General features: G+C 46.3%; 1 protein-coding gene and 1 long non-coding RNA gene across 39 annotated transcripts, besides 1 other annotated feature; one reads left to right on the top strand and one right to left on the bottom strand.

Annotated features, from left to right (window-relative positions):
* The first annotated feature begins 13,113 nt into the window (after positions 1-13,113).
* Gm30639 lies at positions 13,114-22,534 on the top strand. Its single transcript, XR_870876.3, has 3 exons — positions 13,114-13,305; positions 13,555-13,654; positions 22,422-22,534. It is a non-coding gene; the product is annotated as a predicted gene, 30639 (long non-coding RNA).
* Positions 22,535-22,895: 361 nt separating this feature from the next.
* On the bottom strand, positions 22,896-49,978 carry Tpm1 (tropomyosin 1, alpha). 38 transcript variants are annotated; one of them, XR_003947847.1, is made up of 11 exons: positions 49,325-49,978; positions 48,092-48,217; positions 36,301-36,434; positions 34,182-34,299; positions 33,100-33,170; positions 32,772-32,847; positions 32,257-32,332; positions 31,758-31,820; positions 31,335-31,404; positions 29,970-30,048; positions 28,198-28,473 (listed from the first exon to the last, which is right to left on the bottom strand). XR_003947847.1 is itself a non-coding variant. In XM_030244241.1 (10 exons), exons 1-10 carry the CDS (start codon positions 49,436-49,438, stop codon positions 23,665-23,667), a joined length of 981 nt encoding a protein of 326 aa, XP_030100101.1. In that variant the 5' UTR covers positions 49,439-49,745; the 3' UTR covers positions 22,896-23,664. The 38 variants fall into 38 exon arrangements, 27 of the variants coding, with proteins under 27 accessions (XP_030100101.1, XP_006511108.1, XP_006511107.1 ...); XR_379412.4 differs by lacking the exon at positions 48,092-48,217 and adding an exon at positions 48,430-48,555 and having other exon boundaries at positions 49,325-49,745; XR_003947849.1 differs by lacking the exons at positions 28,198-28,473; positions 29,970-30,048 and adding an exon at positions 22,896-24,871.
* Positions 40,972-43,827: an enhancer, noted in NCBI's record as "VISTA enhancer mm100". NCBI's record gives its function as "enhancer in: heart[6/9]" and the evidence as "EXISTENCE:transgenic organism evidence [ECO:0001131][PMID:17130149]".
* Positions 49,979-71,411: the final 21,433 nt, after the last annotated feature.

Below are 71,411 nucleotides of genomic sequence, written 5' to 3' on the forward strand. Positions count from 1 at the left end.
CCGAGTCAGATTTCGTTACAGATGATTGTGAATCACCATGTGGTTGCTGGGATTTGAACTCCGGACCTTCGGAAGAGCAGTCGGGTGCTCTTACCCACTGAGCCATCTCACCAGCCTCACTGCTGAATTTCTAAAGCAGCAGCATAAGCTAATGGTCCAGAAGGATGAGACTGGCAGTGTGCGAGCTACCGTCTGATGACTGCCATCCACACCGGAAAAGATCTCCAGGCAAACAGAATCTGCTGTGGTGTTCATGTCTTCTTGGAGGGAGCCAAGCCTCTTAGCTTTGCTCTGTGTATCGGCTCCCAGTAGAACTGGGCTGAGAAAAGACCACTCCAGTTTTCTTGGTTTTAAATTGCTCATTTGCCTGAAAGGAGTGATTTGAAATTTGTGAACCAGAATCTTGGAAACTCTCAGATGGATGCAGATGGTAGAAACAATTTTAATTAGGGAGTCTTTCTTCCATAAAAAAATCAAAAATCAAATCAAATCAAATAAAATCAGGGACTGGTGAGACGGCTCCACAGGTTAAAAGCCAAGAATGAACTTTTCCCAGTCTGTAGGCTGCCGCTTTGTCTGAAAGATGGTGTCCTTTGCCTTACAGACACTTTTTAGCTTCATGAGGTCCCATTTGTTAATTGTTGTTCTTGGTGTCAGTTATATCAATGCTCTGTTCAGAAAGCCTACCCCTTTCTTCCCTTCATTCAGGGCAGGGTGGAAGTAGGAGGGTCAAAAGTTCAAGGTCATACTCAGTTACAAAGCAAATTTGAGACAAATTTGGGCTACATGAGACCCTGTCTCAAAATAAAGTAAAATAACGAGAAACTGAGCATTCATTTCATCTAAATGTTAGGGTGAAACAATATTCCTGTGGTTTTTATTTTACACACAGAAACTACTCTAAGAAGCTAAAAGCCAGGCCGGGCAGTGACGGTGCACACCTTTAATCACAATACTTGGGAGGCAGAGGCAGGCAGATCTCTGGGAGTCTGAGTCCAGCCTAGTCTACAGAGTGAGTTCCAGGACAGCCAGGGCTATACAGTCTTGGAGGAAGAAGAGGAGGAGGAGGAGGAAGGGGAGGAGGAGGAGGAAGAAGGGGACAGGGAGGGGAGGAGGAGGTGGAAGAGGAGGAGGAGAAGAGAAGGGGGAGAAGGAGGAGAGGGGGAGGGGGAGGAGGAGACAAGGATGACAACGCTAAAGGCCTTGCCCAAAGGTCATATGCCTCACAAATGGTTATAAAAGTTACTCAAGTCTTTTTACTTCTACCAAGGAATCGCCCTTCTCAATCTTTTTTTTTTTTTTTTTTTTATTATATCTAAGTACACTGTAGCTGTCTTCAGACACACCAGAAGAGGGCATCAGATCTCACTGCAGATGGTTGTGAGCCACCATGTGGTTGCTGGGGTTTGAACTCATGACCTCTGGAAGAACAGTCGGGTGCTCTTAACTGCTGAGCCATCTCTCCAGCCCCCACTCTTCCCAATCTTAACTTAAAAAAAAAAAAAAAAAAAAAAGAAAGGAAAAAAAAAAAAAAAAAAAAAAAGGCTTAACTCACTGAGGTTGCCAGACATGTGGGCAAGACAAGAATCAGATGAGTACAGACTGCGAACAGCAGGTGGCGCAGTGCCCTCGGTGTTCCAGGCTGTGCCTCACGGTCCTCTGAAACCAAGGTCAATATGGACAGCCACAGGAAGCTTGAGTAACTTGTGACCCACCTCTCTCTCATTCTCTCTCGTCCATCTTCTCCTAAACTGGGTAGGCCCTCCCCATGCGTGTTCTCACTCTTTGCTGCAGCAGATCTCCAAGGAATGAATGAGCTTGAGAAAGTAGTCAGCTGAGGGATGGCTTGGTGATTAAAAGCGTGGCTTTTGTAGATTTTGGTTCTATGCACCCAAGTCAGCAGGTTCCTAACTGTAACACCAGCTCCAGGGGCTCCAAGGGCGTGCATATATACCACCCACACACATACACTTCATCAACTTCCACATTTACTACAGAAAAGCTCCTGCCTCAGAGGCTGGGCCATTGCCAGAGGCTTCCATTTGTACCATTCACTCAATTCTCTCGCTATACTTTGAGATACAAATGTCCTGCCCTTGTAATAGATCACAGAGGGCACTTAGATTGTGGTAGAGGTAGAAAGATTTGTGTGAGCTTGAAGCTGGACAGCCTGGAAATCGGATTCAGCTGGAGTATTTGTGCAAAGTACTTAATGCCTCGGTTAGACTGTAAAATGGTGATGTTATAAGTAACCCTGTAGACTTATTATGATGATAAAAAAAAAAAACCCAGAAACACCATCTAATAATTATTGGAAGATGCCTTAAGACCTTTAAAATGAAGAGGGCTGAAGAAATGGCTTAACACTTAAGAGCATTTGCTGTCTTTGCAGAGGACTGGGGGTTAGATTTCTGACCTCTGCACTTCTGCAGTGACATGAGCCCCAAATAAACAGATAAGTAAATAAAGCAATAAACTAAATAATGAAATAATTAAAAACCATTCACAGCTGGGCATGGTGGCGCACGCCTTTAATCCCAGCACTTGGGAGGCAGAGGCAGGCGGACTTCTGAGTTCGAGGCCAGCCTGGTCTACAGAGTGAGTTCCAGGACAGCCAGTGCTACCCAGAGAAACCCTGTCTCGAAAATTGAAAAAAAAAAAAAAAAAAAAAAAAAAAAAAAAGAATTCAGAAGCAGTAAAAACAATTTTAGATAAGGGCTTGGAATGATCAAAAATGTAGTATTTCATGTAGAAAAAGAATGCTTAAGTATTTTTGCTTAGCCAACATTCTAGCTAGTAATTTAATTTAATTCTAGCATTTAAGTTGTTATAACTGAAAGAGGTAAATTTGGTTTAAAAATGTCCCCAGTAAGTTAATTGTTCAACAATTTGGTTTAAAAATTTGGTTTAAAAATGTCCCCAGTAAGTTAATTGTTCAACAATTGATCAAGTTGATAATTTAGTGAATTTTGGTGTTTGGTTACATTGATTTTTTTTTTAAATTCCACTGTTCTTTTTTTTTTTTAAGATTTATTTATTTATTTATTTATTTATTATAAGTACACTGTAGCTGTCTTCAGACACTCCAGAAGAGGGCGTCAGATCTCGTTACAGATGGTTGTGAGCCACCATGTGGTTGCTGGGATTTGAACTCCGGACCTTCAGAAGAGCAGTCGGGTGCTCTTACCCACTGAGCCATCTCACCAGCCCCTACATTGATTTTTTAAAAAATTAATTTTAAAAAATGTATGCGCATACCTGGGTGAGTTCTGAGTACACCATGCACACACAGACCTTTGCAGAGGTCAAAAGGTGTCAGATTCCCCTGGCACTGGATAAGCCGTCTTATGTGGGTGCTGGGAGCTGAATGCAGTCCCTTTGAAAGTGCAGTAAGTGCTTTAATGTTTGAACCATCTCTCCAACCCAGGTTTGCACTGACTTTGGCATACAGACTTGTATTGATTGAACAGGGAGTGGTACTCAATGCATTTATACACTTACTGAATTAATTAATGCATGAATAGATGAATCAGAAGGATCTTGACATCAGTGAAATGATTCTTCTCTACTTAATGACTTCATGTGATGTCAGCATTTTAAGATCCCCGGACTTTCTGAGTCATGGAAACTGCCTCCCACACATCCCCTCCTCCCCCCTCACAATGCACTCACTGCCTACTCTGAGGCGACTTAATGAGAATGAGTGATTCCCTGCAGCCTCCCCGGGGGTAGCAGCTTCCAGAGGAGCCAAGCCTGGCTCATCCACTCACCTGCCATAGAGCACCGGCCTTGGCAGTTTACCTTGAGTTGATTCCTCATTTATCATGCAGGGATAAGTCTGAGATCTGACCTACTTCTCCTTAGCATGGCTAAGGACATAAAAAATACACAGTTCCCTGGGATCAGGAAAGTGCTGGGTGGGTGACAGCCCATCCTTATGAAAACCAAGCTTGGCAATGAAGGGGTTATTAGAGGCAGGGAGATCCAGCAGGAGGAGGGGCAAACCTGCTCTCCAGTCTCTTGATATCCTGGTCACTAACATCCACAATAGACAGGGACTGCACCTGTTAAACTGCCTTCCCCAAGTCACCTGCCAGTGCAAAACAGGAAAATTCCAGTGGCCCTACCAAGGCCTCCACTGTCCGCTGAGGGATGAAGTCACTGCCTGCAGTCAGCCGGTGAGACCAGATGAGGAAGCCTAGATCCAGACATAAACAGGCTGGCTTCTCTTTCCATCCTTCACAGCTATAGTCAGCCTGCTGGGTGGGGGTAAAGGGAGCCCAATGGCCACCGTGAGGGGATTTAGGTGGGGAGAAGAGAGCGCAGCTGGGGTGACAGGGACAGCAACAGTCCAAGCCTGAGAACCGCATCAAAGACAAACCATGAAGGACCTGGGGAAGGCTATTTACTCTGTCCTTCCTGTTCCCAAGCCTAAGAGGGAAATCATCACAGGGAGAAAAAGACATCCTTAAAGGACAAAGGGCCTGCCATCGGGGTCCACTTTTAGTGCTTGTTGGTGTCGACCTTCCAGCTAGAATCAGTAGACCCATCACTGCTAGGGGACACTGCCAGGCAGTGGCTCAGGTGCCTGGCCTCTGTGTGTGTCTGTGTGTGTGTGTGTGCATGTATGTGCCCCCAACTCCATCAACCCCAGGGGAACCCTACCATAACAGCTGATCACACTGGCAAGGTGCATTTTACCCGTCATGTAAAAGCTCATCCCCTTGAATAATATTTCTGAGTTAAAGTACTTAGATATGAACAGACTCTGGAAGGTTCTGAGGCTCAGCTCATCCAATTACCACGCAGCAATGGAGTCCCATCGTCTCCTTGGATATCTGGCTTAATAAAGCCTGACCCCCAAGACTATTATATGCCCAAAAGTCCTGTAAGAATGGGATCTGCTTTCAATATTATATCAGGCACACTAAATACACTTATATTTTACATTAACTAGAAAATGTTTACTGTGGAAAAGATAAAAAAGATCTTCTTCTTCTTCTTCTTCTTATTATTATTATTATTAATCCTTTCCCCATGTGTATGGTATGTATGTGCTTGTATGGGCTTTTTTGCACGCGTGTGTGAGCTTATGTGTGCATATGCATGTGGAGGCCCAGGGTTGATGTTAGGAACACCCTGCATTGCTCATCCAGCTTCCTGAGTTAGGTCCCTCGGTCACACTCAGAGCCAGTCAGTATGATCCCTTGTCTGCCTCCAGAGAACCACTTGGCATTTATGTGGGCTCCTGGGGATTTGAACTTGGGTCCTCACTCTTGCTCAGGGAGCATTTACTGCTGAGCCATGTTCCCAGCCCCAGAATCTTATTCTTTTCTGTTTTGAAACTGTTAAGCCACACATACTCACTCACTACCTAGGTGGCCACATTCTCTGAGCTGTCTCACACAGGCACAGGAAGTCCGATAGAGCAGGGGAAGAGTCAAGCCATAGCAGTATTTCCGAGCAGAGAATTTAGAGGTTGCTAAAGTTAAATGTGAATGGGGTTGACGTAGTGACTTGTTTTCTGGACACGTAATTAAAATGTCTTGTTTTTCACTCCATTCCTCTCTTACGTTTTAGATCAAAAAATCTTTTTGGTATGTGTCTTGTGTCTTCACAGGCCTTTGGGCACAGCTCCCTGGCTGGAGGCCCTGTGCCAGGGAACCTACTGACTGGATGCTTCTGCTTGTGGCTATTGATGGTGACTGTCAAGAATTTGGCCTGCTCCTCACCTCCATTCCGCCGCATTTCCGACTTCTTGTTCCTCCTTTCTGGCTGTGCCTGCCACAGGGTTATCAAACCTGGCCACGATGCTCAACCCTTTCATGATTACACTGGATATATCATGTAAATGGACAAAGTCCGAGGCATGGGCAGCTGCCACCCTGGTAACCTAGCAACCATTTGCTATCTGGTTGGCTCCACCCTTGCCAATCCAATGTCTGCATTCGCTGTCTGTACCATCCCTCATTTCTGCTCTTCCCAACCTGCCTGTGCGTGACAACCCTGCTCAGTGCAGTTTTTCAAGGGCCTAGGCTACAGGGTCCGCTTTTCTTTTCTGGATGCTTTTTTGTAGAACAGGATGTTACCCAGACCCTACCCCTAAGCCCTTTCTCTTCAGAATGATAGAGCATCTGTCACAAGCATCACTGCTGCCTCTCCTCTCCCTCAAAGCTCTGAGGCAGGAGCTGCCACTACAAACGTCTCGGCACCACACCAGCTGTTGGGGTGACCCTCTTGTTTGTCTTTTGGCATGTTCCCACCCACAAGAAGTATGGAGATGAAGGTGGGTTCTGGCTTCTTTCACCTGCACCTCCTCCTGTTTCTGGGCTCCTCTGAACTTCAGTCCCAGAAGGCTACCTAGGTGGCTACATGCTCTGGGCTGTCTCCTCCAGACTCTGACCAGTTAGGTGGAAAAGTTCTAGCTAAGCTTCAGGCCTCAGGCTCACCACCCTGGGGTTTTTAAGGCCTCTTTCCCCCTCACTGCCTTTGACTACCTGACTTTTCCTCGCTTTGAATGTCCTTCAGCAAACAGAGGCTGGCTGCTTGTTGAAAGCAAACCGTGACCTGGAGGATGTAAGGAAGGGCCAGTGAGGGGAGGGCGGGACAGCTTCTCTATGTATCTGTGGAGGAAGCCAAAGTACCCAGGGTCTATAGCAGTCATAGTGTGGCCCTGCTTAACAGGCAAGGATCTACTTAGAAGGCAGGAGTACTACTTAGGAGAAAAAGCTGGACCCAGTAATAACAAAAGAGCTCACTAAGAGGCCGTTCCTGTCAGCATAGTCAGCCTGCAGTGTTCGACTCTCTTGGGCAATTTGTCTTAAGCAGAGAAGCTGTTCGAGATGATCGCATTTGTTTTTCTTTGGGACAGGAAATCAGCAGCAGAAAGCTTTGGCCTGGTTTCAGACCATACCTGTTCTTTGTCTCCTGCTGAGCCAGTGGGCACAGGCACAGTGCCACTCTAGCTTCACAGGGACAGGAAAGCACAGCCAGGGCCATGCCCTGCAGGAAGGGTAGTAACTCTTTGTTGGTGAGAGTTTGATTTCTACTCTGGATTCTATAGCTCAGGTCTAGGGTCCCTGAAGGGCATTTGGATAGACCATCAGAAGGACCAGACCTTTTCCCAGCTCACTCCTACAGTCCCTCCCTCGTCCAGCAGCTCCCTCGTCCTTAGGCGTGAAGAGCCTAGGATGGAATATAACCAGCCTTATGCTCTAATCCCACTTCTACCACCTACCCAAAACAGGGATAACATTACTGACTCATGCCCTAGCTGATGCAAATAAAATATGCTAAGTCAAACCATGGAACTGTGGGAGCTTAGGGTTGTCTGTCTGGCAGCAAGGTATAGAGCATGTGTCTCAAAGCTCGGTTTACATGCTTCTCACTTGCCGACCCTAACAGAAGCAAATACAGGATAGACAGCCCATGATGCTTCCTCTGTCCAGAGTAAGTAGCTCCTCTCTTAGTCTTCTTCGTTTGTTCATATGTGCGTGTGTATGTATGTGTGTGTGTGTGGATGCAGGGCTTATGTATATAGAATACATGCACATGTGGGTGCAGGCATGTGTGAGTGTGCATATATGTGGAGACCAGAGAAAGTCAGGTATCCTATCTACTCTAAACTCTCTGCCTCTGTCAGGGTCACTGTCCCTGTCCGTGACCCTCCCTGCAGTGCTGGGTTTAACAGGCCTATGCTGCACACTTAGCTTTTGGTCCTTGTATGGCAAGTGCCTTCCTAACTTTATATGCAACCTCATTTCCACCAGCTCCAAGAGGGCAGACAGAGGAGCCTCATAGGAAATGCTCTGGATATGACGTTAGGAACCCTAGATCAAATACAAACCCTGCTGCCCCTTAGCTGTGAGATCAGGCTTCTGGCTCAACATCTGTAAAGTCAGGCCTGTCTTCCAGTACTAACATCTTTGATGATTTTATGACTCTGGGCAACTTGGAAAGTTTCTTCACTTCAGGAAAAGACTCAGATGCTTAGTCCAAAGGCATGCCATGTAATCCACTCCATTACCGTCTGAGAACAGAAAGGGTAAAACCTTCACTGCGGGGCAGACAGAACCATCTGCTGCCTTCCACAAACATGTTCAAGGTAGAAATGACTTTAAAACTGTCCCTCAGTGGGGCTGGCACAGTTGATACAATGCTCGCTCTGCAAGCGTGAGGGCCTACCTGAGGCTAGTCCCCAGCACCCGTGTAAAAAGGCTACACATGGCAGTGAGTACCTGTAATCCCAGCATAGGGATGCTGGGGCCTGGAGATCCTTGGGTGTTGCTGAGCAGCTAGCCTGGCCAAATCACTGAGCTCCAGGTTCAGTGAGAGACCCTGTCTCCCATCTCAAAGAATAAGGTGGAGAAAAACCAAATATCTGACATTGATCTCTGACCTCTGTACATAACTGTACACACACATACACATACACACACACACACACACACACACACACACACACACACACATATATATACACACACATTAGTGAAAACACACACACAGACACACATACATACACAGAGAGACAAACACACAGATACACAGACACACATACAGACACACACACAGACATACAAACACACAGACATACAGACACACAGGCACAGACATACACACAGACACACACACAAACACACACATAGACACACACAGACAAACACACAGATACACAAACACATACATACATACATACAGACAGACAGACAGACACACACACACACACACACACACACACACACACACACACACACACACAGTCCTCAGCAATTCAGAGTGATGCTGGAAGGCCCACCAACCTCTCCTCACCTGGGAAGTCTCATACATTCTTACGCTGTGACATTCCAAGTGAGAAAGGAAAAACAGCTTTAAGGCTCATACCAGTGAGACCAACCAAATTCCTCTGGCAAATCCAGGAAGATCTAGAATTCCAAAGAGCCACAGGAAATCTCACCCATGATTTCCTCCACCAAGAGGTGACATATGACCTGCACAGTCTTGTGACGGCACCTAGGTCCCAATTCACTCACCTTAAAGCTGCCCAGCAGCAAGTGTTTGTGCACTGAGTCCACAGAGACTAAAATGCAAGAATTCGCCTTCTGGGATCTCTGTCGCTGGCCTGTTCCCACCCCCATCCTTGCGGTATGGAAACGATTTACTGCTGGAAGACGCTTTCCTAGGCCTGGTACTGGGATTTCCCGGAGTAAATCACTTCCTTCTCTGCCCCCCAGGGAAGCCCATCTCCTGCTTGGGTCATAATTCAAACATTCTGCCTCCACGGAGCTGAAACGCTGGGACTGAGGATGGAAAGTGCCTGGGCCGATGAGTCTGAGCACCAAGAGTTATGAGCAGTGAGCTGATAGGCTGACAGGCATTTGCAGTGACATAATCTCCGCAGCCAACAGGCCTCTCACCCGGGCTCAGAGAGAGTAGATTCTCACTTCTCTAAGTCTAAAGAATTATCTAAACCACAAACTTGAAAAAATATCAAAACTACTATTCAACTACTGCTATTTAACGTAACTTTCTGGGACTCTGTCCCCTGAAGTGCGTGTCACCTCCCTGTTGAAAAGAGATTATCATCCTTTAGTGATTTTGTAACAAGGACAGGGACAACAGCGGATTGGATACATACAGGAGTATAGTCTCCCTTTGGAGTCAACAAACATTAAAAAAAAATTAAAATAAAAAACCCTATGTGAATGTGTGTGTGTCTTTGTGAGTTTATGTGTACCACGTGTGTGTGGAGGCTGGGTGAGGGGTGAGGGGTGAGGGCAGGGGGTGGTGGACTCCACGTTCTCTAAGCTGGAGTTCCAGGAGGTTGTGAGCTGCTATAGAGGTGCTGGGAATCGAACTCTGGTCTTCTGCAGGAGCAGGATTTATTCTCAACCACCGAGTCACCTCTCTAGTCCACACCAAACTTCATTTTTGTAACACCAGAGAGTAAACATTTTTGGCTTTATGAGTCATAAGGTGTGTGCCATGGGTTCTCAGCCCTGGCTCCAGAGCACTAAAGCAGATGGAGGCATTGATGAATGGATGCATTGCAATAAAACTTTATTTTTAAGCACAGAAACCAGAAGTTTGCATACCTCCATGGATCATAAATAATCATTCGTATTGTTTTGTGCATGCCACACACACTTGTGCACACATATATATGCTCCTTCTTATTGCCTAATGATAGGGTCTTTTCCTGAACAGGGAGCCTGGTTTTCAGCTAGGCTAACTGGCCAGCAAGTTCCTGGGATCGGTCCATCTCTCTGCCCAACAATGTTGTAGTGCAGGTTCATGCAGCCTGGGGCTGTGGATTTAAACTCAGGTCCCCATGCTTTGCACAGCAGGTGCTCTTACTCGCTGAGCCACCTCTCCAGCCCAGGAACTAATATTTTGATTTTGAGTCTGCGCCCCCTTCCCCCGCCCCCAACCATTTAAACATTCGGAAGCCATCCTTTACTCTCAGATTGCACAAAAACAATCTGAGAATTCCCCCAGGTCGTACATAGTCCGCCAAGCTCTGGTTTAGATGGTTCCCAGGGGAAAAAACAATAAAGAAGGTAAAATTTGGTTTCTCATGAGAGTATCCTTCCCTGGCAACACTGGCATCTTAATAAGACAAGTGGGTAAAGAAAAATGAAAGCCAAAAGAACAATTATTAAAAGAAGTGACTCAAGCTTAAGTGGGGCGGGTGGAGATAGTTCAGTGGGTAAAGGCACCTGCGGCCAGGTTGGTGACTTGTGCATCATCTCCAGAACCAGTTCCAGCAAATTATCCTTCAACCTCTATATACATATTGGACACATGCACACAGGAGGAGAAGGGTGGGGTGGGTGGGGGAGACAGAGACAGAGAGACAGACAGAGACACAGAAAAACAGAGAGAGAGAGATGCAGAAAAATAGAGACAGAGAGAGAGAAATAAATATAATTTTAAAACTTTTAAGAAAGAAGAGTAAGGGGAAACTATCTTGTCCATTTGTTTTTCTGTTTTTGGTTTTGGTTTTGGTTTTTTTGAGACAGGGTTTCTCTGTGTTGCTCTGGCTGTCCTTGAACTCATTCTGTAAAGACTCACCATGTAGACCAGGCTGGCCTCAAACTCACAAAGATCTGCCTGCCTCTGCCTCCTGAGTGCTACGATAAAGGTATATACCACCGCTGCCTGGCTATCATTTGGTTTCTCATAAACTATTACTAGCTTCCCCCTCAGGCAGGGGATGGCTCCATCTCCACCAAACTGAACAGACTTCAGTTGGCTATAACTACATCTCAGGGACGCACTGAGGTCACAAACGATAAACCACCAGCTCCTACCCTCAGAGGGGAGCATGTGCCATAAACTGTGAAGGGTCCTGAGGTAGTCAGCTTCCTTTTGCTATTTCACAAAGAGCTGAAGATAGTCACACAAGTTATAAATAGCAAAGGTTCATTTGGGCTCAAAATTTTAGAGATTTTTCTGTCATTGACTGGTTAGCCCTGTTCCTTTTGGGCTTGGGGCAAGGCAGCAACATCATGGTGGGAGCAGATGGCAGAATAAAATCTTAGCATTGGGAAGTAAAGAGGAAAAGAGAAGGAGCCGGGGTCTCATGGAGAGCATGCGCCAATGATCCCAAGACCTCTCAGTAGGCCCTATCTGCTAAACACTACCACCTCCCAGTAGTACCACTCTGAGGACCAAGCCTGTGACATAGGCCTTTGGAGGGCACTCAAGATCCAAACAGTAGTTGGCCCATTTCATGTAACAATGGAATTGTTCAGTTCACCAAGCAAACGTTTGTGAAGGATGTGCTCTTGGCCAGGCACTGGGTTAGAGGACGTGCGTTCTAAGGTCATTGAATTGTACGGATGCTTAAGGTTAGTCGAGCAGGGCCCTCTTGCCCTTAGCTCTGACCTCATTTGTCAACACTGAGGCACAGGCCGGGTGGGAGAATGACCCGGATGAACAGTGTGGCTACAGTCAGAGGAGGAAGCTCAGGAAACTCCCCGAACGCTGAGATTACAAGTGCATATTGCCCTGCCTAACTTTGTTTATTCTGTTCATGTGACTTCTAGAGATCAGACTCAGGCTCCCATGTTTGAATGGCAAACACTTGACTGACTGAGTCATCTCCTGTCTCACAATCTTTTTACCTCATTGCCTTAGATGGTTGGTTTGTTTGTTTGTTTTGTTTTGTTGCCACCGTACTCACCACAAAGTCATATAAAATACTTCAGCTCTGGGATGGTAAATTGGTCTTTCGCTCCCTTTAATGTCAGTACTGAGGCTGGGGTCTGTCCCTCTGTCCCTCTGGAGATGGCCATGTCCTAATTTGCTTTCTGTTACTGTGAGAGAACACTGACCCAAGCAGCTTGCTTAGGAAGCTACTTACTTGGTTTTCATCTATTGGCCATCATCAAGAGAAGCTGGGACAGGTGCTCGAGGTGGGAACTGAAGCAGAAACTATGGGGGTATGCTGCTTCCTGGCTCACTTCCCATGGTCTGCTCAGCTTTCTTTTTTATACAACCCATGACCACTTGCCCAGGGCTGGTATTGCCTACAGTTGGGCTGGACTCTCCCATATCAACCAGAAATGCAGCAAATTCCCCATAGACATGCCCACAGGTCTATCTGATGGAGGCCATTCCTCAACTGAGGTTCTCCCTTTCCCGGTGACTTTAGTTTATCAAATTGAGCAATGCTAACCAGCATAGGTAATGAGTCTCCAGGTAGGCAGCCAGAGGCTCGAGCTGGAGAAGGCTGGAGAAGACGTGGGGAGGCTGGCTGCACAAGCACGTCGTAACTATTGTCCTAAGGATTTCTAAAGTGCCTACTATCCCGTTCCAGGGCTCTCAGTCAAGAATGTAACTGAAGCCCTTGGACAATAGAGTGTGAAAGGAAAGATGGTCCCTGGTGTCAGATGGCCTGGCAAGCCCAACCAAAAAGCACAAACCAGATGCTTGGCTTTACTCCTGGTGCTGGCTCGGGCCCCCATAGCCTGCACTGTACCAGAAATACTTTGCAGGCCAGAGAGAGAGAGAGAGAGAGAGAGAGAGAGAGAGAGAGAGAGAGAGAGAGAGAGAGAGAACAGCTGGCTACTCAGAATCCTGCCTGTGTACAACCTGCTCAGAGTCAGCATAGGCTCCTCCTGTTAGCTCCTCTGTTTACAGGCTAAAGGCAGAAGCTACAGCGAACCAAACTGCTAAGGACTTCAGTATAGGAGCACCAGGCTACTATTACCTTCAGTCAATATTCTAGTGCCTTAAGTAAAATAAACTTCTAGCGTCTGAGTACGCAGAGAGCTGGGTTTTCAGAGTGTCAATAAGAAGGTACAAGGAAACCTAATCCTGAAGGCAAACTCCCATCATGCCCTGGGAGAGACACTGGAGCTAGGCAAGGTCTTTTTGGATGTGGCAGGGAGACGGTGGCTCTTTGGAGAGCAGCTGACAGTTTGTTTGAGACTTGGGGGGTCACTCAGGCCTCCCCTCTTCCTCCGCAGTGGGGCTGTCTGTGCTGTACCCTAATGCTGGCCTTCAGTCCTGAAGGGCGGCAAAGCTCTTGTTTCTTTGTGATTTCAGGGGAAGATAAAAATTAGCCACAGGGATAACTGGCCATTGTGCTGACCCAGCCTGCTGGAGTGTCCTGGAGAGTGAGCGAGTGCCCGTGGCAGCTGTACAGGTGAGTTGGGAAGAGGTGAGGGGCAGCTTTTTCTTTGAGGCCCCGGGGAGGGTGATTCTAATGGCTGATTACGGTGATGCCAGAATCGATTGTGTGTCAGTTACAGCCCCAGAAAGCTGTCCACCACTGAGCTTGAGTTGGGCACTTATTTAACCAAGTTCTGAATTTCACAGTGCAGGTATTATTTATTATATTATTATTACTATTCTCCCCCTCTTTGCAGGAGGGGAGATAATTAGAGAACTAGCTTACTGAAGGTCATGCAGTAAGTGGCAGAGATGACTCAGGATCCTGGGGTTTTGCTTACAGCCTGTGTTATCTTTTTAGGAGCATGGCTTACGTTTCCTGCTTCCTCCCGTTGTCTCTGGTTATGAAGCCCTCATTTGAGCCCAGTATCACATTGAACAACTCTGGGTTTAGACAAGAGATAGAGATAAAATGGGTGGACTTAATGGATATATGGCTTAGAAAACATTTTTTTTCATGGTTTAGTTGGGTGTGGAGTGGAGGAAACAGGGGGGAAATAGAAAGAACATGGGATGCTTGAGGTCTTTGAATACATTTTGATCATTTTTATAAAATTATTTCTTTTTTCATTCCGAACTAAAAGTTCATGTATGGTGGATATTAGCCTGCCTTCCTTCCTTCCTTCCTTCCTTCCTTCCTTCCTTCCTTCCTTCCTTCCTTCCTTCCTTCTTCCTTCCTTCCTTCCTTTTCTAGTTAAAAAAAATACAAGAGCACAAATTCACTTTTTAAAATTTATTTATTTACTTTCCATTCATTTAAATCCAGGAAGGCACAGCATCACACGGACTCTGTGGCCAGCGGCCTCTCCAGGAAGGTTGCTTTGGAATTTGGCACAAACCACACCACTGTTTCCGTGGGCCTGAGTTATTTATCCCCAGATCTCTCTGGTTTTGTTTGGTTTGCCTTCAGGAGTCACTGTATTGTTTTTTTGCTTTATACACATAAGCACATCTCTTTTCTACGTAGAAAAGTATCATCTTGGGCATAAACACCTTCAATTTTAAGAGCCTTGTACTCTCTGGGACCTTGCTTGTAGCCAGCAAAAATAGCCTGCCAGACAGACTTGCTTTTAAAAGTCCTGTTTCCAGCAGGCTCCAGGGCCTTTCTTCTCTCTCTCTCTCTCTCTCTCTCTCTCTCTCTCTCTCTCTCTCTCTCCCTCTCTCTCTCTCTCTCTCTCTCTCTCTCTCTCCCACCTCTCTTCTCTTCTCTTCTCTTCTCTTCTCTTCTCTTCTCTTCTCTTCTCTTCTCTTCTCTTCTCTTCTCTGCTGGGCACCAAATACGGGGTCTTGGGCAAGGTAGGCAAGAACTCTATCCCATCTCCTGTCTGCAGAACCATACTTCTTAGAGCCTCCATCTAAACCAGTTTACTACAAATGCTTTGTTTCTTTCATAAGACCCAAAGCTTAGAAATAAAAACTGTGCTGTTCAGTCCATCAGTCTAGACTGGAGCAGAAATTACTATACAGTCAAAGAAATTGCTTAATGCCATATTTTGGCCATGCCCACACTTAAAAGTATCAAAATTTCCTCTCTCTCTCTCTCTCTCTCTCTCTCTCTCTCTCTCTGTGTGTGTGTGTGTGTGTGTGCCTGCACATGAGCGCACACCTGTATATCCATTCAATACTGATGTCTCCCTATGGCTTGTGCTGCAGCTTCCTAGCTTTGGAATTGCTCCATATCCTTCGTCCCCAGCTGAGTTTTGGGAATTTGACTTTGGGTCCTCGAGTTGTGTGGCAAAGGCTCTAACAGCCGAGCCATGCCCCCAGGCTCACTTTTCTTCGTTGGGGGTTTTTTTTTTTTTAAGTGTATATTTTCACTTTCCACATTACAAAGAGTCTCAAATTAGTCCTGCCTGAGAGCAAAACCCCCCAAAACAAGCACTTGGGAGGTTGAAGAAGGAGGTTTAAGAGTTTACACTCATCTCTGGTTACATAACAAGTTTAAAGGCTAGCTTAGGCCTTTTCTCAGATGCACAGACAGACCTTTAATCTCAGTATCTAGGAGGCAGAAGCAGGTAGGTGTCTGTGGTCTACATAGAGAGTTCTAGGTCAGCCAGGGCTATACAGTGAGATGTAGTCACCCCCACCTCCCCACTCCAATCCTCACACAGGCTGAGAGTATAGACAGAGTTTTCTTTGTGTATAGATTTTTCTCTGTTGATTTATAATGCTTTGTAATAAAAATGAAAAGAACAAGAGAAAAAGAAAGGAAATCAGGGAACATATAATGAAATGGTGGCTTTTACCTTGGGTGCAGATTTGGTTTATTTACCTGGCAACCCTGTGTAGGTAGCAAGCAGCTTTATATTTGCACTAGCAAATTGTTACCTAAAATTTGGATATGCCTTTACATATGCAATACACACCTATTGCTATTATACAAATTTGAATTAATTCTTCAGGTAGAGCTCTTTTCCACCCAGCATCAAGTATCCCTGTACATTAGTAATGTTTTATTTTCCTCGAATAGGAATTAAAACTAAAAAAAAAGAGTAAAACCCAAGAGTGAGCCCCTGCCCTACCCCAGTAGTTCACACTACCACTAGAATGAAACGCAATTATCTCTTGCATAGTGACCTAAATCTTATCTCTCAGGGAAGGGTGGAACGTGGATTATGTGGAGACGCCCAAAGCTGCTAACCTGTTAGGGAGGCTCTGAACTTGGATGAGGAAACTCAGAGCAGGTCACTGCATTCTTTACCAGGAGACAGCACTAGGCAATGGCAGTGGACCATTGCGGGTTTCCCTGAGACACAGATTTCTTTCATAACTTCCTAGTATAACAGAAAGCTGATCTCACGGTCCCTAGGGCTCTTAGGGTCTTATGTGTCCTAGACTGGACTCAAAAACCCTCTATAATTGAAAATGACTTTGAACTCTTGATCCTCCTGTCTCCACATCCAGATGCTGTGGTCACAGGAGTGCTTCACCCTATCTAGTTTATATGATGCTAAAGGTTGAATCCGGGGCTTTGCACATGCTAGCCCAACACTCTACAAACCGAGCCACACCGCCAGCCTCAAGTGTTTGTAATTATTACTTTTAATTTTGTTACACGTGCTTATTCATTTACATGTATGTATGAGTATGAGTGTGGGCATGTGGATGCCAAGGTGCATACATGGAGATCAAAGGACAACTTTTGGGAGTTGCTTCGCTTCTTCCACTCACTACAGGGATTCTGGGATTCCACCCACATCCTCAGGCTTGGCAGCACGTGCCTTTACCTCCCGAGCCCTCTCTCCTGACACCAAGTTTATGTACTGATTTATGCTCTACCTTTTCATTTAAAGACTAGGAGATCCCTTAAGATAAAAGAAAGGTGTGCTAAGGCCAAAAGCTAGAAAAAGTTAAATGTCCCAAAGCAAGCAATGGGATGTAGTTGAGAGAAAACTTTTAAATGAGTCTGGCAGGGAAAAAAAAGCTATAATAATGAATAAAAACAAAAACAAACACAAACACAGAAAGCCCAAACCTTAGTGGACAGAGCAAATCGTAAAATGCATTCATGAGCCAGCAGAACTCTGGATTCTAAGGTTTGGGAGCCAAGGGTGAGTTCTGACCTGCCCATGGCCAGAGAATCTTTGGGAAAATTATACATCAGGATCAAGAAAGCCTTTTTAAAATTGCTTTTAGGTGGATAAGCTCTTCCTGGAAGGGGGCATGCCTGCCTTTGATGTATGTCTGCATCATTTACTCTCAAGTGCTGTGTAATCAGATCTGTGTGTGTGTGTGTGCGTGTGTGCGTGTGTGTGTACACGCATTTATCACTGGTTTCCTCTACATTACTTAGGCTCCTAGAGAGCAACAAGTTAATTTTATACCTTTTCTGCATCGTCTGCATCATCCTTCTCCTCTCTCTCTCTCTCTCTCTCTCTCTCTCTCTCTCTCTCTCTCTCTCCCTTTCTCTCTCTCTTTCTTTTGGGGGTGGGTAGGTCATGAGCTTCCAGACAGGATTTCTCTGTGTAGCCCTGGCTGTCCTGGAACTTGCTCTGTAGACCAGGTTGACTTCGAACTCAGAAATCCACCTGCCTCTGCCTTCCAACTGCTGGGATTAAAGGTGTGTGCCACCGTCTATTTTTTTTTTTTTACATCATCTTATAAGTAACAACCTAAGTCCCTAACATGATGCATCCCATTCTTAAATGGGAATAGAACTTGATTTTTAGTCATTTAGGTCAAGTTATGCAGCTTAAGACCAATAGACACTCTCTAATAGCAGATGACATTGAAACCCTCTCTATGCCCAAGTAAGCAGAACAAGAGATGAGAGAACCAAAGAAAGGAGCTTGTGTATGTGAGAACGTGTGAGCACACGTGGATGCCCTTCTCTCTAGGTATGGATTTTTATTTTTTATGTGCATTGGTGTTTTGCTTGCATGTACGTCCATGTGAGGGTGTCAGATCCCCTGGAATTGGAATTACAGACAGTTACAAGGGCACAGACCCAGTGCCATGTCTGGGCTGGGAATTGAGCCCAGGTTCTCTGGAAGAGCTCTTCACCTCTGAGCCATCTCCCCGACCCCACTTCTACTTTTTTGAGACAGGCTCTCCCATTGAACCTGGAGCTCACAGAGTTGGCTACACTACTGGCCAGCGAGCTCAAAGGATCCTCCTGTCTCCGCTTCCCAATGGATTATAGGCAAACACCACTATACACTATTTTTTGCCTGGGTGTTGTGGAGCCAAACTCAGGCCCTCACACTTGTGATCATCTTCCTGGGGGCTTCTTTACACGTTATATTCCTGTCTCCGGTCAGACTATTCCTTGTTCCTTCTGGATTTCTTGTGGAGGGACTAGGCTGATAGTGGTGGAGTGTTCTGGAAAGATGTGTCTGTATAAGTATGAGGAAAAGAATACAATGGTGGGCTTCAGGATGAACACACCAGCCATTACTTAGATTTGGCTGCCTCTGGGTTCCCAGAACACAAACCCTTTAGGTTACCAGTGAGGCCAGTGTACTCTCCAGAACAAAATTCTTGCCTTTTGGGGCACTGATTTCCACATCTATGAAGGTCACTGCACTGGACTTCCAGCAACAGGCTGAAGTAATACTTTTAAGCCCAACGTTGGGCGCACTTTGAATAATGACGTCCTCAGTAACTCTTGGGGGATTGTTTTGCTGTGAACTCTAGTTTTTATAGGGGAAGTAAACGGGATGGGGCTGGTGTAGGATGTGGTCAGCCCATCAAAGCGAGGCTCACCGGAAGGTGGAGGGGTGCTATTTATTATTCTCTGTAGGCACCTGGGTCTTTAATGCTTGACCTAAGACTAAACATGAGTTCCTCTGGGAAGTTAGAATTTCTAATCACAACCGAGTTGAAAACAAAGTAGAAGCTATCACTGTGGAATGCCCCTCTGCCAAAAAAACAAAAAACCCAAAAAAGGTGGAGGGGCTTTACCTGTCGTCATTTCCCTTCTGGATTCAGTGTATTCCACAATTCCACATCTGTCTTGCCTTACGGCTCCCGTTGAACAAATGAAGGTTGAGCTGCTCCCATGAATACCCACGGCTGAGTCTATGGAGTCCTAATTTGGTTTTCTGCTGCTGTGATAAGCACTAACCAAAAGCAGCCTAGGTCTTCTCTGGTTTACTTCGGCTTATACTTTCCAGCCACTTTCCATCACTGAGGGAAGCCAAGGCAGGACCTCGAGGCCCAAACCTGGAGGTGGAAATGGAAGCAGAGTCCAAGGGCTGACCATTCAAGCTACATTTCTTATACTGCTCACTCCCACCTGCTCAGGGGTGGCAACATCCACAGTGGGCAGGGCCCTTCTACAACCAAGAAAATGTCCCATAGACACCCCCATAGGCCAATCTACCAGAGCCTCAGTTGAGGCTCCCAATTTCCATGTGTGCCACCTTGACAACCAAGCAGTGTTCAAAATTCTGTTTCTTGCACTTAGTAGCTGGCCCATGTGCAGAGGACCGAGACCCAGAATCATGTTTTCAAAGGCTGGTCCTCTGCTTAAAAATAAAATCTAAATGTATATCAGAGAATCAACCACCCCCTGTATTCTTGTGCTGAGACATTTGTCTCACCAAGAAATGAGTTTTCTTTTATGTGTGGTGGTAGCCATGGTAGCAGCACTAGTGACTTTTATTTCTTGTGTGTGTATGTGTTTATGTAGGCACAGGTGTGACAAGGATAGGTATGTGTGGAGGCCAGGAGCCAATGTCAGCTGTCATTCCAAAGACACTGTCCAATTTGTTTTCTGAGACAGGATTGTTTATTGGCTGGTACTTGCCAAGGAGGCTAGGCTGGCTGATTGGCCAGGGATCTGCCAGTCTTCACCACTACACCCAGTTTTTTGTTTATTTATTTTTATTATGTAGGAGTGTTTTGTCTGCATGTATGTCTGTGCACCACTTGTATGCCTGGTGCCCACAGAGGCCAAGAAGACGGCACTGGTTCTCATAGAACTGGAGTTATAGATGGTGTGGATGCTGAAAGTCAAGAGTCCTCTGGAAGAACAGAGAGGCATCTTTCCAGCTACTCCTTCCCTCATCTTTACTGTGGGTTCTGGGGACAGTCCTCGAGCACTGTCCTATCTCCTGTAGCCCAGGAATTCTATTTAAGAAGAGTCACCTTGACATTTCCATAAGGGCTCAATTCAGGCGCAAGGCTGGGAACAGACAAAGGACTGTCTGTTGGTGGCACTGACTCATTATGTCACATTGCTCACTTAGTCCTGAGGAAATTCAGAACATAGGAAGAGGTGAAACCACTTCCTTAAAGGATGAAGCCATGTAATGGTCACAATAACCAGGCCTCACTGTGAGCTGAGGGGCAGGAGGAGCCAGCCCATCTGCAGAGCAGAAGTCAGCCGCCCAAGTGGCCTTGAATGAGTACCAAGCCAAAGGGGAGGCAGTCAGATCCCTGTCTCAGCACCCGTGTACAGAGATCAGCCTTGGCAGGCTCTGATAAGGCCCTGACTTGACTTTGTTCTCCTAGGCTTGGCAGCAGACAGAAAGTGAACTCTCAGGCAGCAAGAACCAGCCTTATCCTTTGGGTCAGTGCCCATCTGTCAGACACTTGACAAAGTTGTGTTCATACTGGGAAATGCTCAATATAGCTCCACTCATTTTGTGACACACAAACTTTATGTCACCTGTTGGAGGACTGTAGCTCTGAAAACTCTCAATGCCAGATGTTAGCAGAAGGGGACACTTCTTATGCTGCCTGGCATCTCTTATTTTTTTTCAAACTTGTCTATAATTCTGCAAGGGATGGCTCCCCATATCTACCAGTGGTTTTTTTTTTTTTTTTTTTTTGGCTAGAGAATTCACATTTTTTCCTCTGTAGATGTGACTGTAGAAAAGTGCATATATATATACACACACACACACATATATATATATACATACATACACATACACACATATGTGTGTCATATATATAGTGTTGACAAGCTGAGAGAACTGTTAACACACCCAAATTATTTGTTCAAGTAAAAAATATTTTCATGGAGAAAAACAGAAAATCAGGCTTCCAGGAAGACACACAGCAGCATTCACAAGCCGAGGATTTTGTTTTTTTCTAACAGTCTCCAGGAGCAGTCAGTCAGAAGAGGAATTGTTCTGTTCATTCCCAGCTTCATTAAGTTCAGAATAGACATACAATGGTTTTTCTCCCTCCCTCTGAAGACTCTAGAACTCTCATGTGACTTTGTCCTGAAGATACATTCTCACCCATATCCTTTCTCTTAGGAGTTCACACGAGTTCCATTGCAGTCTCAGCAATGGAATCCACAGTATGGATCTCGAAGACATTTCACATATCCCGGTCAGCTTCCAGCCTGGCTTTGCTATGTCAGATTCCTATTCTCTTTACCTTGACCTCAAAGGGTGTCCTGCTCAGAGGCTACCACAACTGGGTCAGACTCAAGGCATGTGCCATGGGGAGACATGGCTATTCTCCTGTGTGTGTTTATTTGAAAGATGTAGAAACTACTGAGTTTGCGTGATCTGCTACTCAAATTTTCCAATTTTCTGTTGCTACCACATATTTGTAACAACGTAAGAATCCAAATTGAACTCTGGTGTCTCCAGGCCAAAGTCTGAGGTCTTGGCATCACTTGTGAGCTGTAGAGCTGTGCACAAGCTGAACATAGCCTATGGCACGGAAAGATGGTATCCCAGGACGGTAAGAGTTACCCTTACCCAGGTCAAAGTGAGGGTTCTCCTAGCCTCACAAAGGTAGCCTTAAATACCCTGGTGGTGGCCTTCTGGAGATGTGACAGATTCAGGCAAGCAGCAATGGTGCAGGATGTGTTTAGGTGTCTAGAAGACTGCACAATCAGATCCCCACAGCAGTACCGTGAACTCATCTCATCTCTGCGGTAACACCTCAGACTGAGGCTCTTCACGGTGACTCCTGACCTGAAGCCGGATCCTTAGGGAGAATGCTGAGTTTAGGGAAGTCTTTCAGGACTACGATGGAGCAGGGAGCTGGGGATGGGGGAACAGGGGAAGGTTGGGGCTTACAGTACTTATTTGTCTAGCATAAGGGAACAGCTTTCTGTAGAGACAGGACAGACAGGTGTCCAGGCTGTTTGGATTCGTAAAACCAGAATAGTTAATGCTTGTGAACCAAAATGTTATTTGTGCCTGCAAGTGAGGTTTTACTTATTAACACCCTACTATGTTTGCTTCGGGTGAGACATGCCCATTCTCCCTGCCCCTTTTGAATCTTGCTGTAGCACAACCAAAGCCAAGCTTTAGTTTCTGTTTGTTTAGTGTCTTCAAGAGCCAGAGAAAAGATATTTTCAGTTTCTTGCTCCAAGAAGATGAAGATGTATGGAAGCGGAGGATTTGAAAACAGAAAATCACAAAGCTCCACAAACACTAAGCAGAGCCACAGATCAGGGACTTCAGCCCGCCCCCCCGGCTGAACACGGTTCAATGTGGATGCATCGAGACTTAGCTAAGACCTGAGAGAGAACTCCACAGATCTCCGCAGTTTACAGATCACCGTAAGAGGTCTCTTATTCCATGGAACTACGCAGGTAGCACAGAAGATGACTTTCGGAAAGGGCCATCTTCCTGACTGCCACCACGTGAATCATTTCTGAGAGGCCAGCCGGGGGAATCTAGCTTCCATGGGACAGCACCGTCAGCAAACTCTCAGGAAGGAGGGGTCAATCGCACCAAGTTCACAAAGTAAAACAATAATAACGACAACAGAACCATACAGACGACAGGACCACCAGATTTAGAAAATGTCCTAAATGTGCGTTTTATTTCATATCATTATACAATGTTTACATAGTTATAACTCTTAAGAAAATGCCTTTTCTTTACCAATTACATATGTAGTGCCTAGATCTTCTACCCTGATATGGAGAACTGGGAAGGGGGGGGCGATCCGTGTTGAGCGCTCGCCCCACTGAGTCGGAAGGGGCTACGGGCATGTCAGCTGGGGAAGGACTTGGAATCTCAGAAGACCAGCGTGGCTTTCAAACCCTTGGCTTTAAGGAACACGGGCATACAAAACCCCATATTCTTCTCTCGCAGTACAACTCAAGACAAAATAAATTAGTGTTGGACAGAAGTCTAAATTGTAAAATATTGAACAAAAGACCCCAGAGGCCCTTTTGTTTAAATTAGCACCAATCCGCACCCGATTGTCTCCAACATCAGTCTTCCTGCTGATCCCACCATTGGCACTCTGGCTGTTAATGGTTCTGTTCTCATGAGGCTTCCTACACTGGCTAAGCAAACTGCATGCCTAAACTCTATGAAGGGTGGCAACCTGGGAAATGGCACATTTAAATAACAAGTGCCCTGACTCGGGCTTGCCTTTCTGCGCGTCTTTCCCCAACTCCTGCCCTAGCTGGCTCTCGGCAGATGTTTCAGTGACAGTGGTAAAAGTATATATAAAAAAAAACGCATTGAAGGGGTTTCACGGTAAGCATGTGTTTAAAGACAAAATTAAACATGGGGGGAGGGGGAGAGAATGTGGCCGCAGCTAAGGAGGGTTTCACATGTTGTTTAGCTCCAGTAAAGTCTGATCCAGCATCTGGTGCATACTAAGGTTTTCTTCTTTGGCATGGGCCACTTTCTCTGTGATGGGATTAGAAAATTGAGTCATGAGTAGCTGAGCGTCACACCCGGTAGTGGTTTGCACACTTAGTAAGCAAACACCAGTCACACACAGATGAGTGGCACTACACATGCTTCGGACATCACTCACATCTACACAAGGCCCCGGGTGCACCCACACCTGCAACCCACCCTGACGTAAAGTGCAGGGTGTGTTTGGTGAAGGCTCACCCACTGCGTGCTGCTACGGGAACCAGGGAGGGTCAAACCAAACCAAACCAAAAACCAAATACAGGTACAGCATTGTTACGCAAACAGAAGACGTTAATACCAGCACAGGATTCTGAGTTACAAGCAGTTAAAGATCCGGTAGCTGTGCCAGAACACAGCCTCACAGAAAATGAAGATGGCATCAGGAAGGTTCTGACCACTTTTTAAACGGTTTATTTCTACTGCTCACAAATGGTTATATCAACACATCTCATGCACTCCTTGCTAGGACATTCTCTTAGTATGTTTATAGTATCCCGCTTATTAGCATGACACGCTCATTAGCTCCCAACACGGTTAAACTTGACAAAGCATACCTTTCAACCAGGGACTTCTGGTAGGAGCTCCTGTTTTCAAAAGCTATCTTGCCCAAGCATAGGTACATTGAATAACATTTCAAACAACTACACAGGTTATGAAGATGTTAGGAATACAAAGTTGTAAGAGATATTTAAAGCAGGACTCACAGCTGTTTAGAGGAAATAGACATTTTTTTCCTTTTTTGGGGGGGGGCGGGGGGGAGGAGGAGTCCTCATTATCAATCAGTTCAAGGAGGACCTGCTGCTGCAGGAAGAGCTGAATTGATTGGTATAAATATCTTTACATATACATAATATATTGTAAAAACTCCTTGGTTATTGAGGATTTAATGAAGCTATACAAAGGGAAACACGGGCCAGGCAGGCAGCCCTCCAGCCAATGCCCTTCCTTCCCATTTCTCCAGGTAGTTATCCTTTTCTAACCCCGTGAGTCACAGATTTTCTGGACATGGACTCCATTCCTAGAACATGGCCCAAGTTTTTAATCCTCATTCAGGGCCAGCTTTAGCTCGTTAGTTAGGCGGCGGTTTTGCTCGAGTTGATGGTAGAGTTGATCTGGACAGGTCAGCAAGGGTTAGCAGAAAAGAAGAGGCAGAAGGAAGAGGTTAGCTAGAGTCAGCGAGAGATGGTTAACAGGCTGGGAACACCATTCTCAGGACAGCAACTATATACCCTGGCCCCAGGCCCTCTGCCCTGGGTCCCCGAGAGTGTATGTAGAGGTGTGATGGAAAGAGGTGTAGGACACAGGAAGGAACCAATGCTCCCCTTGCACTTCCTTCAAGCCAGTGAACGCAGTCGTGTGTAGTTTAGGACAACAGATTTGGAGACTGAGGCCAGGCTAGAGGCCAGCCCCAGCCACTCATGCCTTGTTGGAGTTCAGTGGAGATTCTAGGTGAGCCCCTGACTAGCCTACTTCTGTACACTCTTCCTGAACCCCATCCTCTCTGCTCAGGGTGCTGCTGAGCCGGTGCTATGGTTTCTGTCCCACGGAATCTCCCTCCTCCCATCCCCCACACCAAGGCACATCCAAAGGCCGAACCCAACCTCGATAGTGTGTTACCCACAGCAGACAAGCATTTATCTCCACTCCACACTGATTCAGAGCTTATCTGCGTGCCTCAAGAGGACGACACTCAGGCTGGGCGCCGACGGCATGCATAAAGTAAATAAAACTGGGCCAGGAAGATGACTCAGCGGGCAAAGGTGCCCGTCACAGAGCCTGATGCAAGAGTTTGATCCCCAGGGTCTCCATAAGGGAAGGAAAACACCAACTCCTGTAAGTTATCTTCTGACTTCACATTGTTGTCTGTGGAAACCCCCACCCCTAAAAAAAAACCTCAAACAAACTCTCTCAAACCTCCATATTTGTCTAATGCGATACAAACTTTGTGTATTGCCATGGGATCCATTCGGGTGGCAAAGCAGTTCACCACAGGACTCTGCCGGTGTCAGATGGTCAGGGGACACCTGGCAACAGGTCAAGGACTAGCGCACACTAGGGAAACTGGCATGTGTGACTGCTTTGAATGACAGTGACTATGGACGTGGACATTCTGCTTGATGACCTTGGAGAGCTAACAACCCTACTGCCTACTGGTCAAAGCCAGCCCTCACTGCTGGGAAATGGAGTGCTTCCGTCAACTTCCTCCCATAAGTGGTAGAAGGTGAGGCAAACTGCTGTGGTCCTTCTGTTTGCTGTGTACTATGAAGAACTATGTCAACCCATGCCTTTTCTCTTAACTTATATTTAAAACTTCATTCAACTCTCATCTCCTCCAGACAGCACCCAGTGACACTTTCTGTTCTCTATTGGCTCAAAACCCACAATATCTACCAGAGTACACTCACCTCGTTCCTGTTCCCACACATGGCCTGCTTATACAGGACAAAGAACACACCCAGCTCAGCTCCTCTCATACCCTGCTACCTTCCAGTGTCTCCCACATACTTAAGAGGTTACAAAATAGAAAACCAATTACTACACCCACAGCATCATGGTGGGAAACCACCACTGTGACAGCCGACAAAAGGTGCCATTTGCAGAACCCAAATGTTTAGCCATTAGAACAGAAGAACACTGGAGAATCCAGAGGCCAATCAGGAATTCAGCTCACACCTCAGTGTTCCCCAACTCAACCCACTTTGGGCCTTGTTCCTTCTAGCTGCAGGGTAGCCAGTGACTGGGGTGACCCGAGGGCAGGCACATTTCTAAGTGTTCACCCTCCTGTTCTGCACAGACCCCAGCTGTCTTGAGGTCTCTGGTCTCACAGCTGGCAGCGATGTTTGTCTGGGCCAACTGAGGCTCTTGGAAGAGTCACGGATACAGGCTGGCCTGTGGCCTGTTAAACAGACTCCTGATAACCTCAACTTGCTGCGTGCACACCTTAAGCTACATGGGATCTGCTTTTATGACCCGCTCGATCCCATTTCTCCCGCAGTGAACACTCATAGAAAGTCTGAGAAGATCTCTGGGGGAGCCAAGAAATTTGTACCTCAAGATGAAGGAACGACAGACAGCTCGGCACAACTCCGAGCGTCTTGCTTCCACTGTGACAGATCACTCAGAAAGAGCACAGCTCTTAGTCTGAATTTTAAAAAGAACCAGGTTCCTAAATCATGGTGAGAAGCAGGCCCATGGAGCATTAGGGAAAGGGAAAGAAAAAAAAAAAAAGAGAAAAAACAAAACAAAACAAAAAAACCCCCCAGAAACCTATAGAAGCCATTGCAGCCTTCAGTGGAGTGACTCTGCCTGGATCCTAAAATTAGAGCCTACCATGCCACTAACTAAAATATTTTAATTCAGACCCTTTGTTTCTAAAAAAAAAAAAAAAAAAAAAAAAAAAAAAACTCTGCTCCGAAGACTTCAGAGTAAATGACTATTTTCAGAGTTTGCTCAAATTTACTCGAGGAGAGTGGTACGGCAGCTAACAAGTACCATCCACAAGACAGATGAGGGCCGATCACGCTTAAAACACTGGAGAGCAGAGCCAGGCTGACGTGAGAACCAAGGAGCTAGAGGCCACATTGGTTTAAAGCTCTAGTCCTGAAGGGAGCGTTAGGGGCTGGTTTTTGTGACTGAAACCAAGTGTGTTCTTCAGTGGGTGGTGTTGAGTCATCTGCAATGGAGCATCCACAGGGGGGAATCTTGTCTTATAGAGGCACAGGGGGGAATCTTGTCTTATAGAAGCACAGGGGGGAATCTTGTCTTATAGAAGCACAGGGGGAATCTTGTCTTATAGAAGCACACCGCTGGCAGGACACAGCATGTGCATAAGAACACTGAAACAAAAGATGACTCAAATACAGCAATACTTAGAATTCCTATAGTGTCTTTCTGTGTTCAAAATGAAGGTGTCTGTGTAATGAATGTCCTTACAGAAAAATAGAAGCTTCAGCTCATCTCTGGGCCACAGAAGGTAGAACCCTGGCCCACAGTGCTACAATGCTCTAATGCCAGTTCCTCACGGTGTGCGGATGCCCTCGCTACACGGAGCTCAGGATGGCTTCACAGGCTTCCTTCCATGACTTAGCCAGGCAGAGCCATCTCCGTATGACACAGAGAGGGGCCAGGTCCCAAACTACACTACTGGCAGAGTTTGAAAACATTGCTCAAACCGGGATTTGACCCCCACTACCTCCTCTTATGGAGGTTCTGAACCCAGACCGCATGTCAGAACCATCACACACCCTAAAGCCGTAGTTACCCGGCCTCACTCCAGCACCCGGAAACCACAACTCAGAGGGGCACGGGTATGGGCAGCATTTCAAAAAGCTGTAAGTGGAACTACTACTTTAAAAATTCTTGATGGCATATAATGTCAAAAAAAACCAAAAAACAAAACCAAACAAAAAACAAAATAAAATAAAAAAGTACCCTGAGATGCACGAAGCAGAAGTGTAGTTTTATTGAGCGTTGAGACGAAAATGTCAATAAATAAGGAGTAAAAGAATAGCAAACAGGAATAGCGTACAGTGTTTATTTTACACTGGGCGAATTGCTTCTGTACAATAGAAAGCAGTCTGTGCCTGGCCCTAAGGTGGGTGGGCGCTAAAAAGAAACCTGGGTCAGCTGGAGAGCAGACAGATGCAGAGCTCAGAGAGGTGGGACATCCAGCTTGACGAAGGAGTCTTGGGAGGAGTGAAGCAAAGAAACTTATCTGCGTGAAATAAAAGGTAAAAGAGAAAAAGTGGAGCGATGGAAAAGGGAAAAGGAAGAAAACCAAACAGATGAAAGCTGCCTTCGACATGCAAGCGGGTAATGAAGCCATGTAAGACCCACGGCCAGCTGCACCGGGGGGAGACCACCCTCAGCAGCCGCTGCCTGAACCCAAGGCTGGCACAGGCCGACCCTGAGGCAGAGTCATAAACATAACTTAAAGAACAAAGCTTAAGCCAGGTCCTCCTTTTGGGGCATTTCATCACTCTCAAGAGTTCTCACCGTGGAGTATGTATGCCATTTTACTGAACCGGAGGACTGTACAAATGAGCTTATAGATAAGCTGAGTTCACTCTTCCTTTATTAATGGTGGGGAAGAGGCCTGCCCTTGTTTCTATGGTGATAGCCAGGTCTCTACAGGATGTGCTGGAACCTCCAAGGCAGCAGGCACATGTAGCACTCCTGGAGTTACTATGTTTCTGAATGGTTAAAGAAATGCCATTGCCAGCTTTGATGAAACCCGCAGGATTAGAATGGAGAAGGAACACTCCCGGGTTAGATTCCCAAGTGGCACTAAGTATAGTTAGTAATATGTAAATTAGCTCTGTATATTTGAGGATTCCCCAAACAACTATTACTGCCTCACAAAAGTAAAATATGCACCACTAACTTCCAAATTCATACCGTATAAATGTTTTATTTCTTGCTTCTCTGATGTAGGGTGTGGTGAGCATTTACTGTGGGGTGTTTTATATTCATTCAACATAAACATATCATATAGAAAACGTGATTCCTCAGGAGACTGCTCATTTTTGCTCTGGAATTCAATTCAATTCTTTCTTTTTTCTTTTTAAGACAGGGTCTGTCTAGATAGCCCTGGCTGGTCTGTAGCATGCCAGGGACTAGTCTGGCCTCAAACTCAGAGATATACACCTGCTTCTGCTTTCCACGTGGTAGGACAAGAGGCATGTACCCCAATGCCCAGCCCTGCTCTGGAATTCATAACAAGGGAAGGAGAGATTTTTACTGGGCCGTTGCCCATTTCCTTTACTTCAGATCCTCAATAATCTGATACTTTAAACTTGCAGTTTTAACTGGAAACGACCCTACTGTACCTCAAAGAATCCCAGGAAACAACCTGGGATTTCTCCCTAACTTCCTGCACCACTGCATCAGGGCTTCCTAGTTTTACTTGAATCTGGTTTAAGGTTTTAAAAGGAGATACTCAGGGCCCATTTAGAGTCCAGTTCATCTCTCTGCAGAAACAAGCTAGATCTGCATATATGAAATAAAAGGATCTTGAAATGGTTTGCATGGGCCGAATCTACTTGGCCTTTGTTAGTACAATGTGAAAAAAGAAAATCTATCCTAGGTTATTGAAGAAAGCCAACAAAAGGTGCAGAAATGAGGACCACGGACAGAGAAGGGAGCCACGGTGAGGTCATCACACAAGCATGAGGGGGAGGGAGCAAGCAGGCAGGGTGCATGAACATTTACATGGAAGTCATATCGTTGAGAGCGTGGTCCAGCTCCTCGCTGATGGCCTTGTACTTCAGTTTCTGAGCATACAGCTCGTCTATGAGCAGGAAGTGGAAGGCAGAGATGCAAGGACATGGAGAATGGTCAAGAGATGGAGGGTGAGCAAGGGTGGCGCGGGCGCCATCCCCACACGGCAGCAAGGAAAGGGCAGTGCATGAAGGGGTTGGTGCCGCAGCAGATGGCCAATGCAGGAGGCGTGCGATTTGTTTTTTTAAAGAAATTGAAACAAAAACAAAGAGAACAAAAACCCATTAGAAAATAAAATAAGAAGGATCCAATATGAAAAACACAACACAGAGGATGGGTAATCCCAATGGGCTGTTAAATCCTAGACACCCACAGAAGACAGTCTCTCCTGATGGGCAATGGAACAGCTTTCCTTTTACAAAGCTGTCCGTTAATTACACTGGAGTAGTCAGCCACCAGCAGCTATAAGCTATGGGGAGAAGCAGCCAAAGGCAGCAAGTTCAGTTTGCTAGGACAGCCTGCAATGCTACCTTCAAACCACTCATTTCCTGCCCAGGCCAGACCAGGGGATATTGGTTTCTTGGTGGCACTTAAACTATTCCCGTGGTCGTCCTCTTCAAGCTACCTGTCGATAGCACAAGAGGCTTGAAAAGCAACGTCAGCCACTGTTGGGGGCAATCACTGCGGCTTGTCTGCGGTTTAGTTTTTGTGATGGCACTGGGTCCGTGTTTGCCACTCACTGCAAGTTTGCACCCACACACTGCTCTCTCTTCTCTCACACATCTTGCTTTTTTGTTGTTATTTATTTTCTCCAACCCCTTCTGCCTGTGATGCGTGGTGTGTGTGATTTTTGTTGTTGTTGTTTGAGAAATGCTTAAGTGTATTCTTGACACTCAACGCCCTACTGATTCCTACCCTCTACCCCTTCAAAATATGGAATATTTTGCCAATGAATGACTTAAATCAAGCCCTTCTTCTGGGGTTACACTTGGAAGATAGACTGAGTCTAAAACAAATCCACACTGTTCTGACAACTAGGACATATTGCCAGAGCTACAGAAAACCAGAGTCACATTCACCTATAATTACTTTACTCAGTGAAAAGCAGCCCACACCCACTTCTGAAGCTCAAGAAATTAGATGGAAGCTGTCTGGCAGCTGACTAAGTCACCCCAAGACCTGAAGACTGGGGTCCAAGAGTTTCAGTGTAACAGATGAGAACCCCAGAGGACAGTCAGACAGGAAGTGTAACAACAGACAGGCGTGTCCTGGTGGAAGCCCTCAGATCGGATGACTGCTGTATCAAGAGAGTTATAGTTAACCATAGGACTGAATTTAAAATATTAAAGATCTTACCTTCTAAGTCATCAATGCTTTTCTCCAATTTGGTTACTGATCTCTCTGCAAACTCAGCCCGAGTTTCAGCCTGTAATGATTTAATTCACTTGAGTCAAGGTCAGGGAGATCTCATTCAGTAGCTACAGATATAGGGAAAACCAGGATAAAACTCAAGTGTATCTACGTCCTGGGAGATGTCCGGTTCAGTTCCTACTGTGAGCAATGGTAGCTACCTAACTCCACAAACGCCAAGAATAAGTCTTGGACCATGCAGCTCCAAATGACAGTGCTTTGACCCACTCCACAGACCATTAATCACACCCCAGCCAGTTTCCCAGGTGCGCTCTCTCTCTCTCTCTCTCTCTCTCTCTCTCTCTCTCTCTCTCACACACACACACACACACACACACACACACACACACACACACACACACACATTACCTCCTTCAGCTTGTCAGAGAGAACCTTGATCTCCTCTTCATATTTGTCTTCCTTCTGAGAGTACTGTAATTATAAAGAGCAGTCCAGATGTCAGGCTGCGGCTCTCACACTCGCGCCTTCTCACACACGGAACGTGCCAGCCCAACTAGCAGATGTTGGGATCTCCTAGCAGGTAACAGGACCTCGGGTATCACATGGCACACTACAATACATTCTCTGCTTTCTTGCCTATTGCTTTACATGGGATAAGAATGAGATAACTTATCCACTTGGCACTTTGTTTAAATTAAACTGGTGATTTACCCAACCTAAGATACATTCTCTGCTAACTTTTTTTTTTTTAAATAAAACAAATCCTTCTATCCAGTAACCATCAGAAAATCGTCTCAAAATATTGTCCCTTCCTAAAATGCCTCCTGCGCCGTTACTGTCTCCACCGAGGGCTCTTTTGAGCAGTTCTTAAAAAAGACGTCTTCCCCATGCCATGCTCCTGGCCTACCTTCTCAGCCTGAGCCTCCAGTGACTTCAAGTTGTTCGTCACCGTTTTCAATTCTTCTTCAAGCTCGGCACATTTGCTAATGTGTTCGATCAGAAGCAGAAAGGGTGGGAGAAGCCCAAGGGACGAGAAGAGAAAAAAAGGAGAGGAATGGGAAAAAATGAAAACGGAGTCCTAGAGCCGGGGGGCCGCCTTAAAGGAGCCAAACCACCAGGGAGGAAGAGCTTGCTTGGCTTTGCCACAGGCTCTGCTTTCCATTAGTGGATGGGGCAGAGAGACCAAATCCAGCATCTCCTGGGTGTGATGGTTTGGCTTCTTACTGGCCACCCCTCGGAGTATCGATGAAGGGGAAAAACAAAGAACATAAAGGCCCAAGAGAAAGCACTTGAAGCAAGATATAAGTAGCAGAGGGTGTAGTGGAGGTACAGTCATTACACCAAACCGACCAGTAGGCATTGGAAGCTCAAAGCTGTCTGGGATGCAGTTAAACCTAAAAACTATACGTGAGCTATCAGTACCTTATCCTCTGCAGCCATTAATGCTTTCAAGGTCTGATCCATTATTCTTAACTGTTCTTCCAGCTGTCGAACTTGGCTGTTAGTGGACACAGGAAATGCACAAGGCCATTCACAAAATCAGTGCAAGTAAGGCATGCAGTGCCACACGCATTCACAGACACCCCACGTGGTTCCTCCATGTTCCACGCTCACGGCTCATCCACATCACATTGAGAGCACAAGGAGCCTGGAGTCGAGGTGGGTAAATGTGCAGCTGCCAGAAGGTCATGCTGTTTAGTCAGCTGCTCTGCAGCACCCCCTCACATGTGGTAGCAATGGGCCCGCTTACCCTTCTGAGAGCTCAGCCCGCTCCTCTGCACGTTCCAGGTCGCTCTCGATGATGACCAGCTTACGGGCCACCTGCAGCAGGGCACACATAGCAGACACGCTTGGCACACTTCGTGTAGGGGGTGGTTATAGAAATGATATGCACTGGCCCTAGAGATTCTTATTAACAAATGCGATGCTCCTCTTTAACTAGAGTAAAGACAGGCAGCTCTCACTCGGCACACCAATAGAGAGACCACGGCCCCTCTTACCGAGACCAGAATGGTTAGCTCTTCCCAGGTGGAGTCTAGATAATTACAAAGCACCCAGGCTAGTTCTCGGAATGAGAGAAATATAAAATCCGCAATCTTAAAAATAGCAGGATGACGAGACACGAGGAGGCATTTTAGACTGAAAGGAAGGAGCTGCCGAGAGAGCACCACAAATAACCCAAGGCCTGCACCCTGCAGAGATCTGCACCGCAGAAGGCAGGAGCCAGTGCGATGCCTGCAAGATCACATCTACAGTCAGATGTGCAGCCCCAGAGAAAAATTTCCTCTGGGGCAGCTCATTTCCACTGGGCAGTGTCAGACAGCCATGAGGAAATATAGAAAAAAAACAAAAAGCCAAAAGAACCAACCGGAACCTACAGTCATTTTGGCTTTTATCAGGTTGTTTTCATGTGGACAAGGCCAGGGATCCCTTTACTGCAGAGCCTATGCTAACAGGACTTCTACCACCCCGGGGAAGCCTCTCTGAATCTCTCCAGGAGCTGTGCGCTCCGTGTTCTCCACAATGTCTGGATTGAAACAAATACCATGACAGCGGGACAGCTTTCCTAAGGGCCCCCACCTCTCCTGACTAGAGATGGTTTTGTCCCACCCTTTAGGGTGTGGGAGAGTATTGATCTTTCCTCCCAGTGCAGATGACTGGCTGGCTTATCACAGTAAGAACCAGTTTCTGCAGGTAAAGGGATCCCGCCTCTCAGAACCACCCACTTGTATCTGAGAAGCTGACTGCTACACCCAGGGACCCAGAGAGCATCCCACGGCCCCGCAGTCATGGCGGGGATTGGGTAAGGCTCTGGGGGACCCAGAGACTGACCTCTTCATACTTCCGGTCAGCATCTTCAGCAATGTGCTTGGCCTCTTTCAGCTGGATCTCCTGAATCTCCATCTTTTCTTCATCTTTTTGGGCTCGGCTTTCAATGACTTTCATGCCTCTGGAAAGATAAGACAAGCAGGAAGACCCGAGATGGCGCGAAGACTGTCACAGCTGTGGAATAGGAAGGAGCCTCCACGCACACAGCCGGCCAAGAGACAGCAGAGAGCCATTTACTTTCCAAAGACAGAGCAAGATTTTCCAGAAAAGACACACATTTCTCTCTGTTCTTGGGGGTATACTGGCAAAATTTCCAGGTCACCTAACCTTAAGTGGAAGGTGCTATGTCGGGATGTCATTTAAATCTGGGTGGCATGGAAATAAAGGAAGCTGGCATGCTTGATTTGTTACATGGAGAGATTCTCCTCCTTCTTCCTGAGGGAAACTGTAGATTGAAATGGGTGGAGAGCTAGGTGTGGTGGCACTGCCTTTAATCCCAGCACTCAGGAGGCAGAGGCAGGTGGGTCTCTGAGTTAGAGGCCAGCCTGGTCTATATAGAGTTCTAGGACACCAGGGCTACACACAGAGAAACCCTGACTAGTAGGTGAGAGAGAGAGAGAGAGAGAGAGAGAGAGAAAGGAAGGGAGAAAGAAAGAAAGAGAGAGAGAGAGAGAAAAGGATGAATAGGTGTTAGAGAAATGGGTGTTATGGCATGGTGTTACAGTAATCTAGAGTTTACTGATTTTCAGCATAGGCAAACCATAAATGGGTTTGTTTCACTTAGCAAAATTTAAGTAAGCAGTTTTAGTAAAGGATTTTTTTTTACCTGAGACAGGGTTTCTCTGTATAGCTCTGGCTGTCCTGGAACTCACTCTGTAGACCAGGCTGGCCTCAGGGTTATTTTTTTTAAAAGACATTGATTTTTTTTTTTTTTTTTTTACTTAGTGTCTGTGAGTGTTTGCCTGCATGTATGTATGTGCACCATGTGCATGCGGTACCCTCAGATGCCAGAAGAGGGCGCCATAAAAACTAAGTTCCATGTTCCTTTTCCTCCAGTCTTGTGTTGCCAGATTGCCTTTATAAGTTCAGTAGCAGGAAGAAGTCGTTCACAAGACTATTGCTATGTGACATACTAAGGCACGATTGGTCACCTTAAAGAACCCTTGAGCTCTTGGCAAGTAAAGAAAAACTAAGTGGTAGTGAATGTCAAGCTGAAAACTTTAGCTAGCAAGCTTCCTTAGCTCCAAAGTCTGCAGCGACTCTGCATACCAAGGAGCAGAGTAGTGGTGGAGAAACGGACCTTCACCTGCCCAGTTCCCAGCAGGAATAAGGCACGCCTGCACTGTTCTGGGTTTATTCTGCTGTGCCACCCCTCACCCAACAGAATGCTCTAGTCTCATGATGTCACACTTCGTGGCTTGCATGGCCGAGTACAGAGAAAAAAAGCCTTGCAGAATGAGTGAGGTCAGTTGTACAGTGTGATGGTTAAAACGGATCATTGGCAGGATCCAGAATCAGCAGTAAACAAGACTTCTGGGCACGCCAGCCAGGGATCTTCTAGACTGGGTGAGTGAGGGTGGGGAGACCTGCTCTTAACTATGAGCAGTACCATTCCACAGGCTGGAGTCCCTGCCTAAACAAAAGGGAGAAAGCTAGCTGAGCACTGGCTATTCCTTGGCAGACTGTGGACTCAGTGTGAGCAGCTGCCTCATGTTTCTGTCACCCTAATTTGCCCTCCAGGATGAACTGTATCCCAAAATCTAAAGCATATCACTTATCTGTTTTACCTATGTCCTTCTTCTACCTGTTTGATTACCATGGTTTTTCCCCCTAGGTCTGAGACATCTTGGTAAATCTATTATTTTATCTTTTTATGTGTATGTATGTCTGTGTATCATCATATGTATGCCTGGTGACCACAGAGGCCAGAAGAAGTCATCAGACACCCCAGAACTGGAGTTACGGACAGCTGTGAGCTACATGTGGGGGCTGGGACTCAGAGTGTGCCCTTAGAAGAGCAGTCAGTACTAAGTGCTAAGCCATCTCCCCAACCTCCTTGGTGTGCATATGTAAGTGTGTCATGCGTGTACACACACACAGGAGCGACATGGTGTAGTCTTACCTCTCACTCTCATCTGCAGCCTTCTCGGCCTCCTCCAGCTTCTGCAGAGCTGTGGCCAGACGCTCCTGAGCACGATCCAACTCCTCCTCAACCAGCTGGATGCGTCTGTTCAGAGAAGCTACGTCAGCTTCAGCCTAGGCAGAGAGTGAAAGACACTTCAGAACTGGGGAGAAAGGGAGGGTGGTACCTTCAGACACTGGCCAGGGCTGAAGTGCTGCTTCCAGACAGGAAGTCTGGGCCCTGGTGTGAGCTACCTTCCAGTTCTGACAAGCCCTGCCTAACCCAAGTGCTCACACAGGAGCATCACGATTGGAAATACACCATAGAGACAACACTCAGCAGATGGCCGGGCCATCTGCAACCCGCACACACGGCTCCCTCAGCTGCTGGGCGAAGGGGAACTTCCTCACAGCTCACTGACGCTGGAGGTATGGAGAGAGACAACAGGTCTTATCCAGACTCAGCCACGGAGTCACCAGCAGGGTGATCAGAAGTTGGAATGCAGAGTTTCAGCATGCTGTCCTTTCTCCGAGTTATGTTCTCAAAGGAGCTTTATAATGAAACTGGATGTTTTAAAAATAAAGTGGTTTAAAAAAAAACATATACCAGAAAAACAGAAACAAAACCAAAAAACCAACAACAACAAAAACCTCAAAAAAAAAAAACCCCTCAAAAAAACAAAAAACAAAAAAACAAAACAAAACAAAAAACCCACCAAAACCAAACCAAACCAATGAACCAAAAAAATATACCATATGGAGATCTAATACAGCCTAGAAACTTCCCCTTTGCCCCACCTTTTAAGTAACCTCTCTAAAATAACTGGCTTTACTGGAACAAGGCCAAGATAAATTTCCCAAGGGTTTCTGACCTAAGCTTATTGGAATGTCTTAAAAGTCAAGGTTGCTACAAGAAAAGTTTCACAGGCCTAAGGAGAAAAGCGATGCAGATACAGTTTTTATTTGGAGTTTAGGTTTAAATGAAAGTGTTTCTTTCTTGGGCAGGCCATGACTGCTTCCTGTTATAAGTACTTTTGCTCTGAGGCTGGGAATACTTGCCTCACTGTTACACGGGCTGATCCCAGACTGCCTGGAAGAGATGGTGGCCCTTGGTAATTAGGTAGCAATTATTTATCCTCATCCACTCTGAATCTATGTTCATCAAAGGCTAAAGAGCCCTTGGGATATTTAGGAGTCAATTTTCTAATAATAGCAAGACACACCACACGCCACTGGCTTTCTGTGTATCTGTTTTTGCTGAATTGTATGTTGCTTAAACTCCAAGACATCATCAGCTCTCTACAGAAGTCTAGGCTCCTTAAATGTCTACAGAGCTGAGCAACTGAAAATACCCTAATTAAAACAACAGAACCTTTCAAAGCTCATGAGAGAATGGGAAACGCACGTGCAGTTAGAGAAAGCTGGTCAAGGCCTTGAGTCACAAGAAATGAGACCACTCAGTTCCGAGCTCATCTAGATCTTCGGTGGTTTTATCTGGAGAAGGGCAATGAACAGGCATCTCCTGCCACTGTGAAGGACTGCAGTATTTTTTACAACTACATGCTGGGCGTGGTGTCGCATACCTTTAGTCCCAGGACTCACGAGGCAGAGGCAGGCGGATTTCTGAGATCGAGGCCAGCCTGGTCTACAGAGTGAGTTCCAGGACAGCCAGGGCTATACATAGAAACCCTGTCTCAAAAAAAAAACCAACCAACCAAAAACCCAAAAAACAAAAAACATAAATATTTTAGACACATTTATCTCAAAGAAAAAACTACAGTGTAGTGACTGGATGCCTGCGGTAGGAAGCAGGGCGAGTATGAAATGATTTGGAGGAGGAGTGCTAGTTACAACTGAACCAGCCCTCGGGGTCAGTCATTATCAGAAACCAGCTCATAACTGGGCCAAGCTGGGAAGGGCCTGAATGACTCGGCTTTTCCTTGAAGGCTGGGGGAGAGAGAAATAACCAATTTCTTAACAGCAGAGAATTCCTTTTGAGAAAGCATTCCTTATAAAAATGTATTTCTAATTTTTAAATTGTATGTGTATTAGTGTTTTGTCTACAAGTATGTACCACATATGTGCTTGCAGTGCCCACGGAGGTTAGTCCCAGGTCTAGAACTGGAGTCAGGCATTGTGAATGGTTGTGAGTGCTGGGAACAGTACTCGGGTTCTCTACAAGAGCGGCAAGCGCCTTTACTCTTGAGCCATTTCTCCAGCCTCTTTAATAGGAAATATATACACATTAACACACATTAATACACACTCAGGATATAGTTTAGGGTTGGGTTAAATTTCTTCATCTTGTATGTGTTTCATTTCTAGGAAAAAAATTCTTTAAATTAAAAAAAAAAAAAGAGGGGGGGAGGTGGAAGTGGGGACAGAAAACCACCCTAAAAAGCAAAACAAAAACAGAAAATCCATTGGGATTGGTGGTTGTAAACTCCCCCACTCCCAGCCCAGTTCTTTCTTTTCTGACACCAGAGTGCAAAGTTCTGGGCCACCTCCCAATACCCAGTACCTCAAGTAGTCTAACCTATATGGCTAGACTCTGACCAGCACCAGGGCTGTTACTGCAAGAAGAGCACTATTAGACAAGTACCTATATGGATTCCTCTAGAATACCCAGGCCATGTTCAAAAGTACCCTTCTTATCATAGTCTTATATAATAAAATGATTATCATTTACTATGAGAGTAAATATACTCGCTACTGCAGCTGTTGGAAAAATCAGAGAAATCTGAGTAGGTTTTTTTGTTTTTTTTAAAGACTTCTGTAGCATCAAATTCTAAGTTCTCTACACAGGAGCCGAACCTTGAGGACTCTACTCATTCACAGGATGACTGCTGATGGGCAGAGGCAGGACTGAGTCACTAGGGCAGGAGGAGCATCAGGGGAAGCCATGGAAACCCATGTTCTTTCCTGTTTCTCCCGCACACAAGGTTGCCCTAACTAACGGAGGCCCACCCCATTCGATCTCCGCTTCCTTCTCTTTGCCCCCAGCCCTTCCTCACACTCTCCTTTGACTCTTGACATGGTCCAGCTGAACCCTGCTTTGTAGCTATCCCTCACGCTCTTCCCCCAGCATTTTTCTTAGAACCCTGAACTCTCTGACACTCAGGGTATTTAATGTCCTCCAACAAGACCAGCCAAGGGGGTCTAAACACAGGGTGCCTAGGCAGTGGCTGGGCTTCAGGGCTGGTTCCTTTGGGCCAGTTTTGGCAGAAGGAGAACTGGAACATGCAGCAGCATTACATCCAGGGAACACTTCCGGAGGAGACGCTCATAGCCTACAGAATGAAGACCCATTGTCTGAACAGGCATAGAACCTGGGCATCACACAGGAGTCATATGAACCCACTGGAGATGTGTAATAGAAACAGAGACTACCAGGTCCTGTGCCTAGAGATTACTACGATTTGGGTGGTCTGTGCAAAGGGGCAGGAACCACAATATAAATGGCAAGCTCCTCTCTTCTGCCATCACCACCCAATGAAGCTGACAGTAACTGCAGGAGCTGCCTAGCAAACTCTCTACGAAGACAGAGGGAAGGACCTCTGACTTAGTGCGAAGGCATGCTGGGAAGCACACCATCAATGCAAGGCAAGGCAGGACTGAACCCCAAGCCTTTTGGCTTCTTAAATATGAGACTGTGGAAGCTCCAGGTCGGTGATTCTCACCCCTGGAGTCTTGCTCTCTTAGACACTGGAGTGGAAGGTTCTCTGCCACCGCCCCCCCAACCCCCCAAGTAATCTGGCTACCATCAGCAGAGCAGTGCAAGAACATCAGCAAATCGTCTCAATCTTGATTTAAAAGGCAGAGTGTCCTAGTGTTTACCCATCAGCTGATGAAAGGACACCGATCTCTAACCTTCAAGGATGAGGTCAGCGCCTGGGAAACCCTGTATTCTGGCTCCATGGCCTCTCTTACGCTGGCCTTATAGAAATTTTGAAGATTTTTCAGGACAAAAGACAAGTTTGATTTCATAATGAAAGTCCCATCTCTTTCTTATTCTCCAGCCCTCCTTTTGAGACTCTGTTGTCTAGACGGGTTGTTTCTGCCTCAGCAGTTTAGCTGCAGAGATTACACGCACGGGCTACCCTCATTATTGTTCTGTGTCCACAGACCTACGCCCGTCACCTTTACCAGCTTTTGTTTACGGGTTGGGTCCCTCCACCCAGGGTGGAGGCTCTTCTAGATATTCCCTTACGGTCTGTCTTTCTATCACAGCACCCAAGACGTCTTAAGTACCTGTTACTGTCTGTCAGTACACGTCCACTGTCCTATGCCCATTCGTTATTTAGATGTAGACAGAAATAACAAGGCATTTGGGGGAGGGTCAAGACCCCAGATGCAAACTATTCCTAGGTACTTAAATCACCCTTAGTACACAGAGTTAGCTTTCTTCTTAAAGTGGCCCCTTACATCAACACTGCCAGCAAATCCTTTCCAGTGGAGTTGCTAGTTTCTTTTATTTCAAAAGTGCTATTGGACCCCAGCATGGTACTCAGAAAGAGACTGTTGTGTTGTCGAGACTATGAGCCCTGCTAAAACAGCCACCCAGTGCTCATACATGTGAGATCCTTAGTATTGTACATACTCCCTGACCCTCTTAGTCCCAGCTCCCACCTAGGAAGTCCTATAAGCTCACCATTCCTACCCTTCCCCCTGCCTCCCAAACAAGGAAGTGGCTACCTTCAGAAAAAACAGGCACGGACTATTTTCCTACCCAACAAGGTACAATGTAGAAGTCAGGCTGTCCCCACTCAAACGCAGCAAAATGTTATTCCAAACCAGAACTGAACAGAGCCTAAGATTTACATGAAATTCACATGTTATAACCAATGCAGAAAGAAGGAAATCCTTTACTCTGAAAACCAGTGCTCTGGAATATATTTCCAAAGTCCCGACTGAATCAGAGGAGGGCACGGAACGATCAAAGGTCAGATCCTTTTATTTCAATGTAAACTGTAGCCACACAGAGAGGGTTTCACCCTGCTTGCTGTGTAAGACCAAAGTGACTTAGGGCCAAGCTAAACTCCTGCCCTTATATGGTCAAGAAAGGGGGAAAAAAAAAAAGCACCCAAGGCATTAGGGCACTCCCATGGATAGCAGATAAACACAGCCTCTTCTATCTGGGCCAAAGCCTGTAATTTGTGAGACATGTTTGTGTAGCAAGAGGAGTCAGAGCAAGGTACTGAGGTGCCTTTGCTGTGACTGCATGAGAAAGGGGGAACCCAGAGGATCCTGACAGTCACAGGCACTCAGCAAGTACCAAGGAAAACACCGAGCATGCTCAGTTTCCTGCTTCCAGAAGAAACTGCCAACGCTGAGGACTTAGGAAAGGACTGGGGGGACGGGGTGAAAATTGGTTATTTCCCATGCTTAATAAAGGCATCCATTAAGCACTTCCAGGTCTCCTCATTGGCTAGGTTCTGCCCAGAAAGTTGGAAAGAGAATTGGCTTTTTCTCTACATTAAACACACACCCCACCACCCCAGCAAACCCTTAAGTCACAAGGCTCAGGGTCAAGCATTACATCAAGGAGAGCAATTTCATTCCAAGATTTTGAAGGGCCCCCACACCTTGGAAAACCAGGAGGAGGAAGGAAATGATACTTGCTCTTTCTAAGGTACGGCCCAGTTTAGTAGGGCCCATTAAGTCTGCCTCAGTCTCAGTACTTGAACCTGGGCCAACTCTACAGTGAATTTTTTTTTTTTTTTTTTTTTTTTTTTGCAGTGGCTCATGGCTTTGTCACTAAACCTTAATCTTTGCTTCCTAGAGAAACTGTTACTGCTAGCTTAACTCACAGCCTCAGATCCATCTAATAACAACCTAAATTGCCTCTGCCCATCTGTAGCTTTCCGTTTGAAAAGTCAGGAGCAACAACTAGCAGTTTGCAAGTGGCTCACCAGTGCTAAACCTCGGCTCTAAGATGCTATGGGGGTCCTGACCAATCGATCACCCTGCTAGATGATTCCCGGAAAACGGGGATTTAAAAAGGATTTAAATTGCTCTAAATGAAGGCACAAGGTTTTGAAAGGAATGAAAGCTCCAACCTTAGCGAAGTAGCCTGGAAACACTGTTATAAAAACGAAGTACAAAATAGCACGTGTACCTTTTACCACCAGTCACTAGGCTCCGAGTCCAGTGCCTCCTCAACCCAGTCCTTCCAGCCTGCCCACTTCCCCTCCTCAAGTTGAGAAAATAATTGTTGATTTAAAGCACTAAATGGGGGGAATTTTACGGGTAATGAAGTGAGTAGGGCTATTTTCAGGAGCTCTTGCCAAGCAATTACAGTAAAGAATGCTAAGCAAGGCGGTACTGGACATTGATAAAAACAGGGTGGTTTAAGTAGCACTATCTCCATGTGCTAAGCCCCACTGTGATCTCTTTACATACTAATCACATTTTATTCATAGGGACCGGAACCAAAGCTCCAACAGTTGTCCCCAGACAGTGAGGAGGTGGGCCAGGATTCAAACCCTGGGAAACTGGGCCCCAGTCTCTGCATCCTGTTCTTAGTTCACTGGTTCATAGCAGTTAGCCAGGCACGGATCAGAATTAATCTATCACCAGCCACCTTGAGGCCTTTATAGTGGGTCTTTTGCTGACTAGTCCTCTCAAGCGAATATTAAAAGTTATTTTTTGCCCATTGGTTTTAAAAATATCTTTATCTGCATTTTTTATCTTAAACTTCCTCTAGTTGGGTCTTCCTCTTAGGAAGACTTTCTTGGTTCTCTATATTTTATACAAAACATGTTAGGGAGTTTCTGTAAGACACCATACAACCATTCCAAACACTTAGCCAGAAGGAATGACTCAATTCAGCGTAGTCCTGTGCATATTAAGCACAGCTGGACACCATATTATTATTTTTTGTCATAAAGTTTCCAAGGTGTTTGAATACCTTGATTTTAACACATACACTCAAGACTAACAAATATCTAATATTCCTTTGAAACTCTGTTTCTGTTTGCTCGATACATTTGCCTTTTGAAGAAAGGAGCTAGGTGCTATGTTCAACGGGGGGGGGGGGGGGGTGTTAGCCAGCAAAAGGTATACTCAGTAGCAGTCGACATCTGGCCAACTTTTGTCAAAACTCGTTAGAAAGGGATATCTATTGTAGAGCGAGGGATATCTACTTGGGAGATGGGAGGGCTAAAAAAACCTAAGACTATAAGGGCTATGAGAGTTAGCTCTTCCCTCAGAACCTGGTCCTGTCAAGGTCTTTAACCTCCATAGAGAAACAGCTTCTAGGAAACACAGGATCAACAGAGACAAAAGTCCAGTATCCCAAGGCCCCGAAGTCCCAGTGCTTCTCCCCAGGGACTGGTCTTTAAAAGGAGGGCTCCTCCTTCCAACCCCAGTGTGAGTTAATAAATGGCAGCAGCGCAAAGTGCGCATCCCGGGGACCCATTTCATGGTCGCCCCAAAACCTCCTCATCGGCTCTCTTGCTCCCCCCCGGAGGTTTTACTCTATATCAAGGAGCTATCCCGGCAGGGCTGAGTAGTCGGGTGCCAGCTGGCCTAGGTGCGCCAGGTGCGGCGTGGGGGCCTCGGGGTGATGGGTGGGTCCCTTACGGTTTCCCGCAGCTTCCGCTCCTGGTCCAGCTCGCGCTGCAGGCTGCCCGCACGCTCCTCCGCGGCATCCGCCTGCTCCTGCAGGCTCCGGATCTTTCTCCGCACCGCCTCCAGCGAGCTGCTACCCGCCATGGCGAGGCGGTGGCTGAGGCTGTGCTCTGCCTCCGCGCTCTGCAGCTGCTACTGCTGCTGCCGCTACCGAGCCCAGGTCCGGTTCGTCCCGCCCAGGCCGGCTTTGTAACGCCGGCGCCCCCTGCGGCTAAGAAGCAGGCCGGAAGTCACGGCTCCTGGGCCGCACAGAGAGAGCCGCGGGCGGGTGCGCGAGCGCAGGGGACAGGCGCGGCGGGCAGGCGGGCGGGGCCCGGTGGACCCCGGGAACTAGCTGCCCATGGAACCACTGCGCGTGCGCGCGGGGATGGCTGGCTCTAGGCTGCTTTGCCTAGAGCGAGGCCACCGCAGGAGGGCGTTTGCATCCACTCCGCTGAGCCTGGGCCAAGTAGAAGATCTGGATGCTAAAGCCTATTGCGACTCCTGCTGGCCATTTGGAGCGCTCCGAAATCCCGATTCTCCTGAAGCTGAGTAAGGGTAGAAACCTAGACTTTGAACGTACCCTAAACGCTGTAAAGAACAGCATCATTCCTAATGCTAAAGGCATTGACAACTCCTGGATGCTCGGAGCACTCTGTAATCCCGATTTACCAGAGTCTGAACAGGTAACTTGGAGCCTGAAATATGAATATCCTAAAGATCCGTGTAAAGAACAACAGAACACAAGATTCTGACTAAAAGAACTCCAGAATCCAAACTATTTCACCAAGTGTAAATTACTAGCTGGCAAAGCGTAGTGGTTAGATCTCCTGTTCTAAATACAGCTTTTTTAAGGTTTGAATCTGGCTCTTAAGTCTCTGCTGGCTGTGTGCCTTTGGACAAATGACTTCTCAGGGCTTTATCTCTTAAAAAAACGAGTATAATAGTACAGGGCTCTTCACAGGGCTGTTGACAATTATCAGATGATATAAAACATTTAACAATGCCTTACATATTTAAGGACTCAAACTATATAATTAAGCACACATGCACTACCATAAGAGTTTGTCTGGACCCCATAACGAACTGTGCAACCTCAGGCAATTCAGCCTGATATCTGGAATCTGAGGAACCGGTCTGTACGACCACAGGAACCTGTGACAGAGCCTCTGGTTACCAGATGGAAAGCCACATGGACACACTCTGTTAAGAACCCATCTCTGCCATCCCTACTTGCAAATGTTTTTAAAAGCTTGTCAAGTCTCCGGGATTTTTATCCTGCACCTTTGTCAAAGAATCAATCCTAGCCTTGTTTAAATGTGTGGGAGTGGAGAATGAAAACGAAGGTAGAAAAAGAAAAGAAAAAAAAAAAAAACCAAAACCAAACCAAAACAAACAAACAAAAACCCTGCCTAGCCTGTCTTCCAAAGCTGGAACACCTCTGGAATTCCTAGTCGACTCTGGTCTGTGCTGAGGAAGCAAAGCCTGCGAACTCCAGCTAGGTCCCTCACATCCGGTAGGTGGAGCCTCTTGCTTGGTTTCTAAGCAGTCTGTCTGCAAGCATTGGTGGGTACAGATCCTTCCAAGAGCTCACAGATCATCTGCCTCCAACCTTGAGGATGCCCAGACAGGGCATCTGCAATCCTCCAAGAGCAGTCTAGGGAACAGACTGGCCACTTGCCGGTGCAGTAAGCAGTCACCCTAATAATTTAATGTCTTCCTTTTCAACTCCTCCTAGGATGTCAGTTTCTGGAGAGATTATTTTCATGCCGATGTCCTTAAAGAAGAGCTATGGGTTGTTTAGCTACCGGTTAGAATCCCTTGGTTGTTTAAGAAACACTGTAGCTAGGTCGCATCTGAAGAGATCCTGGTGTGACTCACTCAAGGGAAAACCTGAGTTTAGATAAGCCTGAGTCACTACATAAGGAAAAAACCTAGAGGGAAGAAGACTCACATCCTGTAAACAATCAGCTACATCACAGTTATTTGGGGGAAAGAGCCAAGATAATCGAGTCTTAACAGAACTCAGCCTCATTTAGGTGGGGGGTGGGGGGAAACAACAGTAAAAATACAAAACAGATTTCTGGGAGTATTAGCCCCCAAGTGACAGGCAGCCTTTTAAACTAAGGGTGGGGGTGGGGGAGACACTTCTGGACTATAGTTTCTAAAAGTAGGTTGGCAAATTGAGACAATGTTTTTAGTAATAATCAAAAATTATATTTTTAACACTAGATAGTAGACTGTCCCCACGGCAAGGAGGCTGGCTGCCTTCTCTCCAGCCCGCCTCTTTCCTCTGGTGACACCTGTCTCTCCCTCAAGTCTTAGCTATTTCAAGTGAGTCAGGATCTCTCTAAATATAACAAAAACAAAACAAAACTTCATAAACTTCCTTCAACATCCCGAGTCTCCAGCAGAACTTACAGTATTTTAAAGAGGAAGATGATCAATACACTAACCAAAAGAGAGAGAGATACACGCTCACACCATATTTAGAGACAGCTTTCCAGATCATAGAAAGAACCAAAACTGGCTCTAAGAACCTCCCTCCCCTCCTGGCTCCACCCCCACAGACGACTTTAAATAGCCTCTTTTCTACTTCTGCCCCACCCCATTCCAGTGCTCCCCCCCCCCATTTCTTATTAAAGACATGATTACCACTACATAGTTACAGCAATTATTATCTCTCCCCCTTAAGAATTATAGTAGTGTTTTTTCCCCCTCCTGCTTCCATTGGTACTGGGGCTATTTGCAAATTCTCTGAATTCCTTTCCTTATATGGAATATCTCTCCTTGATCTATCAGCGGCTCTTTTGAAAAACCTAAATAAACGTCCTGCAGGAGATTTTGGGGGTGACTGGGCATCCTCCATGGAGCACATACAAAGGAGACATCTGACCCACATTATACAAAACAGGCTCAGAGTTGTGAAGGCTTTTTGTTGTTTTTTTACCAGGTAGGTTTTAGCATGAGTTTTAGCTAAACCAGTGTTTCCCCCAAGACCCCCTTTCCAGAAAACTAAAATGTTTCTTTTTGTCTGATCCCAGTGTTGGTTGTCTGGTGGACCACTACCAAGAACACTAGATAAATCTCTAGCCTTTCATGATACAAAGGCTTGTTCAGACTTCAAAATCCTTGGGTAATCTGCATTACACATTCTCCAAAATAAATAAATAGATAAACAGAAATAGATAAACCGACCAAAAATTACAAACTGCGGTTGAACTTGGGGGTCTAGCCTCTGGGTGTAGCTTTCTGTGCTGCTCACACATTCTTGGAATTGTTATCAGTTTCTCAAGGAATTCTTTTCTAATTGAGCCTCTAGGCTTAATTGGCTTCTCCAGTGGAATGTAGTGGTGCGAAAAGTCAGTGCATTGGGAAACTGACCGTCAGCTTGACTTTCTAGACAGAAGTGGCTAGCTCTAGGGTGGAGAGGGTGCTTAGCAGAACTGGAACTGTGTCTATCACCCCCCTGGAAGCACGTCTGTGGTGGTTGTCAGAGGGCTGACAGGTGGGGGCGGGGCGGGCAGGGGGCAGCCAGCTCGCTATGCCATATAAAGCACTGAGCTATATATAACTCCCTGCGTACTTTCTGGATCTAGTGCTTCAGACTGCAGACCCAAGCAAGTATCACCTTCCCTGGGCAGGTCTTAAGGCTTGTCTAGTGAGAAAAAGAGCCTCAAAGTGTCACAGTAGCCCTCAAATTTAGCGTCTGAAGTAAAAGGATGAGTCCATTTAAAGGCCAGGCTCTGTGGACTTACTCAGACTAGGTCCATCAGCGAAAACCACCGGGGGCTGGGGGCGCGGCAAACACTAGGTATTCTGTTTTGCACAGACCTTGGTGATGACATACACCTCAGAGGTTTTATACCAGCAGGAGGCGAAGTTCACCTCCAGCTTCACCCTTTTCAGCTCCCAGCTTCGTACCCACCCACCTCCAACCAAAGGGGAGGAGGTAAAGAAGAGGAAAAAGAGAAAAAGGGAAAGGACGGAATAAAAATGAAACGTGAGCAGCAGTAGAGGCGGCATCCAGTGCTCTGGGCCACGGCCAGGCTGTGTGCAGGTGTCCCTGCAGGAGGAGGTTCGCCCTCTTCCTTTGCTCTGCAGCCCCTGTGGTGGCCCCCCGCCCCCCAGAGTGGCCACACGGACAGGAGGTGAGGGAGGCAGTGTGAGCGTGCACTTACATCTGTGGCCTTTTTCTCCGCCAGCTCCAGTTTCTCCTGGGCATCTTTGAGAGCCTCGGAGTATTTGTCCAGTTCATCTTCAGTGCCCTTGAGTTTCTTTTGCAGTGACACCAGCTCATCTTCCAGCTGGGAGTTGGCAGTGGAGTACGGGGAGGGGGGAAGGGGGAGGGGGTGGGGTGCGGCAGGCAGCGTGATCCCGCAAGGTGCGGGTTGAGGGTGCATAGACCATAAAGGACAGGGACAGCGGGAGAGAGAGAGAGAGGGAAAGACAGGGAGGGAGAGAGAAAGAGAAAGAGTTAGCCATTCGTGTGCAGTGCCTCGCCGCGCGCCCGGGGTACCTTGGCGGCGGTCTCGTCGGCAGCCAGGAGGCTGTCCTCCGCCTTGTGCAGCTCCTCTAGCACCCGGTCCCGCTCGTCCTCCGACGCCCGCAGCAGCTTCTCTTTCGCTGCGATGTCCTCCTCGAGCTGGGGTAGCGGCGAGCGGGCGCGGGCGGCCGGCATGGACCGGGTGGGAGACACATAACAAATGGGTGCCAGGTTGGCTGGAGCCCTGGGGCTAAGGGATCGCTGCTTTGGGGCTCAAGGGACCCTAAGATATCTCTCCCAGAGATCTCACTCAGTGACTCATCTCGCACACCACCCCCCAACCCGGGACCACACGCTCCGGCCGGCCGAGGACAGCAAGCTCAGGTTCTCAATTTGAGGGACTGCCGAAACATGTCCTTGTTTGGCTAGCTTTCCGTGTGTCTCCCATTCTGTCCCATCTTTGTTCTTAGGAAATAATTCAGTGACTCCCTCCTCTTCCCTTCAAAGTCTTCATCCCGTGTTGAGGGATCTTTCTCCCCAACCAAAAAGTCCAAAGAACTTCGGACACCTTAGGACTTGAGCCTTGCTCCGCTCCCCCACCCTTCCCTCCAGGCAACCCGGGAACTTGTATCCTTTCTCTCTTCCTCTTTCAAAACTGATTCCCAACCCTAAGAGTCAAGAGCCTCTCTAGGGAAGAAGCTCAGTGGACCTCGCAGACCGTGGGAGTCAGAGAAGGGCCACGAGCGTCCTCGGACGAGACAGAAAAGTTAGAATCAGTCTAACTCTCGCGCTTCTCCTTTTCTTTTTTAAACGTGCGCCCCTGGACACCCTGGCTGGGGATGGGATGAGGAAAGGGAGCCAGTTCGGGTCCCGGGGCTGAGCGACCCACGCTAAGCTGGGGCATTGGAGGTTGGGGATAAATGCAGACCTGCTTGCTCCGGTCTTCCGCCGCCTTCTTATCAGCCTCCGCTTGCTCAGCTCGATCCAAGGCGTTCTCTTTGTCGAGCTTCAGCATCTGCATCTTCTTCTTGATGGCGTCCATGGTGGCGGTGGCGAGGGGCCCTTAGGCAGCGGAGCGAGAGGAGACGCGAGCGCGGTGGGGTAGCAGAGCCGGAGTGCGAGCGCGGAGCTGCCTGCTGCTCCCTGATATGTACTTTCCCAGGGGGGCGACCGCATTCCTTAGGACAGCCAATACTTTTTTGGAAAAGCTTGTTCCTCCTTCCCCCTTTCCCAGTCTCCTGCCTCCGCCCCGTGCCCCCTCCTCGCTCCTCCCGCGGGGGCCCGCACGCCCATTCGCTGCCGCCTGCCGGCCTCCCAGTTGACGGTGGATATGACTATATATGGGGACCCGAGCCTCCGAGGCCGCGGCCGGGCGAGGCCGTCCTATTTCTAAACCTGCACGCCTGGGAAAGAGCGCCGGGACCTCGCTGGAGAGGAGCCCGGCACTGGGCGAGAGTCTCTAGCCACCTCTCAGAGCCATCGTCTGGCGGTCAAGGTCCCCAGAAGAGCCTGCCCGGAACCACCCGGAATAGGGCAGGTGGTGTGTGCGCACCGGCTCACTCTGCCTCCAGGTCCTGGGGTGCTGCTCATTGTAAGGTCCGGGGGCTGCCAGTCACGGCCACTGCCCCTCCCCTCTGGGCCTGGGAGCTCTCGGTACCCAGCTGGGTCCTTGTGGCAGCACTCAGCCCACTCACCAGTTGTCGTCCTGGGCTCTCACGGTCTGGACATTTCAACCAGAGCAGAGAAATAGAGGTGGAGGAAGGTTTGAGGGCCATTCCTGAGACCCTGTCTCTCTGCCCCTGATAGTGGACATAGTGACACACAGGCAGTCTCGAGTCTTTTCACCAAACTGGGGGTGGGTAGTAAAATACTTTAGGGACTTAAGGCCCAAAAGTGCCTGCGCTGTGCTTTGGAAAGGGCAGAGGGAGTGTGTCAGTGTGTAGCGGTCTAGGCGTTTTTCTTCCCTGTGGGAGTCAGTGGTGTGAGTGTGAGTGTGTGTGTGTGTGTGTGTGTGTGTCTGGTCTTTAGTCATCGGCAGCTGTGATTTGTAACAGCTTCAATGCTGTAGCTTCCCTCCATTTATTCATTTGCATGTTTTACTAGAGTCGGTTACTTATTTGGGGGGCGGGGTCATGGAGGTGCATTCGTGCTTTGGTGGACTGTAGAGGTCAGAGAGCAACTCTTTAAGAATCCAACACAGGGGGCTGGTGAGATGGCTCAGTGGGTAAGAGCACCCGACTGCTCTTCCAAAGGTCCGAAGTTCAAATCCCAGCAACCACATGGTGGCTCACAACCACCCGTAATGAGATCTGATGCCCTCTTCTGGAGTGTCTGAAGACAGCTACAGTGTACTTGCATATAATAAATAAATAAATCTAAAAAAAAAAAAAAAAAAAAAAAAAAAAAAAAAAAAAAAAAAAAAAAAAAGAATCCAACACAGGTCTTTGTGCTTGATAGCAAGCTCCTTTACCTGCTGAGCCATCTTGTTAGTCCAGTTTCCTTGCTTGGATCCTTACAGGGAGTTGTCTCTCTCTGTAAGGCATTTGGATGCTGGTGCTGAAAACATGGTACAAATTAGCTAAGGAAATGGTTCTATCTGTAGCCTGATCTCTGCAGAGGGAAAGGGGCCAGCCAGCTCAGCACTGAAGACAAGAGGATTGTCCCTCCGTATCGCTTTAAGTTTACCTCAAGCCAGTCCCCAAGGAGGAGAGATGCCTGATCTTTTCCAGTTCAGTGAGGCTTCAGGAGGGGAGAACCTTCCTGATGGCCAGCTGAGACAGGGTTGTGAGGGTCTTGTGACCAGTCCCTACAGAATAATTTACAGCCTGTACTACATGGATATCAAATATTCCCCAGACAGTGTCTGAGTAGATTAGGCAGGCCAAATGACTTGCTAAGCCCTTCAAGAAGAGAATGATCATATTCCTCTTTAGGATTTTATCAGGTTTCTGGCTGCCCAGGAGGGAAAACGCACCCTCTGGTAGTGACCAGAACATTGGAACAGATGAACAGGGACTCTGTGGCACAGAACATTCACCAGAGCCCTTCCTTGCCACGTGCCAAGTGGCTCAGGGCGCTGACACCCTTCCAGGCCATGGGCAGTATTCAGATATGTGGGCTATAGGAAGCTGACACTCCAGCTTGGAGTTTAACAGAGGAGAAGAATAGGGAATCTGGAATTTAGAAGCTGAGATCCAAAATGGACTTGGATACTTCTTTTTAATATAGCCGTAGCCATGGTGCAACCTCTTAAAGCCTCCGTTCTCTTCTATTAATGAAGTAGATACTGGAGTAAATACTGACTTTCTCCATGTGCTGGGCATAGTTGAAAAACTCACTCACTAAATCCATTTTAAATAAGCTAATGGTACAGTCCATTAAATATCCCACAACTGGATACCTGTTACATGCATGACAGGCAGCACTGGACTCTGAACTCAAAATTGGGTGACGTACAAATTTCTCAACCAGATGCTGAGGAAGAACAGCAGTGTAAGACCTCAGAAAGGAAGACACGGAAAGAGCCAGGGTAGAGCAAACAGACAAGGCTTCTTCGGGAAGCTTTACAACAGATTTTAGAGAAGGGTTGCAACAGGGACTGAGAAGCCCTTAACACTGGTTGGACAGTAGGCTTTCCTGAACAACAGATTGGAAAGGCAAGTTGAGGCCAGATGGCAAAGAACTTGGAATTCTAGGTTGTCCTTGAACTCCTGTCCTCCTTCCTCTGCTTCCTGAGTCCTGGGGTTACACAATACACAGCTCTTGTGTGGGTGGAAACGATAGATTTCTTTCTATCTCTCCTTACCCTTGGGCCTCTCACATACACCTGTACTCAAAGGCTGAGTCTACGGAGCTCAAGTGTTACACTGAGTTACACTGAGCTAACTTTGTGGGAGTGGAGTGCATATGCTAGAGGTCAACCTTGGGTGTTACTCCTCAGGATGGCATCTACATTGGTTTTGAGACAAGGTCTCTCATTGGCCTGGAACTTGCCATGTAGACTAGGCTTGCTAGGTGGAGATCCCCAGGGATCTGATTCTCCAGGGCTGCGATGGCAGGTGTGCATATATTCTGAGGAGTAAAATCAGGTGTTCACTGAGCCAGCTCCCTAGCCTCAGAACTACCATATCATCCACACGGATGGGTTGACATAATGTGTCCCTGAGTTTAGTCATTACCATTTCACCCCTCTGTATAGTCTGACAGCTGGCCAGGTCCCACCCAGCTTCACAGAGGAAGTATCATGACCTGCCCTCCATCAAGGAATATGACAAATCAAATACCATAATTTCTATAACAAATTCTATACCGAACACATCTTCTGGGTCTCAAATAGGATCTTGAAGAGAGGGCTGAATAGCCACTTGCTATATGGTTTTATATTCGCTCCCCAGCAATTGACCATGAATGAAGATGAACCAACAAGCTACTCTTTTGGTCTGTCGGGCAAAGGCAAGCTGGGATAGCTGGGATAGCCAGCTTTTCTCTCACTGTAGCTCATACCAAGGGACACAGAAAATATGAATTATTAACGGCTGAGATGAAAAGGATGTAGTGTTTGGGCTGAAGAGGCCACATGCAAAAGTGACTGTGGTTATTGACAGATGTTTGGGCTCTCTGTCCAGCCAGTGTCTTGGCAGGATTGTTTATCTTCACCAGAGTAAGTTAGGTGCTTGCTTTGGTCAAGAAAATAGAAGCACAAACAGCTTGTAATGGGTACTTTAAGAGCTAGCCTGTGCCTCACAGTATTTATTTTTTAAGATTGTCATTTCTCTGTCTTTCTGGGTTCCCAAGTGACACCTCACACACTCACACATCTTGACTAAGTCTTGGCAGACGTGTAACAAAACCAAGGTACAGACCTTTGTGATTTTAGGTCACTGACATCTGGGGCTTGTTTGTTACTGAAACAGAGCTAGTTTCCCTGACTAATACACCCCCATAGGCCAGTTCAGATAGGAGGAAGCAGGGAGATATGGTCATAGAGGTAGGAGCATTCAATAGCCATGCCAAGATGAAGGGAAGTACAGTCCAGAGGGAGATTAGAGGTTATCTGATCAAATTTATTTTCAAGAAAGCCTTACACTTCCCATTTCCCAGGGACATATGAGAAAGAGTGCATTTCTTGACAGTAAAAGAGCTGATCTTCTTTTTCAGTTAAAACAACAACAAAACCAAAACCAAGTAGCCAAGTAATGGTGGTGTGGGAACACACACAACAGCCTTGGATGAGAGGTTCCTTGTGAACACTGAAACTCAGCTAGAATGTCCACACTTACTGTATTCAGTCATTTCTCCACAAGTATTTACTGAATGGTTCTTTAATTGACATAATGGAGAATTAGTATCTGGGGAGGCATATTGGCTACTTTTCTCATTCCTGTGACCAGAATACCTGACAAGAAGCACACTTAAAGAAGGAAAGATTTATTCTGGCTTACAGTCTGGGGGGAATAAAGTGTGTCACTGGGGAAGGGGGAGGAGAGTCATGTCGGTGGGAATTTGAGGCTGCTGGTCACATTGTGTCTACAGTCAGCACAAGGAGTGCCTGTGCTCAGCTTGCTGTCCTCTGTTTATTCAGTCTAGGACCCCAGTTCATCGAATGGTGACACCTACACTCAGGGTGAGTCTCCCTACCTCAAGGAACCTAATCTAGATAATGCCTCTCAGGGTGACTCTAAGTCCCAGCAAGTTGACAATCAACATTAACCATGGTGCGGTATCAAAACAGCTTTCAAAAGATATTATTCCCACTCAAAATATGGGCTTCTATCTTCAGAAAAAGGAATATAAGAGATCTGGTAAGGTCTGCCACATGGCTCATTGGGCACCTTAAAAACAGAATCCGTACCGGGGATCAAACTCAGGACCTTGAACACGCTGGATGGATTGGGTTATATATACCCCACTCCCTTTATTTTTGAGATAAAGTCCCATTCTGTAGTCCAGGCTGGACTCAATTTATGACAATCCTCTAACCTCAGCATCCTGAATGCTGAGATTATAGTCAGGAGTCACCAGGCCTACCTTTATATGCACAATATTTAGGGCTTTGGGGACGGAGGAATACAGCAAGGAGGAATGCTAGCCAGTTTTCCACCACTATCAGAAAAGACCCAAGACCATCAGCTTAAAGGAAGAGCAAAGATTTGATTAGGCTCACAGTTTGGGAGGCTTCAGTTCATGGTTAGTTGGCCTGTTGCTTTGGGCTTGTCACGAGTTAGCATGCCACAATGGCAAAGTGAGGTAGAGGCCTGTTCACCTCAAGGTAGCCAGGAAGTGAATAGGGAGGGAGGAGCCTCAGTCACTGTCTCCCCTTCAAGGGTATGCCCTAATGTAACTTCCTCCCACAAGGCCTCACCAACTATGTGTTCTTTAATTTCTGAATGGCCACCAAGTCCTCAAAACATGGCTTCTTTGTTTAGCTTTGTTTTACTTTGTTGTGTTGGTTTTTAAAGACGGAGTTTCACTGTGTCACCCTGGCTGTCCTGAAACTGCTTTGTAGACCAGGCTGGCCTTGAACTCAGAGATCTGCCTGCCTCTGCTTTGTGAGTGCTAGAATTAAAGGAGTGTGTCATCACCTCCCAGCTCAACACATAGTTTTAGGGATGCCCAAGGTCCACACTAGAAAGAAGAAATGAATAAGTTTTTCTAGGAAAAGTACCTATATGAAATACTGGGTAAAACTCTCTCTTTGATATATACGTATTTCCAATTATGTTACGATTGCCCCAGCCTGTGGTCTCTTACAGCTCTGAGGGTCAACATGATTAGTAGGCCAGCTTTCCCCTCCACTTCTCTTCTCCCCATCCCTCCCCTCTTCCCTCCCTCCTTCTCTTCCTCTCCACCCTGATCTCCTTCCCTCCCCTCTGTTCTTTTTTATCCCAACTTTCTTTCTGACCCAGAGTCTTTCTAATTTGTCTAAGCTGGCCCTGAACTTGATATGTAGCCTAGACTGGCCATCCCCCTGTCTCAGCATCCCAAGCACAGAGATTACAGATATGTACCCTCACACCTGGATAGTTCAGTTTTCCTAGGAGAGTTTTATACCGTCCCTTTCCCTCCGGGAAGGCGCCTGTACTTAACATACTACATTCCCCAATATTTAATTATAGAAGAGAGTCAGCATGAGCGGGGCTCCCTGACACCCTCAACAGGAATGCTTACCTGAATGTATACACGAGGGATTGCTTGTTTTAAAAAACAACAAAACAAAACAAGACTCTCATTGCCTGCCAGTCACACCTTGCTTAACAGCAAGAGCCCCTACCTGTGCCTCGCTGACTCACACAATGAAGAGAAAGTAAAGACTCTATAATTAAATCCAGAGACAATGCTCCTTCCACTAGGTTCTGGAATGCAGTGTGTTATACCCATGGCTCATTGTCCTACAGAACAAGATACAGCATGTCCTCTTCAGACACAGGGGAGTGTTGTTTTCCAAGGGTCATCGAGAGCCCATGGAAAACAGCCTCTGCCTGGGGCCGGGCAGGGGTGGCACTCTGAGAACAATCTCTGGGGTCTCTGGGCCAGTGTAGGCACTGGATTCTGCTGAGACCCCAGAGTGTGCTAACCCTCTGGAGAGAATGGCATGGGTAAAATAATTTTCCTGGTATAGTTTTTTTTTTCAAAGACAAATATTGTGCACCACTGTAATACATCAATGCATGCATACATTGTTTGATTTTTTTTTAAAGATTTATTTATTTATTATATGTAAGTACAGTGTAGCTGTCTTCAGACACTCCAGAAGAGGGCGTCAGATCTTGTTACGGATGGTTGTGAGCCACCATGTGGTTGCTGGGATTTGAACTCCTGACCTTCGGGAGAGCAGTCGGGTGCTCTTACCCACTGAGCCATCTCACCAGCCCCTTCCTGGTATATTAAAGGGAAAAAAGCACAAGGGTTTTTCTGCTTTCTGCTGCTTCTTCTTCTGTCTCTCAATGGAAGTATCTATGTGTGGCTCTCATCAAGTTAACCAAGCCCAGTTACTGATGGAAGTTAGCCATCTCGAGAATGCTTCGCTTCTCCTTTTTTCCAAGATGTTTTCTTTTGTGTGTGAACATGTGAGCTTATGCAAAGTCCAGAAAAGGGTGTCAGAGCCCCCGAAGCTGGAGTTACAGGCGATTGAGAGATGCCACTGTGGGTGCTGGAACTTCACTTGGGTCCTCTGGAAGAGCAGCCGGTGCTCTTAACTGCTGAGCCATTTCTCTAGCCCTCCCTTTTCCATGTAAAGTTTTGGAAAGGACTCTCAAGCTCATATCCCCCTTAACTTCCTTTGTAGGAAAACTTTAGGTTGAGTGGTGTAACGGGCACACTGTAGATGCGAAAACCAAGGGCAGTGCCTGGTCGGAGTCCACGTCATTGGGAGGTGACACAAAGGTTCCTGCTCCCAACAGGAAAGCTCTGCCCCATTCAGTCCTAAGCCTATTTTAATTTTTATATTTCATTTCGTGTTTTAAAATACTATAAAAAATAAAATAAAATACTATAAGGTAAAGATCAGAAGAGAAGGGGCCCCCAAAGTTTCTTTTTCCTTTTCCCCTTGCAGAAGCAACTCAAAAGGGAAAGAGTTGGGTGGGCTCAGCTTCAGGGCGTCTTGGTCCCTTGACCAGGAGGGCATGCTGGAGTAGAGCAGTTCCAATCACAGCAGGCTAGAAAGTAAAGGGAGCAAGTGCTGGCCTTTCCTCAGCTGGCTTTTCCTCTACCAGCTTTTGCACTGCCCAGCCCCCAGCCCCAGCTCATGGATGCCACTGCTTTGTTTCAGGGTCATCTTCTGCTTTCAGTTAATCCTCCCTGGAAAGGCTTTCATGAAAAGACCAGGAATGGAGCTTCATCTCCATTGGCCATGAAGATTAAGCACAAGGCTTCCTGCCCCAACCCCTCTGTTCTTAGTCTGGCCATGCCTGAGCCACCAACCCATCCAGGCTGTGTGTGTGTGAGTGTGTGTGTGTGTGTGTGTGTGTGTGTGTGTGTGTCCAACATCGAGGGTTGAGGAGAGGATGAAAAACCCACAGCTGGGGACAGCATTCATGGCTTATTCAAGCTAAGCCCATACAAAAATGAAGGCACCTCTAGCCCTTGTAGATCAGAGACTCCATCCATCCAGCTGCAGGTCTCATATCTGAGCTTTGAGATGGTTTTAATCATTACTTCCCAGGGAGCTCTGCGTTCTTTTCATATTGAGGAGCCACCTGTTCATTTATATATATTTTGTACTTGGTTCTCAAGTTTCCACGGATGTACTTAACAGGAACACATGTGGAAGTGACCTCTGCAGAGTCACGGCAGAGGGACCTGTGTCGTGAGCCCAGTGCAAAATAGCCTTGGAGGGCAGGGAAGGTGGCTCAGCTGATAAACACTCACCTCACAGGCTGAGTCCCCAGCATGACATAAACTGGATGTCCCACAGGTTGGAATCCTAGTGTTCAGGAGGTGGAAGCAGAAAAATTACAAGTTCAAGATGATCCTTGGCTACACAGTAATGGGAGCCAGCTTTGTATATCTGAGACCCTGTCTCAAAGGGGTGGTGGGGGGAGAAGGAGATGGGAAGATGGTACAGTTGGTAAAGAGCTTGCCATGCAAGAACAAGAACATGGGTTCAAGCCTCAGAACCTGTGTTTGAAAAAGCTTTGGGAGAGGGTGTGGGGTGTGGGGGCTTGGCAGATATTTGTAATCCCCTCTCTGGGGAGCTAGAGAGAGGCAGATTCCTGGAGCTTGTTAGCCAGCCAGCCTACGGTTCCAGGCCAGTAGGGAATAGCCCCACCCCTTTTTTGTTTTTGGGGGGCTTTTGTTTATTTTGTTTGAGACAGGGTCTCACTTTGTAGACCAGGTTGGCCTCAGTTTCACAGAGATCAGCCTGCCTCTTCCTCCCAAGTACTGAGAATAAAAGTGTGCACCTCTGCCCAACTCTAGCTTAAGACAACAAGCAGATGGTGCCTGCAGAACAGTACTCAAGGTTGGCTTAGAGCCTACACATACACACACACACACACACACACACACACACACACACACATACACACACACACACACATACACACACACACACATACACACACACACACACATACACACACACACACATACACACACACACATACACACACACACACATACACACACACACATACACACACACACACACACATACACACACACACATACACACACACACATACACACACACACACATACACACACACACATACACACACACACACATATACACACACACACATACACACACACATACACACACACACACATACACACACACACACACACACACACACATACACACACACACACACACACACACACACACACACACTTCTAATATTGCATGTGGCTGCCCAGCTCCTCCACTTACATGGGCAATGTGCACATGTCTCTCTGTGAACAATGCACCTGGCAACCAATCATGGACACCCCCACCCCCTGGCTCCCGGCCTGGCTGAGCTACACATATGCCTCTTTCCAAAAAATGAAATAGTTTTCTCCTCCCCTAACAACGATCAAACCTCACCGTTTCTGTTGGAACAGATTTCACACGCCCAGCTATGCAGAACGGAAAGGCAGCTCCAGCCTGAGCTGGCTTTGGGCGCCTGTGCAGTGAGACACACTGCTCTCCAAGTGAATTTCTAGGGAGAGTCCCCTATTTACCATCTCTTTAAAAATGTTTTTAGATTTTTAAAATTTTTAATAGTTTATGTGTATTAGCATGTTACATCCATGTATGTTAATGCACCATGTGTATTTTTGGTGTCTGTGAAGGCTAACAAGAAGGAACTAGATTCCCTGGGACTAGAGTTACTGGCAATTGTGAGCCACCATGTGAGTACTGAGAATCAAACCTAGGCCCTCTGCAAGAGCAGCAAGTCTCAACTGCTGAGCCAATTCCCCAGCCCCGCTATTTATCATCTTATACATATGGATAGTTGAGTGCCCACAGGTAATACCAGATGCATTATGGGGAGCGACATGTGCGGAAGAAAAAAATGACCATGTAACCTAGTCTATCAACCAAAATAGAGAACCACCCAAACTATGTCCCTCAGCTCTTCCTTCCTTTAAACCTCATACAAAGAGATCTCACGCAGCCACCTGCTCTCTGCTGTCTTCACTCATGTAGCCCACTGTCCTGAAGTGAATTCAGATCTATCCCGTCGTTCTCAACAAGGTTGCCTTGCCACTTTTGCAAATCTATTCGGGATTTTATTTTTATTCCAAGAGGCCAAAAACCTAGAAATTCCTAAATCTTGATCCCGACCAAGCATCAAGTTCAAATTCAGATGTCTGGCGTCCTGTTTCTGGGACTTTTTGTCAGACCCACTGCCAGAAGCTCATTTTTCTGGAGAAGTTGGGAACGTTTTGGTGGAGTGAGAAGAGGACTTGTTTTTGTAATGATTCTTTTTTGGTAAGATATTTTCCGCAAGACTTACCAATGGGCCTTTCTGTTTTCCTTAAGACGGCCTGTGTTTTTTTGTATGGTTGTTTTTTGTTTGTTTGTGTTTTGCTGTTGTTTTCATTTTGATTTTGTTGTTGTTGTTGTTGTTTTGTTTTGTTTTGTTTTTGTTTTTGTGGAACTCACTATCCCTCCGGAGAAATGCTTCCTTCAGAGTTTTCTCCTGAGAGCTCTTTCCATCTTGGCAACTCCAGCAAGGGAGCGGGTCAGACCTTTCTTAGGGCTCGGGGCAGAGGAAATGGTCTGTCCGTTCCTTTTCTTAGGTCCTGCTGCTGGAGGTGGGAACTTCATTCTGCAGGCTGTCCCTCGGCAGAGTTCCCGAAGAGGCCGTTATTTTTAGCGTGGCCTTCTTCACTTCCCAGCACCTGCCATGCTCTGTAACCCAAGGGGCGCTTGAATGCCAGGGAGATGACTGAGGACAAGGCGGCCTGAGCTAATGTCCTAAAATACCACCCAGGGGATGGTTTTCTAATGGGAGACATTTCATCTTCTCTTCCTTATCTGCAGGGCCGTCACAGCTCCAGGTCGAGAAGCACGACATTGGCCATGGAAAAGTAGCAGCTAGAGATGCCACCATTGGCTTCTAACTTCAATTTACCCCTCTACTGTTCACACCAACAATAGAACATCTGTGTAATTCCCTGGAGAAAAAAAAATTTTTTTGATAGCCCTGAAAATGAGACAAAGCTTAGACAATGGCAAAGGGCTATAAACCTCCTTCCCATGACAGGTTTACTTCACTGCCTTCTAAAGATGGTACAGGTTGGAATTGGAAACGTGTTCTCATGAAGCTCAATACATTTGTGGAGGACAGATGCATTGTGGGTCACGCAGGATAACGAGTGTCTCAGCAAATAGCCCTAATTTTGGAGGTTGACATCAGCCCATACCATCTGCAGGATTCCTTGGTATCACAGTCAGTACAGTGCAGAGATGGTAAACTTTAGAGCCGACACAGGGTGACACAGGGTGACACAGGGTGCCGACCTGCATAGACCAGACTTGTTTCAACTCACTATGTGGCTAAGGATGATTTTTAGCTTTTTATATTCCCTTGCCCCCACCTCCTAAATTCTGGGATTACAGGCATCTACCCACACCCTGTTTAATGTGATGCTGGGGACAGAAGCCCTGCTTCAGACATTCTAGGCAAGCACTCTCACAACTGAACTACACTCATATTGCTCTTCTCTGACTATTTTTAGTGTCCCCAATGCTATTATACAAAATGCCACTAGTGTGAACTCAATAGCTTGTGTTTGTTGTTTGTTTGGTTTGTTTGTTTGTTTAGTTGGTTGGTTTTGGTTTTTATTTATTTATTATTATTATTTTTTTTAATTTTCTTTCTGAGACAGGATTTCCCTACCTAGTCCTGGCTGTCCTGGAACTTGCTCTGTACACCAGGCTGGCCTCAGAACACAGAGATCCACCTGCCTCTGCTTCCAGGGTGTGGGTGCTAGGGTTCACGGTGTACTTAGTTGTTTTTCCCCCTTGAAGGAAGTGAGTCAGAACTTAAATACTGAAGTGGGCTTATCTCATTTCGAGTTGTCAGCTTCATTTGGGTGCGTGAAAAATATCATGAAAAAAAATCGTGCACACACTGGCAAAATTTACTTGAAAAGAATGTTCATGATGGACTTGCAATGTGCTTTACATGTGTGCATGGAGATATACCCACACAGAATAAAAATGTTTGGAAGGTTGCAGAACAATTTGGTGATGCAATTCACTTCTCCTGGGGAGGCGAGAGGCAGGGATGAGAATTGGGTATAGGGGTCAAAGCGTTTGAAACAATATCCTGAGGTTTAAGCTTTTTGTTTTGTTTTGTTGTTGTTTGAGGCAGGGTCTCACTATGTAGCTTTGGCTGTCCTAGAACTCATATAGACCAGGCTGGCCTAAAACTCAAAGATCCACCTGCCTCCTGCCTCCCCGGCCTCCCCGGCCTCCCCGGCCTCCCCGGCCTCCCCGGCCTCCCCGGCCTCCCCGGCCTCCCCGGCCTCCCCGGCCTTCGGGTATCAAAGGTGTGCACATCTGTGTCTGGATAAGGTTTAACTTTTAAGTAGAATATGTTCTCAATCATATAAAGTGTTAAAAATGTTTAATTTTTAACATTTTATCATTTTAAAAAATATATTCTTGAGTTTATGATAGAAAAACTCTAGACTTGCTTGTAATTTCCCAAGTCATTTCAAGAAAAAAAATTTATTTGGACACACATACTAGCCAGAGCTTTGTGGCCATGAAAAAACAATTAAGAATGAAAACATCTCATGTTGTCCAGGGCATCTTACTGACTTTAGTATCTATTCTTTGTCGGGTATAAAATTGGACACCAGAAATCTGAAAATGATCCACAGTGCCTGGCTTCCTGTGAGAGGCTTTTTGGTTACTGCTTGTGGGACAGGCAGGATCATCTATTGGTCCTGTTGTAGGTGTTTCTATAACCCACCCAACCAAATGGAAATTGTTGTTTTGCCATCTCATGCTTGTGTGGCTGGAGTGGTGTTCCCAATTCTGGTCTTCTTAGAGGGAAACATTCAGCGGAAGGACACAAAGTTTAAGCAAGGCTTTATTTAGCAAATCCAAAACACAAAAAACAAACAAAACCCCAGTATACTCAGGGCTTAGAGGGAGCTGGGCCAAGGGATAGGATATATGTATGTATATATCATATATATATATATATGTATATGTATATGTATATGTATGTGTGTGTATATATATATATGTATGTGTGTGTATATATACCATATATATATATGGTAGGTACCATATTCCTAAGGAAAGGTGACCTTTCCCCATTCCCAGGTCATTGTGAGCCACCCTCCCTTTCAGAGTATTCTCAATGTTCCTTTTAAAGGGAGCCAAACCCATAATGCCTGCATCTTTCAAGAAGACACAAAAGTAGAAGAACAATTGTTCTGCAGCCTTCCAAACATTTTTATTCTGTGTGGGTATATATCCATGCACACATATAAAGCAAGTGCATCATGAACATGATTTTCAACTAAATTTTGCCAGTGTGTGTACGATTTCATTTATGATATTTTTCATGAACCAGAATGAAGCTGACAACTTGAAAGAAGATAAGCCCCTTTCAATATTTAAGTTCTGATTCACTTCCTTCAAGGGGAAAAGAAAACAACTAGGCACACCTTAAACCCTAGCACTCACACCCAGGCGGCAGAGGCAGAGGCAGAGGCAGAGGCAGAGGCAGAGGCAGAGGCAGAGGCAGAGGCAGAGGCAGAGGCAGAGGCAGAGGCAGAGGCAGAGGCAGAGGCAGAGGCAGAGGCAGAGGCAGAGGCAGAGGCAGAGGCAGAGGCAGAGGCAGAGGCAGAGGCAGAGGCAGAGGCAGAGGCAGAGGCAGAGGCAGAGGCAGAGGCAGAGGCAGAGGCAGAGGCAGAGGCAGAGGCAGGAGGCAGAGGCAGAGGCAGAGGCAGAGAGGCAGGTGGATCTTTGAGTTCTGAGGCCAGCCTGGAGTACAGAGCAAGTTCCAGGACAGCCAGGACTAGGTAGGGAAGTTGGGAAGATGAAGGAGAGAAGGAGTGGGAAGAGGACAAGAGAGAGTGATAGGGTGAATACGGTCAAAATACATTACAAAAATACTGGTGTGAAACCCACTATGATACATAATCAACACATGCTAATAAAAAAAACTGTTTTTGTTTTTAAAGAAGTGAGCTGAGGGTTGTAGTTGCCAGATACTAATAGCAGCAGCAAGGAAGCAGCAGCCAGTACTTCTTAGCTACAGGGAAGAGAGCAAAGACCTGCCCAGTCTGCTTTCATCTCCACTTACTCTCTACCAGCCTCGAGTCTCAATGTGGACAGTGAGCTCATGGCTGGGACTGAGGTATTTCTTCCACATATGTGGTCAGCACGGCAGTCATTATTCACGGCCTCTCTTCTGGGGAAGCTAGTTCCCCTTGCTAGTCGCCAGCCATATTCTTCTAGGTCCCAAATGCTATGTTCATTCTCAGTTCCTGGGTTCCTCCGTCAGGGAGCCCAATGTGGGTTTTCTCCATGGAATGATCGCTGCTTGCTGAGCTGCTGGGTCATGGTACCCTGCAGTGACTGGAGACAAAGAGAAGAGACATCAGTTCACTCCCTGGGCTCACCTGACCTAGTGCTGGGCCAAATGACACGCGAACCCTTCAGGGTCAGCCTGTTAGCCCAATGAAGACAGTTCAGGGGTTAACTTAGCCCATAGATGACATTCGTGGGCATGGATGACTTTTAGAATCACCTAGACAAGAGTCTGATGAAGGCCTTTAAATGTTCTCCATCCTCAGTCTGTCTTGTGACTACTAAAACTGTGCACTGTATTAAGTATGGTATAGAACCTCTATCTGTCATTTCCCCTCTATTGCTCATATGTAGGAAAGTAGTCAGCAAATTAACTGTTGACTATTTATTCTTTTAAGTAAACATACTCACCTGTCTTGACAGCACACACTTTTCTGTTTCTGTAGTTAAGCTAACAAAACGAAATATTTCCTGCTTTACCCTTCACACAGAAAACTCGAGGGACGAACCTTTGTACCTTTTGAGGCATTAGATTTAACTGTTTATTAGTTGTGTGACATTAGCCAAGCTACTAAGTTTTGCTGAACCCCAGCTTCCTCATCTGAAAAATAGGGATAATAATAATAATAATAATAATAATAATAATAATAATATATTCACCATTGTGTGTCCTCAGACTTCTGTTTTTCTTTGTTTATTGATTGATTGTTCTGGGAACAACTCATAATATTGTGGATGGATTCTATCCAAGCATTTTAATAATGAACTATCACCCCAGGCTAGTTTTGGTCACTTGTTTTAATCAACTATTACCTGTAAGCAGAAGTTAAGGAAGTAGAAGAGTGAACTCCTTCAAGGACAGTGGAGGTGGTTTCTGGGAACACTTGATTTACTGTTTTACTTTTGAATCTTATAAACATATTTTTTTTAAATCAGGCATGCTGACACATACCTCTAACCACAGAACTAGGGAGGCAGAGGCAGGCAGACCTCTAAGTTCGAGGCCAGCCTGGTCTACATAGTGAGTTTCCTGGCCAGCCAGGACTATACAGAGAAAAACTTGTCTAGAAAAAAAAAAACAATAAAAGAAAGAAAAAGAAAAAGAAAATTTAAATTTGTGTGTGTGCATGTATGTATGTATGTGTGTGTGTATGGGTATGTGTGTGCATGTGTGTGTGCATGTGTGTGCGTGTATGTGCATGTATGTGTGTGTGTGTGTTCGTGTGCATGTCTGTGTGTGTGTGCGGGAGTGTGTATATATGTGTGTGTTTGTGTGCATGGGATTGTGTGTGTGCGTGGGCGTGTGTGTGTGTGTGTGTGTGTGTGTGTGTGTGTGTGTAGGTCTGTGTATGTGAGTACAGAAGAGGGTGTCTGATTACCTGGAGCTGGAGTTAGAGAAAGCTTTGAGCCACCTGACATGGATGCTGAGATCTGAACCCAGTTCCTCTGCAAGAGCAGTAGGTGCTCTCCAGCCTCATACTTATCTTTGGCTGTTTGTTTGTCTATTTTTCAAGACAGCGTTTCTCTGTGTAGCCCTGGCTGTCCTGGAACTCACTCTGTAGACCAGACTGGCCTGGAACGCAGAGACCTGCTTGCCTCTGCCTCCCAAGAGTACCACTATCACCCAGATACTTTTGAATTATTGGCAACATAAACTATACATAAGAAATATGTGTCAAAACATGCAGATCATTGAGTCGTTAGACTTAACGGACTAGTAAAACCAACCCCCAGATTGAGAATCAGAACATTCTAGATCTACCTCCCATTCTGTCTCTGCCAGAAGTAACCATTATCCCAAATAGCTTTTCCTGTTTTGAACAGTATGAAGTCTCGCCTGGTTTTGAGCAGCTTATCAGCTAGGCATTCCTCCCTAAAATCTATCTTGTGACTAGGTCTCCCTCTGTCCTGGATGACTAATTTAAATGTCAGTGAACTCACTCTTGGTACAAAATACCATGTAAGTTACCTAAAGCAATGAAGCAAACGGAAGTTGGTGTTTTGAGTAAGATGTTTTCTGTTGGTGTTTTTTTTTTTTTTTCCTTTGTGTGCTTCCTTGAGCTGTGTCTCTCTGGAACAAGGTAGAAGTTTCCAGACTCTCCTCTGGCTAGGATTCTATCCAATCTATGAAAGTAGGATTTCCTAGGTAAAGCTCACGCCAGACACCAGTGTTTCCTAAGTCCAGTTCCAGAACTCCAGGAGAGAGTTCACAGGTCTGACTTGTTCATAGTCATTGTCTATGACCTAAGGGTTTATATATACATACATGATGCTACAAGGCCTGGAGACCTACCCCTGAAATGAAATCGTTCTGCTAAGGAAGGGGAAAGATGTGGCTTGGAGATTGGCATGAGGGACTTTGGGTCTGTGTAGGTTCCTTTCCTGGGTGGTTTATGATAGCCTTGTCATATTGCAAATGCAGATTCTCAAGCCAACATCTCAGCCTACGTGGCAATCGAAACCAGAGCTCTTGACTCTGAGCAGTCAGTTAGCACAGGTCCTGGAGGCCTAGGGCCGCTGGGTCCTTGCTGCCTTTGTGGCCACCTTTGGCTCTGTAGCAACAACAGTTGCCCAGGAAAATGGCCTCTTCTTTTATTTCTGGGGATTAGCTGTGGTTTGATTTGGTTTTGGATACATGTGCCTCTCTCTCTCTCTCTCTCTCTCTCTCTTTCTCCCTCTCCCCACCCCCATCCCCCTCACTGCTCAATCTCAACATAGAGTTGAGATTGGGTAAGGGAATTAATTTCCTGGACGCCGAGACTCCACCTGTTTATGATGATGAAGATGATGGCAGAGCAATGGAATTCCTGCCCAGGTCCTAGAAGCCACCCCTGCAGAGGATGCTTTGCAGCCACATCCTGAAGCCTGTGCAATGCCACAGCCCCAGTGAAGAGGAGAACACTCACCCAGCCCAGGCTCTGTTTACTTTTATCTTTGTTGGTTTGAAACAGAACCTCGAGTAGCCCAGGGTGGCCTCAAACTTACTATGAAGCCAAAGATGCCCTGATCCTCCTGCTCCACCCTCTGGAACATTAGGCTTATAGGCATGCCCCACTGAGACAGGTTTATGTGGTGCGAGGGAGGAAACCCAGGGCTTCATACATGCTAGGGAAGCCCTTTACCAACATCCCCAGGCCCAGATTCTGAGTATGTGTGGGGCAGGAGATGGGTGATGTGTACACATGGGCTCACTTAATCTTCATGGCTAATCCAAGTGGAGGCGAGCTCACTGTATTACTATATGGTCATTCTATGAACACCACATATGGTGTTCCGAGGCAGAGAGGAGGTCGTATAACTTAAGTAAGGCTCGTGCTTTCCTCTCTATTACCTCATTTCTTCTACATGAAACTGTTTCGCAGATGGCTTTCTTGAGACTCACTTTCCCAATTTTTCCAGTTGAGACAAAGACTCAAGCTTTTGAGTCCTGCCCTCTAAGGCCCATTTGCAAATAACAAACAGACGCTAAGGGTGGTAAACACCACTAGAGGAGCAGGTGAGAGTCTGTGGTGCTTCAGAGAAAGCTGAGGTCATATACCCAGGAGGAAAATTGGGAAAGGCTTGAAGCAATAATTAGACAAATAGGGAAGAACACTCCATTTGGAAGAACAACATGACCCCAAAAGTGGGAGACTGTGCATATTGGGGAACTTGTTGAAGGTCATTCGATAAATTGAAGAGACTCACAGACAGAGCAAAGATGAGTTTGAACAGCCACTGGGCATCTCTGTGGGCTACGGCAACTTCATCCTGCACAGCTGGGGCAGATGGAATGATAGGTTAACAACCTGGTGGTGGAAAGGTCTGTCTGGACAAGAACCTTGTGAGTTCCCTTAACTTCCTGGCTGCATGGGGTCAAGGCAGGTGGAGACAGCAGCTGGAGTCACATCCTTTATGAGAGCTGGGAAGATCCAGTAAGCTTCTAAAAGAAGGGACAATAAAACCTGTGCAGACCTTTAAAAGAATCAGATGGTCAGATGTTCCACTGATGTAGGGTCAAATTTCACATACTGTGTGTGTGTGTGTGTGTGTGTGTGTGTCCGTGTCCATCCACATGGACTATGGTCTTTGCAGGTCAGGAAGAGTAGGGAATGAGCCAGCCAGTTGGTGGCAGTTAAGCAAGGGCATCTTTGCCGCCAGGTTGTATTTTCATCTCCAGAGGCAAGGCTTGTTAGAGACTAGCATCCCTTCATTGGTCCTCACTTTCCTCATCTATCAAATAGGAAGTCAGAAGATCTACCACCCAAGATTGCTCAAAGAATCTGGACAGAGGTGCCAATGCTCCTGAGACGTTACTTCTATTGCTATTTTATATTAACATTCAACTTTTTTTTGAGGCAGGTAGCCCAGGCTAGCCACCAACTATGTAACTGAGGATGGTCTTGAACTCTGATTCTTCTGTCTCCACCCTCTGAGTGCTGAGATTACAGACCTGTGCCACCACACTGGTTTATAGACTTTTGGCAGTTTGGGAAAGCACTCTACCAAATGAGTTACACCCCTTAGTGTCATTAAACTTAAGTCTCTGTGATGATTTGTATATGTTGAGCCCAGGGAGTAGCACTATTAGAAGTTGTGGCCCTATGGGATTAGTTGTGGCCGTGTTGGAGTGGGTGTGTCACTGTGAGTGTGGGCTATAAGACCTTTATCCTAGCTGCCTGGAAGCCAGTATTCTGCTAGCAGCCTTCAGAAGAAGATGTAGAACTCTCAGCTCCTCCTGCACCATGCCTGTCTGGACGTTGCCATATTCCCACCTTGGTGATAATGGACTGAGCCTCTGAACCTGTAAACCAGCCTCAATTAAATGTTATCCTTGTAACAGTTGCCTTGGTTGTAGTGTCTGTTCACAGCAGTAAAACCCTAAGTCAGTCTCCTTGTGAGTGAATTCCTTCTCATCCAGAAAAATGATGTCCTAGGAGTATGACCATCTCATCTACTTATTATATTTTTATTATATTCTCTAGAAATTAGTTTAACAGTGATTTAATAAATTCATTTTTATGTCTATGTATGAGTATGTCTTTGTGTGTGTGTGCAAGAGCTCTCTCCTTCCTCTTCCTTTCTGTGTGCATGTAGAGGCCAGAGGTCAGCTTCAGGTGGCTCCTTCAGCCTCTCTCTACCTTGTTTCTCTCAAGAAACAAGCACTTGTCAATTCAGCTAGGCTGTCTGTCTAGCCAGTCCCAGGATCTACCTGTCTACAACTGCCCAGTGCTGAAATTACCATGTGTCACCAGGTCATCTTGCCACAAGGGTATTGGGTATCGAACTCAGATCCTCAGGATTGTGTGACAGCACTTTACTGACTAAGCTCTCTCCAGTGCCCCCACCCCCACTCCAGCTTCTTTCAATCTCTCTCAATGCCTAACAAACACACAACACACAGTTTTAACAAACTAATTCTAGTACAGTACTAGAATTTTTTTTCTCAGCAGGAGCTAGGAATACAAAAGAATTTTCAAGCTTCATCTGAAATTGTCCACGTGGTTCCTCAATGAACCAAAAACAGCAAGGCCAATGCCACACCAGCCTTTGACTCCTGCACATGAAGTTTCCTGGTGTGCAAGGCTCCAGGAGTGCTGGATACGATGAGTTCTATTACATTAGACTTTCTGCTCTATAAGACAGACACTTTAGAATCCAGACCTTGAACTGTGCAGTGATAACCCCAAGGATCCTTTTATTGAAAAATGAGGGCCTCATTTCTGGGCACTCCTGCAAGCTCATCATCAGAACAACAGTGTAGTCTGCACAGTTAGGGAAGCCTTGTTTCCTGTCATGTTGTTTCCCGTTCCATAATACTTTCCAAGAGAGTATCTAGCTCTTGCAGAAGGCCAAGGTATGTGTGGGAAGTGGGCCCTTATCCTGGCTCTTCTCTACTTTGTAATCATTTAATTATCCCCAGAGCCTCTCTGTTGAAACTATCTTCGTTCAATGCTGAAACAGAGCCTCATACATGGCAGCTTAATAAATATTTAGTGGGTACATAATGGAGTGAGCAATGTACTTTCAAGAAGTGTTTTAGGCTGTCTAATCCTCTGTCGGGTTAGTATTGTATTAATACAATATAAGTTAATTACTTGTATTAATAACTAATACAAGTCAGTATTGTTAATATTGCCTTACAGAGAATCAGCACCTACCTGGAGTATTCTTTTTTTTTTTTTTAGTTTTTCTTCTTTCATTTGTTTATTTACTTATTTTGGAGACAGGGTCTCACTGGGTAGCTCTGGGTAGTCTAGAACTCACTCTGTAGACCAGGCTGACTTCACACTCAATGATTCACCTGCCTCTGCCTCCTGAGTGCTGGGATTAAAGGTGTTGCTGCCATTCCAACCCCAACTCAACTCAGCGCACTCCTAAAGCAGTACAGTCACGTGCCCTCTGCAAAGCCTGTCTCAAGGTCACACAACCCCCCTCTGACATCTTCACTTTGAGCATTGCTATCTGTCACATGATCATGCCAGGGCATCAGCTCATAGGCTGTTGTCCGGACTCATTGGCTATGAGTCAGCTATCTGGAAGGGAGGCCTGGGGCGCCTGAGCCAATCTTCTCATACATTTTACAGACCAGAGTTATTGGGAAGCCCCAAGGCTCTTTCAGAGAAATTCCTTATTGTTTATTCTTTGATAAAGATCCCGTGTAGCCCAGGATAGCCTTATTGTTTATTCTTTGATAAAGATTCCATGTAGCCCAGGATAGACTCAATTCACTATGTAGCTGAGGACGACCTCAAACTTCTGACCCTTCTACCCCCACCTCCCCAGTACTGAGATTACAAGCCTGTGTCCCCACATCAGTGCTGGGGGTTGAACTCAAAGATTCCTGCATCCTACGTGAGTACTCCACCAACAGAACTATATCCGCAACCCAATTCCTAACGTTTTGCTAAGTGAAACCACCTATTGGTGTGGCTTCATCCATCGAAATGAATCAAGTTCTAGAACTACCCACAGACACACAGCATGGTGTGGTTGTAGGCATTTGTTAAAGGCAACACGTGGTCCCAGAACAGGTGCCCTAAGCATGTAGCTACTTCCTGTCATCTCAATGGACAAAGGTGGAAGCTGTAAGGACATTTTCATGTTACATCTTTTACTTTTTAAGTTTGTCTCATGGGTGAATATTATAAATATTATTACTAAGGTGATCTAAAAAATTAATTATATTTATGTGTATGCGTGTACGTGTACATGTGTGTGTGTGTGTGTGTGTATACACTTGTATGTGCATGTAAGCGCCTGTGGAGGTCAGAGGATAACTTTCAGGAGTCAGTTAGAGACCACCAGGCTTGGCAGCAAGCATTTTTTATTATCTTGTTGACTCTAATCTGGAGTTTTATTAGCTGAGTGAAAATTCAGATTTAAAAAAATGACTGTATTATGAATTGATGAAATCGACAAATAATTACCATTATTTGAGACAGAGTCTCTCTATGAAGCTCTGGCTGGCCTCTAACTCATAGGGGTCCTTCTGCCTCTGCCTTCCAAATACTAGGATCAAAACCATGCACCACTAAGCCCAGCT

This window comes from Mus musculus, chromosome 9 (genome assembly GCF_000001635.26).
Source record: "Mus musculus strain C57BL/6J chromosome 9, GRCm38.p6 C57BL/6J".
Lineage (NCBI taxonomy): Eukaryota > Metazoa > Chordata > Mammalia > Rodentia > Muridae > Mus > Mus musculus.

Excerpts from the sequence above, each read along its gene's own strand:
- Tpm1 (XM_030244241.1), bottom strand. The coding sequence starts at position 49,438 with ATGGACGCCATCAAGAAGAAGATGCAGATGCTGAAGCTCGACAAAGAG. Across the intron at positions 32,333-33,099 it reads CGGGCTGAGCTCTCAGAAGG|CAAATGTGCCGAGCTTGAAG; the intron begins GTAAGCGGGCCC and ends CGAACACATTAG. Across the intron at positions 31,405-31,757 it reads TCTCTGACAAGCTGAAGGAG|GCTGAAACTCGGGCTGAGTT; the intron begins GTAATGTGTGTG and ends AAATCATTACAG.